Source organism: Citrus clementina, unplaced genomic scaffold (assembly GCF_000493195.1).
Source record: "Citrus clementina cultivar Clemenules unplaced genomic scaffold, Citrus_clementina_v1.0 scaffold_3, whole genome shotgun sequence".
NCBI lineage: Eukaryota > Viridiplantae > Streptophyta > Magnoliopsida > Sapindales > Rutaceae > Citrus > Citrus x clementina.
Window position 1 is genome coordinate 33,861,003 of NW_006262339.1, and position 62,600 is coordinate 33,923,602.

General features: G+C 33.5%; 3 protein-coding genes and 1 pseudogene across 5 annotated transcripts; 3 read left to right on the plus strand and 1 right to left on the minus strand.

Annotated features, from left to right (window-relative positions):
- Positions 1–17,458: 17,458 nt before the first annotated feature.
- LOC112099900 (LEAF RUST 10 DISEASE-RESISTANCE LOCUS RECEPTOR-LIKE PROTEIN KINASE-like 2.8) lies at positions 17,459–18,208 on the plus strand (the record flags this gene model as incomplete). The annotated part of the gene is made up of 1 exon (XM_024187425.1): positions 17,459–18,208. A coding segment is annotated over exon 1 (750 nt), but the record flags the coding sequence as incomplete, so codon positions are not given.
- A 1-nt stretch (position 18,209) lies between these two features.
- On the plus strand, positions 18,210–21,501 carry LOC18046120 (LEAF RUST 10 DISEASE-RESISTANCE LOCUS RECEPTOR-LIKE PROTEIN KINASE-like 2.5). Its single transcript, XM_024187426.1, has 3 exons — positions 18,210–18,230; positions 18,629–18,664; positions 20,372–21,501. Exons 2-3 carry the CDS (start codon positions 18,649–18,651, stop codon positions 21,499–21,501), a joined length of 1,146 nt encoding a protein of 381 aa, XP_024043194.1. The 5' UTR covers positions 18,210–18,230; positions 18,629–18,648.
- A 1,670-nt stretch (positions 21,502–23,171) lies between these two features.
- On the plus strand, positions 23,172–31,868 carry LOC18046121 (LEAF RUST 10 DISEASE-RESISTANCE LOCUS RECEPTOR-LIKE PROTEIN KINASE-like 1.2). Of its 3 annotated transcripts, none has more exons than XM_024187640.1 (4): positions 23,172–24,200; positions 30,286–30,321; positions 30,413–30,673; positions 30,759–31,868. In XM_024187640.1, exons 1-4 carry the CDS (start codon positions 23,381–23,383, stop codon positions 31,646–31,648), a joined length of 2,007 nt encoding a protein of 668 aa, XP_024043408.1. In that variant the 5' UTR covers positions 23,172–23,380; the 3' UTR covers positions 31,649–31,868. The 3 variants fall into 3 exon arrangements, with proteins under 3 accessions (XP_024043408.1, XP_024043409.1, XP_024043410.1); XM_024187641.1 differs by lacking the exon at positions 23,172–24,200 and adding an exon at positions 25,043–26,023; XM_024187642.1 differs by lacking the exon at positions 23,172–24,200 and adding an exon at positions 28,258–29,355.
- A 5,212-nt stretch (positions 31,869–37,080) lies between these two features.
- LOC18046122 lies at positions 37,081–44,157 on the minus strand (annotated as a pseudogene).
- Between the last annotated feature and the right edge of the window lie 18,443 nt (positions 44,158–62,600).

Consider the following 62,600-nt stretch of genomic DNA (forward strand, 5'->3'; position numbering starts at 1 on the left):
GATGTTGAGGGTGAGGGTGAGGGTGAGTGTGAGGGAGATAGTGAGATTGAAGGTGAGGGTGAGGGTAAAGGGGATGTAGCTCAGTTGCTGTACAAAAAGAGATCAATCTTCTTTGATTTAGAATATTGGGAACATTTGTTAGTTCGCCATCAACTAGATGTGATGCATATTGAGAAAAATGTATGCGAGAGCATCTATGACACATTACTCCATCAACCGGGGAAAACAAAAGATGGAATTAATGCTAGAAAAGATCTTACACATCCAAACCTTAGAGAAAAAATTAACAAAGCATTGATTGTATTAGCTCCTGATGAACAAAACAAAGTCCTGTCTCCTGCCCCGTACACTTTAAGTAAGAAGGAAAAAAAAATGTTCTGTGAAATCTTGCAAAGTGTTAAAGTTCCTGATGGCTATTGTTCTAATTTTAGAAATATTGTTTCAATGGATGATTGTCGTCTTCACGGGCTTAAGTCTCATGATTGTCATACCTTGATGCAACAACTACTACCATTAGCAATTCGAAATTGTTTACCTCAAAATGTCAGATCTGTCATAATCAGGTTGTGCCTTTTCTTTAATTCTTTGTGTTCTAAGGTAGTAGAGCCCAATTCTCTAGACCAATTGCAAAAAGAACTTACAATCACCTTATACAATTTAGAACAATTTTTCCTACCTGCCTTCTTCGATATAATGGTCCATTTAACAGTCCATCTAGTTGAAGAAGTTAGATTTTGTGGCCCGGTTTACCTTCAATAGATGTATCCATTTGAGAGAGAAATAAAACCTATAAAGGGCTATGTACGCAACCGATACCATCCTGAAGGTTGCATTGCAGAGTGCTATATTGCTGAGGAAGCACTTGAATTTTGTGCTGAATACCTTTCAAATTGTAATTCAATCGGACTACCTACTGGTTTCTAATTGATTTTACAGTCGAAAGGCCACTCGGAGGTGCAAATATTAAGGTGGTTGATGGCCCTACATTGGCGCAAGCGCACCAATGTGTTCTGGTGAACACCCCCGAGATTCAACCATACATAGAGTATGTGACTGAAAATTTGAACCTCTTTTTCATTAATTTTTTTCAATTTTAATAATTCTGTTGATATAATTTTAGGGAGCATTTGGCCTTATTGCAATCAACACACCTTCGTCAATTAAAAAAGCCTTTATGGTTGCCAACCGAGCACTCCCGTACGTTTGCTGATTGGCTGAAACAAAAGGTTAGATTAACTTCATTAGATCTAATAAAAGTATCCAAGTAAAAGCGCACAAACTTTTCTCTTTCAACTAATAATTGTGATTTTATTAATTGAACAATAGGTAACAACTGATAAAGCAAATAATGTAGTTGTTGACGAAAAAGTATGGTGGCTGGCAAACAAACCCCGCTCAAGCGTGATTACATATTAATGGTTTTAATTTTGCTACAAGAGATCGGGACAGCAACCGCATAACACAAAACAGTGGCGTTTATGTAGTTGCTAACACTTTACAGATTTCAAGTTCGAAAGACAAAAATCCTCATTTTGGGGATATGCCTTTTTATGGGGTTGTCAGTGAAATTTGGCAGCTTGATTATCTAGGGGTTAAGAACGTACTTTTCAAGTGCGATTGGGTAGATGATAGAGGGGTTAATGTTGATGAGTTAGGGTTCACTGTAGTCAATTTAGATCGAATAGGCTACAAATCTGACTGTTTCATTCTAGCTCATCATGCAAAGCAAGTGTTTTATGTGAAAGATCAGTTAGATAATAGTAAATCAATTGTTTGTTCAGTGAGCTCAAAATGTAATTATTCAAATGAGGACTTGTGTGATGGCATCGATGAGTATGCACCATTATCCAACAATTTTCCAGAATATAAGTTAGGTTTGGGTGATGAGGAGTTTGTGTCAGAGTAATTGTTGATGTTTTTCTTGTAAATATTGGTGCGGAAAATGAATAATCCAACTACTATGCCTTATTACCACTACTTCTCGTAAGTCACCAATAAATTTGTTTTTTATTATTTTATTATTATATTAGGATATTAGATTGGTATGTGGTGCACTCATCCACTTTGATATATTTACAGGTTTGTTGGAGACATGGCAGAAAAAAAGGAGCCAACATTTGATCCAGATCTAGAAGGCAGACCAAGACGAAACCTTACAAAGAAGAAAGACCTGCAGAGAGGAGCTAGTGACGACGCTGAGGTTATGTACAATTCCTACGGAGTTCCAGTTGGCAAAAAGAGAAATGATCTGAGGAACTACATTGGGGTGATTGTACGAGAAAGAGTTCCAATTATCTATGATGATTGGAGGAAAGTGCCATTAGACATCAAGGAGACGTTATGGACTCATTTTCAGAAAAAGTTTAAGTTGAGTCTTAAGGCGAAAACCCAAGTGTTGAAGTGGATGGGAATTGCATTAAGGGGCTTTAGATGTAAGTTGGCCAATGAATATATTCTGCCCAATGCAAACAACTTGAGTTCACTGAAAAAGCCTCCTCTTAAGTATGAAGGCATTAAAAAAGAGGACTGGAAGAGCTTTGTTGATAAGATTTTATCTGAAGCCTTTCAGGTATGTTTAAAATTATGTTAGTTAGATAATATTATTGAGTTCATGTAACCATTTTAATCAATATCCGCTTTGTGCAGGACAAAAGTAAGGCAGCAAAGGAAAAAAGAGCAAAGAATATGTACAATCATCACTTGGGCAGCACAGGATATGCTGGGTTGTTGCATAAAAGAGTAAGTATAATAACCACTCTATAAAAACTTATGACATTTTCAATACAAATAATAGGATGATTCATACCAGTTTTCAATTCAATTTTTGTTGAATTATTACAGCAGTTGGACCTCGGAGTTACTGAGCGCGAGATTGACCGCAGTGAAGCCTGGTTATTGGCTCATAGGAGAAAAAATGGAACTTATACACCTGAAGTGCAGCAAGTGGCTGAGAGAATTGTAAGTTTCCACCACCACTGTCATTATTTAAATTATTTATTTTTTTATTCTTAATTTTGATCAAATTATTTTTGTATTTATTTTGTAGAGTGAGCTAAGAAGTCAAGTTGAGCAGGGAACGTTCCAATCCCAAGGACCGAATGATATCCTAGGTGAAGCACTTCAAAAGAAGCCTAATGGAAGTCGGGTGCAAGGATTGGGTCAATTCATCACCCCATCCATGTATTTCAATGTCCCTGACCCCACGGAGTTGGCGCGAGAACGGAGAATGTATGAGGAGAGTTTTCAGTTTATGCAAGCTCAATTAGATCAAATGAATGCAAGGATCAACGCCTGCAACAACACTGAAGTTGGCAGTTCCAACTTTCCTAACTCCAAAGCTGGTTGCAGTGTTAAGATGGAGATAGATTGTCGATCACCAAGCAAAGTTACTCCATAGTCAGTGACTAACAACCCCAAAGCAACTCCAAAGTCAGTGACCAACAACCCCAAAGCAACTCCAAAGTCAGTGACCAACAGCCCCAAAGCTACCCCAAAATCAGTGACCAACAACAACCCCAAAGCTACCCCCAAGTCGGTGACCAAAGTTAGTCCAAAGTCAGTGACCAATGACCCCACTGTTTGTCCAAAACCTGACAAAAACATCAACACACCTCCCCTGCCATCCCCTGCACAGAATCCACCCCCAGTAGTTTGTGAAGCCACTTCAAAAATCACCCCAAGAAGATCTCCAAGATTAACTCCTTCAAAGAGAAAAGTGGATGGCCGAAGGTCTCCTACAAATGCCGTGGTATATCTATATGAACAGAAACGAACAACAAAGGAACCCGTTGTTGTAAAACCAGTGACAGCAAGGAAACTGGTTCTGAGAAAGAATACCCGTGGAGCTGTGAAAGCAAGAAAAGAGAACAAAAGTTCACAAATGAACATCTTTTCTTTGATGATTGAGAGCTCCCTGCCACGGACGATTATGATTGCCCATGATTTGAAGACTTTTGGTGTCTACTGGGAGAGCAGATTGGACGAGCAGATTTGCAATGAAGTCATTGAGTTTACAGAGCTCTCAAATTCTGTTTTGGAGATATGGATCAAGTAAGAAATAAAAAACTTGATTTATGTTTTTACTATGTTTTCTGATTTTGCAAACTGTCAATTATTTATTTCTTATATTCATGCCATGAAAGTTTCTTTTTTTAATAGACACTTGTATGAAGAGATGGATAATGGCAGTGGTGTTATTCCAATTCAATTTGGATGCATAGCTAAGTTACACCCAAGTCAAGCAAGCTACCCAAATAGGTGTTCCTATATTTCAGACCTTTTGGACAAGATTCAAATAGCCCAAATAATTGTCTTCCCATATAACCTAGGGTATAGTTTATTTATTTTTGTCTATTTTATTTTTTAACATAAATTATTTAAATTTATCTTGTAATCTGTTTTTTTTTTTACTTGTTTGTTTAGTGGCCACTGGGTGCTAGTAGCAATTGATATGGTGAGGCGAAAAATTTATTATCTTGATCCATTAGGTGATAATCCTGATGATGAGTTGAAGCAAATGGTGAATGAGTAAGTTTAATTAGTTTACTTAATTCTTTATTAATTTTTTATGTTGTAGATTAATTTGTTGCATCTGTTATTTATTATTTATAGTGGGATAACAATGCATCAAGTGAAGAGTAATAAAACGAAGGTTGTGCAGTGGGTCTCTGTGAAGGTATTAATGAAACAAAGTTATGATTTCCATTGTTACTTCATCAGTATATTTGAAACTAAGTTTTTTTTTTTTTTTTTAGTGTCTGAAACAAGCTGGAACCTTTGAATGTGGTTACTATGTGATGAAGTACATCCAGGATATTGTTTGCGATTTGTGCATTCTTGAAAACAATGTGAGTTTCTCCAGAACTTGTTTAATATTTGTTCGAAGAATGCATTGTGAAATGGATTTTCTTAAGTGAATTGTGAAGATGGTTAATGGGTGAACAGTTTGCTGCTTTATGCTTGAAACTAGCAATATAATCATATCTTGTGCTAGGGATTAGAAGAAGTGTTGTGTATGTTTAGGATAATCACATACACTTCATTTGCCATATTTATTATAGGTAAAAGCTATAACGCTATATACATTTTACTAAATGCATTCAACGTGTTTGGAAAAATTAATGCCAATTTTTACTGTGTTCTACTATGTATTTAAGGCACTTTAGTGAAACCAAAATGACTGGAGCTGTTGCATGTACAAATAGAATGCATATAAATCTCAGTGTTCAGTGTTAAAGTATTATTGAGCAATGATTGGACCTGCTGCATGTACAGATATAAAGCATATAAATCCCAGTGTTGAGTGTTAGAAGTAATATTGAGTAAAGCAAATAATATATTATAAATTATCAGCTTCTTAGACAACTTTGGTAACCGTTGTTTGCTATGGTAATACAATTTATTTGCATGTTCTTCAGTTTTGATGTTAATCCTGGCAAACTTAAAAATATATGTTGTTATTGTGTTGTTCTATTTTAGGACAGATTCTATAATATATGAATATATTTTGTTGCTTTATTTTTGAAGTTCAAGGGCTGTAATGAGTACACTATGGACGATCTTTCGCAACTTCGCGATCAGTGGGCGATGTATGTTGCAAAGTTACTTATAGCATACAATAATGAGGTAAATTATATTTTTGCTTGTAAATATCAAAGAATTGATTTTTGTAGCATAGTAGCTAATTGATTCTATATACTGCAATTATAGGTGGCAAAGGTGAAGGGAAAGGCAAAGATCAAAGAGTAGATGTACTGATTGTTTCCTGCAAACTGTCATTATGTGTTCATGTAAATATTTGACATGTTTTCAAACAATATTTTGGATATTTGTATTACTATTTTATTTGATACCTATTTAAATGTTGGTACGGATATTATATACTTATATTTAAGTATTCAAATTTGTACTTTAGTTTAATTTGAATAGATTTTCTTTGAATACCATTATTTGATTGGCAAAACTAAAAGAATAATGAAAATAATCGAGTAACAACAATAATTTCAGCACCATTTAATCGAAGCCATTAGCGCTAAAAAATGATTCAGCATCATAATATTAGTGATGCTATAGTATTACAAATTGCTGACACTAAAGTATTAGTATCCATTTATTCTATCATGTCATATCCCAGTGTAAAATAAACTATTGACATGTAATAATTGTTAGTAAATACTATTACTATAGTGTCATAATATTTTGTGATACTATTGTGAAAGTAACTTTTAACAAGTGATCATTATCAGTAATTACTAATACCATAGTGTCATAAATCTGGTAATACTATAGTAACAGTAATCACTAACACCAATTACAAGTGTCACTATTTTTCTGACTCCCAGATTACTGACACAATTAATAAGTGTCAGTAAAAGTAATTTCTGACACTATTCTAAAGTCAGTAAAGACTATTTTTCTAGTAGTGTCAAGACCCAAGTATATATGTAAATGTAATCAGTAAATGCAATAGATTCTAAGGACTAAGATTCAGTTTTATTCACAAAAATCAGTTCAATTTTCTCCGTATGTTCTTCTCATTTTCTCAGCTTCCAAACACAAACCCAGTCTTTAACTTCGTGTAACATTCAATAGTTATACATTTATAATTTCTAGCTATTAGGCATTTTGTTCATCTCTGATTTTCTTCGATATAATATTAATTTTTGCATTGTCCTCCCTTAATAAGATATCTAAATATCGTATTATGGATTAGATCGGGACTATATAACATTAGTAAAATATATTTTATCTAATTTGAACTTAGTAAATGTGCAAAAGGATAATATCATAATTTTATTCCAAAGACGATGCTTAATTTTATTCCGCAGATAATGGAGTTGGTTTGAAATTTTATAGCGAAAGAAAGAGTAAAAAAAAAAAAACGTAAAAGTTAAAAATACACATTGACAGTGAAGTGGGTAGCCTATCAATAAATTGTTGCACAACATTTTTATTTATTCATATTAAAAAAATAACGTGCAAAAAAAAATGTCTTGTATGTATTAAGAGAGCTTTTTAGTTTTATTTAAACGGATTAACACTCACACAACTAACAAAGGATAGGATAGTGTACATCATTTTTATTTAATTAAAGATAACACAAATGAGTAGCATTGCACTTATAAAATCCGCAGCCTTCTATGTTACCTACAAAGAGATATTAAACGACATTTTTAAGTGCCGCAACATCACTTTTTTTTCAAAGCATAAACTTTTAATCATAATGTTACGTCATTCATATTCATCCATTTAACCTATCCTGTTAGGATTTCTCCCATGTTAAAAAACTACAAGAAGATTGAGATTATTATTTACTATATCAACAAAATTAGCCACGACCCAGGACTAAATAAAAGCCTCAACCATAATTATAGGCAGTTTTGAACATTCGTTCTTACCTAAAAATTTCTTATGAAAATAATTAATTATTTCATAAATAATATATATTAATATAAGAAATAAACATCATACTCAACTTAACTTATATAACCAAAAATACCTGCTTTTCCTTGTGCGGTCTTCATAATCTTCCATACATAAAATAACTCTCTCTTTAGTGTAATAAAAAGTAATTAAATGGTTGAGTTCTTGCGAGATCTTGCTTCTAGTTTGATATGGTATTTATAGATAATCAAGTTGCCGATCGAGTGTTACCCTAACCATGATACTTGTGGCATTGCCACTTATCCATAGAACAAAGTTGTGAGTCACGCATTGCAAGCATGCATGTTGCATTGTGACTTGTGTTTGAATGGGCAAAAGCGTGTGGGTGACGCATCGCAAACATGCATATATATGTTTTAGCATTGTGATTGAATAATGGGGGTGAAGGTGCATATGAGAGACACCTACCAAGCATAAAAATAATAATAATAATAACAAACCACAACAACACCATACCTCTATCGGTCTATCCTCTCCTCCTTTTGTAAATTTTAGAGAAAAAAAAAAAGTTTTAGTGAAGTGAAGAAAAATGTAATACTAGAGATTCAAAAGATTGATTAGATACTGAAGAATCTCTTCGGTTTTTCTTCGGTTTCCCGCAGTTTCAATTAAATTATAAGAATCTCTACCTATTACTCTTTCTTTTTATAAATTAATTTCTTTTTAGTTAAATTATAATAATATTCAATTTTAGTAAAAAAATCTTAATTGATAAATTAATTATATGAAAATTAGTCTATTTTTTCCAGATATAATTTAAATTAGAGCAGAAAATAAACAAAGAAAGCCTTCATGATTTCCTCCAACGGCTAGTGTTCTTAATAGCAAGTGTTTGTCATTATAGTTTTTATATGCACACACAGACACTCATTTGTATTATCTAACATAATCAATGTAAACGACATCAGTTTTTTTTTTGACCGAAATAACAATTCTTATTCCTTTTTATGGATTTAAAACTCAAGTGTAGCGATCATATGAGGAATGTTGCACCTGTGTAGTTTCTATTTAGCTATGGGTCTCACTTCACAAGTCCGCTAATCATATTTAAACATATGCAGCATCACTCCATAAGGTGAGCGAAACCACTCACTCGATCAAAATTCGAAAACTCAAAAGTAACAAGATATATAGGAAAATGAGAATTACCCCATGTTATCTGTAGATCCTAAGCAAAACCTCTTTATGTTATTCCAAACCACTCTAGAGTTATAATGAGATTAACTTTATACATCATTTTACTATTCTACCCATAATCTTGATGTTAGCCAAAATTTTTAAATATTTTGAGAATATAAATCAAGTAAAATGATTTATATACCCTTAATTATCAAATTTATTTTAATAATAAATTCAAAACTTGGACAAAGATTTCAAGTAGAAAAAATGTCATAATTACCCATAATAGTTGTATAAAGTATCCATTTAAATTATAATAACATTTGGTCATATGTGACCATTGAAGCACTACATAAATTATAACACTACATAAAAGGGAGGCAAATATTGTATGGTCATATTTAAAATTGCAATAACATTTGGCCGTATGTATCCATTGCAATATATGCGTTTGAACATGACAAAAAGATGATAATGGCACCAAAAATATACCACGGTGGGTATATTTATGCATTCATTTTGTTTTATCTTTTGCCATAAAATCCAACAAACTCCATGTTATATAATAAGGTTTCCTCTTCTAAACACAAATACCATGAGCAAATGACTTAGTACCCTAGTAAATCAAAGCTAAGTTTTCTCCATATTTATTAAACTATTGTAATCATTAAGGATAAATATAAGTTTTTTGTTTGCTTTATACTCTCAAAGATATTTAAATTTTATGGCTAACATCAACACCAAGAATAAAATAGTGAAACGATATATAAAGTTAGTATTATTATAACTCTTAAGGGGTTTAAACCCATTTTCAAACATATGAGGGGCTTCAGTTAGTTTCTCTGAAAAACAAGGGCATAATCCTCAATTTTTCTGAGATAAATGTTGTGAAAAATCTTCCACTCAAATAAGAAAACTAGCACAATAGAACGGAAACTTAGGCAGCATTTGTTTTTTAACTCAATGACTTAAAGTGACTTAACTTAATTATTTAAGTTAATTAGAGGTGTTTGTTTTTATAACTTAATGAGACTTTTTAGATAATTTTGACTTAATAAAATAAGCTAATTTTTTTGACTTTTTACTTAATGGAGAAATAAGAATTAAGTCAATTACTTGCTAATCTCAAAAATATCTCTGCTTTATAATTTATTTTTCATATCTATCCCAAAACTCACCCATAGACATTTACCCCACATAAAAATTTCCCTATTTTTTCTTTCTTATATTATATACGATAAAATTTAAAATTTATGGTATTTTATATATTCACTTGAATATAGTTTTACTTATAAATGTTAAAATATTGTGGTATTTAATTTATTATTTATTTGACATTCAAATTTAATAAGGATAAAAATGTAAAAGTACATATTTTCAGCTTTTTAAGTTAAAAAAAACAAATAACTTAATACTTATTTTCTGACATTCAGACAAAAAAATAAACATATTATTCAGATTCAGACATTCAGATCTATTCAAAATTCAAATTAATTCAGGTCTATTCAGATTTCAGATAAAAAAACAAACGCCACCTTAGTTAGAGCATCCGCAACCTTGATAATAAAACTCAAATTTCATATAGCTAAAATGATTTTAAAAACAATAGAAAATAATGTTTTTCATATTTATGTATCCACATTGATTGACACTTTGCTATATTATCAATAAGATTTTTAACCTTTCTTTGGTGTAAATGCTCGTTTGGTCTCTATATTTTGATTTACGTGTCTATTTAGTCTCTATATTGTTTAATATGTTACACTCCTATTTTTGCTCTTATTTTCTTTTACAATAGTACCCTTGCAACAATATTCTTAAGGATATTAATGAAAAATGATAATTTATCAAACAAACTTTACAAATAGCATAAAAGTTTACACAAACTTTTATATTATTATTTCACTTTTAGGATTAATTTGGTACATTAATTTTTTTATGAAATAACTATTAGTAAGATTATTGGAAGGATATTAAATATTGCTTTAAGTTGGCTAATATTAAGTTATTTATAGATAATTATTAGTAAGTTGTTACACATATACAAAAAATATTAGTTCTTTCACACTGATGTTTATTAGTTAATTTTCTAATAAATTTTTTTATCGATAAATTAATTAATGTCAAGAATATTGTTGGAAGGGTATTATTGTGAAAATAAAAAAAATAGGGTAAGATGTAATATATTTAATTGCAGGAGTGTTTTGAGGTACTTTAAAAATTTAATGACTAATGGCCACTTAAATAAAAATATAAGGACTAAATGTACATTTATTATTTTTTTCAAATTTAATTATACTTCTTATCCTCTGTTTGGCATTAAGAAAATTTGCATGAGACCAACTCACGGAGGGTTTTAATTGAGTACGATGGATTAATGGTACCCTGCCACGTGATAGAATAGTGGCTACTGTATTTAGACGTGAATTATGGCTGCTACAGTTAGACTATTGGTGAATCACAGAGTAAATTTAATATTTATAAAATCAATGGGTCTCAGAGTAAGATTAGGGCTTACATGATCCTGATCTACGTACCGATGACTTCAGGCATCTAAAATATCTTCTACGCGAATGGACATGTCTGCTCCCTCATACAAACTTATCATCCATTTAAAATCATTCATCAAAGATGACTTGAATTTTACCTTCATCATCTTTGAACCATTCAAACCCAACTGATGATCACATTCAAAAACTAAATTACTAAAAACTTAAATGAATAACTAGTTAACGATTATGTAACTGTAATAATATTAGAGCCATGAATTTTTGGTACAGTACCAACTCATGAAGTGGCATAATAATTTTAGTTAGATGAAACAATCACATGATACACATGATTTATTTTTATTATTTTATATTTTTATTAATCAACCCATACTATAGGAAAAAGAGAGAGAGAGAGAGAGAAAGTATGGCAAAAATATAACCAAAATTGATTTTTAGTCCCAACCTTACATGATTCAAACTTAGAGAGTTTGTTGAAGAAAGCTGTTTGAAAACCATTCGGTCAAACTCGTGGGGATAATACAATACTAAGTATTCGTGGCTCTAGCATTACGCTTGTTTAAGTTGTTTAAGTGAGACTATTTGCCAAATGAAATCTTGATTCCTTAATGCTTAAGCAATCGAAAATGAAGAGAAACGGTGGAGAGATCATGGCTATCACTGTCAATATTGTCTTGACATAATTTTTGTATTGCATCTTCTATTTTTTTTCCTCAAAGATGTAAGCCACCCCTAGGCGCTGTACTTCATCAATCAAGCGTAACTTGTGAACTGGCTTGTCTGCACTATCCGTTATCATTCTCGTTACCTCTTCATTGAGTGCCTTGTATCAATTGTCTGAAGCACCAAACAAAAAAAAAAAATTCAAATTCATACAATATTTTTCAAGCTACATGCAACTTTTTTTTTCTTTCTAAGATAGGGCGTGGATAAAGTATAAATTAGCTTTTTTTAGTCCATATCTCTCCAAAGATTTTAACACGGATGGTCATGCAAAAAAGGCATTTTAAAACCACTCGGTTAAGCTCTTGAAGACAATACTATAGGACGTTATTTTTGGTATTTTAAGATTCTAGAATTTTATTATTTTGAACCTTTTATTTTAATTGAACTTTTTAAGATTTTAGTATTTTTGTTATTATTTTCGGTACTTTTTATTTTAAACTTTAAATTCAATTATTTAATAAAACTTTTTTTTTTATAATTCCCTCTGGAATTATCTATCAAAATTTCTCTTATAGAGTCGTTTAGATTAGGGCATCATCTAATCTTGCATTATGCATTACGCGTTATTAAAAATCTCATTGAGTCATTTGGATTAGATAAAATCTAATCATGCTCCGATTATAGTATAAGCTAATTGCATTAGTTTAGTCCATTTGGATTAGACAAAATCTAATCACGCTCCGATTAGAGTGTAAGCTAATCGCATTAATTTAGTCCAGTACTAGAATGATATCTAATTTTTTAATTCCTCTTCCGCTAGCGGTTCTGTGCCAATTGCACAGCTTTCTCGGCTACTCATATCTATCCCCCACCAAATAATCATTGTTTATTAAAAAAAAACCTAAAAATTGAAAACCCTAGCCGCTGCCACGCAACCACCGCGCCCACCTCTCCACCGGTTGTTTACCGTCGGCCAACACACCCACCAACCTCGTTAGCCACTGCCGACCAAGCTGCAATCATTGTCGTCCTCAACCGCAGTCTGTAATCGCCGCGAAAATCACCCAAAACTCGCGGCTGCACACACGCGCCACCACAGATCTTGTTGCCTCATCGTCGACACCACAACCAAAAGCATCCCTATCCTCTGCCGTCTAAAACCCAATCGCCCTTTGCCCCTGAACGTTGGCCATAAACCGCCATGAACAACCATCAACTGCCACCACTTCAATTCACTTTTCCAGTTAATCCGAGACGATTTGAGCCAAATCACCACCACCATTGCGTTCACCGATATCAAATCTTCCAGATCTACCTATCCTTGACCAATTTCCGACCACCGCTACTAGAAACCTAAACTTTTGCATAATTACCATTGCACCCGGTATTTTTATTCAATTTTCAGTATAGTCCCAATTCTTTTAAAACCACCCTCTCTTACCATGTTCACTCCAAATCACGGCCACACCCAATGATATCTAGTATTTTCTTACCCAACTCCGCTTCTGCTACGCCACTCTATCAATTGGTAGATATCGTTCTAGTACTAGACCAAGCCAATGCGATTAGCATATGCTCTAATCGAAATATAATTAGATTTCATTCTAATAATGTGCTACAAGAGAGATTTTGATAGATAATAGACGACGTTCTAATCCAAATGACTCTACAAGAATTATAAAAAAAGATTTTTATTGAATAATTAATTTGAAATTATGAAAAAAAATAACAAGACCTCTCCATTTATAATAGAGGAAACCCACTTCCCTAAGTTAACTTAAAAAGGAAAAATAAATCACAATCATAATGGAAATAAAAAACTAAATCACAGACCATAATAGATTCCAATTAAAAAGCTCTAAAATAATAAAATTCTAGAATTCTATAATACCTAAAATAACGTTCTACATCAGACAAGTTACATGCAACTTAACAATCGAATAATAGGATGTTTAGGTTCATTACCTTGAAACCAAAAGCACCTGTAAGGAAATGGTTTCGTCATAAACTAGGATGGAAATCTGTAGTATGACGAAAAGTTTCTTCAGATGATATCCATGTTTCAGGCAAACCTAAGAGAATTTTGGACATATTTATGGAATACAAGTTGAATTTCTACCACTGCTAACTTAACCCTATATTCTCTACTTAAGCGTCTATTATGTTTAAGCTTTTGGTTCTACTTAGAGTTAGGGTTCAACGTGTTCAAGAAAGTATTCGTAGAGTTTGCGTGCACAGGAGGAAGAAACATAGGAACTTCTCAAGCAGAGCTGTCTTGGTTTAGAAAGAAGATATCTTGATAAAGTTGACAAGCATATCTGCATATGTGTAGAAAAAATATATTTATCAGAAAAGAGGAGGCATAAAACCATTAATAATTTTTTGGCTTAGAAATAAAAATTTAATGAAGGTCGAACATCGTGAACAAAAATGGAATTAAAAAAAAATCATGATATTTTGAACCAATAGTCCATGATTTGATTTTTTTTTTTTCTTGTTATTCAACTCAATCCTCCAAGGAAGGAATAAAATCTGATCCGATTTTATTCAATTTAAAAATTACTAATATAAATCACAATAAAATAATACTTTAATAACGGCTCAAATCAAACAATTAATTTAAAATAGTAATATTCTAATAAAAACTCTTCTATATGATGGTTTTAAGCGTTTTATTCTACATAATAGATAGGGATGGCAAAAATCCCCACGGGGACGGGTACCCTCGGGGATTTTCCCCATTCGGGGAGGGTATGGGGATAATTTCATACCCAATTTCTTATTCGGGGAGGGGACGGGGAAATTTTTTTACCCAATTTCTTATTCGGGGAGGGGACGGGGATGAGGTGGAATCCCCATCCCCTACCCATTTCCCCATTTTAATTTTTTAAAATTACTAGTAAATAAATAATAAAATTTAAATTATAAAATTATAAATATTGGTAAAAATAAAAAATATTTATATTATTAAACTTTTAGGCCTAATTAACTAATTAAAGTTCTAAATTTTTATTTAGGACATTAAAAAGACCGAGTAGATTCTAATAGCCAAACATTTTTTTTTTAATTTTAATATTCTTTAAATATTTTAAACTTAAATCTATTTTTTATTTATATTTAGATGTTATAATTGCCCACAACGAATCACAATTTTAATATCTAATCTAATCTAATCTAATCTAATCTAATATTTACTTTTTATTTGCTCCGATTTAACTATTGTGTTGTAAAGGGAATAGTCCACATTTATAAAGTGCTCACGCCACCATTGAAAAAGTTAATTTTGAATCTAAATTCGATTTTATTTGTAACAATTTTGCATTAGACTATTAATTTGTTCATGATAGTTTGTAAAAGAAGTTTGTATCCCTTGCATGTTGCGTTACTTACTAATTTAATGTATGTGACTTTTGTAATAGATGTTAATGTAAGATATATTTCGAACTTTACTTTTATTTAAATTTTTTATTTTAATATGATTAACTCAAAATAAAAAAAAATGTATTAGTTATTCGGGGATCGGGGACCCTCGGGGATCCCCTGTTATTATTCGGGGAGGGGATGGGGATTCTCTCAAGTAATTCTGACGGGGACGGGGAGGGGACGGGGACATACGCAAAATATCGGGGATGGGTACGGGGAGATTGGTCCCCTCCCCTCCCCTCCCCATTGCCATCCCTAATAATAGATGATAAAGTGGCTAAGGTATAATTTCTATTATTCTACATTTATTTTTTTAATTATCTTTTATAATACGAATATTGGTAATTGATGTTTACTTTTTTTCTAGTGAGGTTATTTGAAACCACTAAATTGCTCCCTAAACAAATTTACTTAATAAACCCTTGATTAAAATTTAAAAATAAAAATTTTCTTTCTATACCCACATAATTTTACAATTTACCCTTGTATCTTTATAATATTATTTGAAAAGAAAAATGAAGAAAAAAGAAAAAAAATGAACATGATTCACAGAGAAGCTTGATTGTTGGAGTACAGTGAAATTTCTATTTAATGATGATCTATACTCTATATAGGAATACCTCTCATGTAATTATAGAAAATTTTTGTCCCAATTTAGACAAGTTATAAATAAGATTAAATTTCACATTTTAGTAAGTTATAAATTTTCTAAATCCCAATTAAATTTTAATTGCACTTCTTTTCCCCAGTTCTTCCCTGTAAATCGTTTGGCATTTGGCGAAGAGTACAAAATTTTTATGCAAATTTTCTTATTATATTTTAGGAAAAAAAAGGTGATGCGACATAATATAATAAGTGAGTAAATATAAAAATAGACAAAAAGAGTTAAAAAGGATGATGTACAGTGATAAAAAAATGATAAAGAGAATAAATGTATACAAAATTAGCGTATACATCTGATCGGAGGTATTGTCTTAGCAATTAAGTGCAAAAACCAGATGGATTAACGTTGTTTTTCGTAACATTTTATTTCATTTTATTTTATTTTAATATTAGTGCTCATGGTATAACGATTAATGATAGCATGTCCGTTACTATTACTAAAAGTATCTTTGCTTCGCATTACTATTATTTTAGTGCGGAGAGGAGAAAGGTGTTGATTTGTTTGATAAGCATGGAGTTAAAATAAAACCAACAAGGCAACAACTCACAAAAAAAAAAGAAAAAAGCATAAGTACCAAGAACAAACACAGCTATTATATTTTATGTGGAGAGGAACAAGATGTTGATTTGTTTGAGTGCTTTAAATGATTTAAAGGAAAATGAATAGCATGAATTTAGGGCAATTATTATAGGAATTTTTTTTCCCCAACCGTAATTGGGTAGTTTTTGATCGAAATTGTAAGTAGAAAGTTAAAGGACTAGCCTACATAGGACTTGTTTAAGATTGAGATTGGACTGTTGTAGTTTAAAAATTATAATATTAAATTGTTTGATAAACATTAGCTGCTGTAACTTAAAAGATAAATTGATTTAATTTTACACTTGTATGATGAAAACTCTATTATGTTTTTACTAATTTTATCAAAATTATTATTTAAAATTATGTTTACTAGATAATATTAACTTTTATTTTATAATTATAGTTTTTTTTCTACAACATTTGTAATTTAAAAATTACGGTACTTCAATCCCAAACATGACCATAATCACATCCTAGAGAGGTTGAATGAATTTTAATTTAGCTAAAATCATGAATACATGTTTGGATGACAAGTGTGTCACGTTTTTCTTTTTTAACATTTTTACGTTTTCACCACGTGGGACTAAATCATTGAAACCCAGATCTTAAATTACAAAGTGACGGGACAGTCATTCAAAATTGTTACATGCATGTATGACTAAATAATGTAATAAAATGAATAAATTAAAAGTTGCTCATACTGTATTGACAGAGAGAGAAAAGCCGGTGAAAAATTGCTTATACTCGCAAACCGAAACGCGGCGTTCAAAATAGGTTTGCTTGCTTTCTTTTAAAGAGTCTAAAGAGTGTGGTGCCTCTCAATTTAACTAAGACTTTCTAGAATCTGAGTATAGCGGCGCTTTTGACTCCACATTTATTTGTGAGTTCTGGTAGACCACTGTGCTGTCTTCCACTAACAGATTATCTCCTTCATCGTTGCATTCCTTTTTATCACGTGTGTACCCTACAAACCATTGAACTAACTAATTAACTTAAATTAATATATAACTTAACATTTCTCTCTCACTTCTCCCTCCATAGCCTTTGCACAAAAATGAGTAATCAACTGATCATCATCTTCTGCACCTTGATCACTGTTGTAAATGTCCCAGCAGCTTACGGCCGTCATGACGAGCAATACGCGGCATGCAGTCATCGCTATTCCTGTGGGTCAAGCCTACAGGACATAGGCTACCCTTTCTGGGGAAACAATAGGCCCCGGTATTGTGGCCGTGCTGAAGGATTCGAGCTCAAATGTCAAGGCAATCAATTCTCCATCATACAGCGCGGCCCCCAAAAATTCAGGGTTTTGAAAATCAATGCTTCCGAGAGAATAATGACGATTGCCCGGGGTGATCTTTGGGATACTCTTTGTCCTGGAATATTCAACGAAGCATCATTCAACAACTCTCCGTTTTACTACAGCCAAAACAGCGTCGGATTTGTCACTTTATTCTTTAATTGTGGTGATGAGATATTTCCTGAAAGAGCTCCGAATACTGTCAGCTGCAACGTAGGAGGCAGAAAAAGAGTTGTCTTTTACCCAAATATTACAAATATTGATGAGGCTTCGGGGGAGGTTCAGTTTCCTAATCTTTCAAAGACGTGTAATTCGAGTATCAAAGTTCCAGTTTTGTTGACTGCTGTTAATTATATAAAGGCTGGAGAATTGGGAAAAGCTCTGAAACAAGGGTTTGATGTAGGGTATCATTCGCATCCCTGCTCTGAATGCAAGTCTTCTGGAGGAATCTGCGGATCTAATCACTCGAATTCAGAGAAATTTGTATGCTTTTACCATGACGGACCCCAGGCAAACACCTGTTCTGGTGCGTATATGCTTGTCCTTTTCTTTTTGTTTCGTTTTTGGTAAGTAGAGGTTTACAATAGTTTGAAGTATATTTTGTTAATTTTGTTACATTTATTTCTTAACTATGAAATCTAATGAAAGAGAGTATATTTTAGTAACATATTTTCTTTCATTATAACATATATGTTAGTTTGGTGAAGTAATATAACCTCGTCCTTAATTTATCTAAATGCTTAAAAAATTTGTGTGATTTCACAACAAATTTTCAAAACTAAGTTCTCCCTTTTGAACCATCACCAGTACTCAATTTCAATCAATCGATTAACGTTAGATATGTTGTCTGAATTTTTACAATAATTCATACAGAAGTTTTATGATGATCTAACTTTTCAATAACCTTGAATGATTGTCTTACAGGCAAGGGTTTGAACTTGGGAATGAAGCTTGTTATAGGTAAGGTGACAGACCAATATGTTTTGCTTGCTCATTCTGGATAAATTTTTAATGTTTCGCAGCATCTCTTTTTCAAATTAATACTTGATAAATTAATAATCTCTATTATATAATAAATTTTCACAGTCCCAACTTGGCCAATGGACTAAATTAATAATTTCGATAAAATATAAAATAATTTTTTTAAAAATTTTATATAATTTTGTGGTCTGGTTCATATAATAAATTAATAATTTGTTAAAATTACAAATGTTGTTGACTATGATATTTGAATTAGATAAAATATGACTCTCTTGTTAGTTGTTTACATAAAATATGACTATATTTTTACTTGTTTTTGCTTAAGATTTAAATTTACTTGGATTTCATCTCTTATTTTTCAATATTATTAAAATACATTGAATGTCTAGTTATTAAATGTATGTTAATTGAATTGTAAATAACTCTGTAACTTAATAAATTATTAATTCATCGATTAAATAATAAATTATTAATTTGTCGGTTATTTAATATCTCTTTAATTGATAGATTTCATATGGTACAAACCCTAGTAGTTTATAGATGTTTTACTGTTGAATTTATGAATTTTATAAAAGTAATATTATTTTCCTTGAGAGTTGGATTATTGGCACCCTCTAATCTCCCATGAAACCCTTTTTTCAGTTATATTTATTTTATTACCAAAAATTTCCTTTTTTAATAAATCTTCTAATTTTTTATTGCTAAAACTCAAAGTAGTATTGTGTATTTTTTTTTCTCTTTTTCAATCTTATCGTCACCCGGCACACAAAAATAAAAAGTTTTCTAGGTGACAAATTTTTTAATGTTAATTATTGACTTAAATTACACATATTTTAAATTATAATTTGAAAGCAATCTTAAATATAAAAATAATAAATCAATAAGAAATTGAAAAAGGATTGTAGATTATTCTAAAATTATGTAATTTATTTTAGTTTGATAGGAAGTTTCAGGTAGAAAATCAAAAAATAAAAAATAAAAAAGGATTGATTATAAATGTAAGTGATTTGATAGGGAAAAAAAATCTGCATGTATTAATTCTTATTTGTCGAGAATAGAAATTTTATTTGAAGTGGGGTTTTGTAAGAATAATGAAGGTGCCAATAGCTTTCCTCTTTCTTTGAAAGGATATCAAAGTAATGTTATTAAAACAAAAGAGTTGTTTGAAAGTCTCAGTGTCTCAGGATACAATTATATTAAAATACCATGTGGGTTGTGGGTGGTCATGTAACACGTGATAGAATATCTTGGCTAGCTAGTACGTGTATCCCATGTTGGTTAAATATACATATAAAATTTGGCGTATATTATATTGCGAACCAATAATACCCTTTTCTTTACTTTACCCATCTTGTATACATTGCCCCAACAACTATTGCTTTCACTGCAGCACTCACTGAATTTTTTTTGAAGTTAAGACTTTGAATTTTGATATTAAGGGTTCACCCTATCACAGAAAATAATACGGTTGTGCATGAATGGACTTGGCAACCATAAATTGATTAAGAGATAATATGTGCCAAATTTAAATGATCAAATCGATACGTATTATCACAGACAATAATACGGTTGTGCATGTTGGAACCAAATTACGTTTCGTTTTAGCGCAGTTTTGGTTTACTATTCTATAATATTCTAAGCTGTAACATTGAATATGGCCTCATGAATTATTACTTATTTTTGCAGGTGTTGCTAGCGCAGGAATCGGCGTATTAACAGTTACCTGCATCATTATTCGCTGTTACGGATTTAACATCTCATCAATTATATCAAATTCGATTTTCAGGAAGCTATCAAAGGATGATCAAGATCTTGAATCCGTCATTAACAATTACGGACCTCTAGCTCCCAAAAGGTACAGCTTTTCTTATATCAAGAAAATGACGAACTCATTCAAACATAAATTAGGCCAAGGCGGCTACGGCAGTGTGTTCAAAGGGAAGTTACCGGATGGTCGTCTTGTGGCAGTGAAGCTGTTAAATACATCAAAAGAAAATGTACAAGAATTTGTTAACGAGGTTGCAAGCATTAGTAGAACATCGCATGTTAACGTTGTCACATTATTAGGGTTTTGTCTAGAGGGTAGCAAGAGAGCTCTTGTTTACGAGTACATGCCTAATGGATCACTCGAGAAATTCATACACAACGGAGATACTTCGAAAGCACACCAACACTTGGGATGGGAAAAATTCTACCACATTGCAATAGAAACGGCAAGAGGGCTAGAGTACTTGCATCGCGGATGCAACACCAGGATTTTGCATCTTGACATAAAACCTCATAACATTCTTCTCGACGAAGAATTTTGCCCGAAGATCTCCGATTTCGGACTTGCAAAGCTATGCCCTCCAAAGGAGAGTAATGTATCACTATTTGAAGCCAGGGGAACAATTGGCTACGTTGCTCCAGAAGTTCTTAGTAGAAGCTTTGGAGAAGTTTCACACAAGTCCGATGTGTATAGCTATGGAATGATGATATTGGAAATGGTTGGATGCAAAAATAACCCTGATGCTGGAGTGGATGAAACAAGCGACATATACTTTCCGCATTGGATATACAAACACGTTGAGCAGGGCAAGGTGTTTAAATTGCCTAGTGTTATGAGCAGCAACGAAAATGAAATTGAAATTGCCAAGAAGATGGTTATTGTGGGCTTATGGTGTATACAGACTCATCCATCGTATAGACCGGCTATGAATAAGGTTATAGACATGTTACAGGGAAGCATTGAAGCCTTGCAAATCCCACCAAAACCTTTCCTCTCTTCTCCTCCAAGATTATCTTCAATGGGTTCTTCCTTCACATCCATGTCTTAGTTAGTCGTTAAATTAAACTATATGCTAGATTTCTTTTTTGTGGTTCATGTATTATATTAGTTTGTAAAAATTATCTAATCATGTGTATATTTAATTACGAATAGTCAACAGAGGATATTTCATATATATGTTTCGTGTAATAAGGAGGCATATCGAAGAAATCATGTTTCTCGTTTAGATGTTCTCCATCCTGATAAATTTCACGAAAATAAGCCTCGTTGCTCTAGTTGCACTTCTAGAAAATAACATGATGGGCCTCTCCTAATATCAGGCCAAAGCCCATAGAAATCAAAGCACAGAGGCCCAACATTGTTCCATTTCACACTATAGCCTTGTCGATGAAGAAAAACAGTGTGCTGGATATATGAAGACAGATTGATTTCTGCATACATAGTACGCATTACAACGAAGGCTCTGTAACGTTTGGATTAAGGGCAAGATGATCCACGGTTAGATTGAGAGCATAGGTTACTTGGAGAGCACAAATTAAAGTACTTAATAAATTCCTATCGTAAAAAAATTCATTAAACAATGAACTTTTACTAACAAAAGCATGGTCTGTACACTTAAAAACTTTAACTCCACTATCACTTCAGAGAAAATTTTGTAACTATAAACTGTGAGGAAAGGAGTTCAAAAGGGTTTAAAAATCCTCTTACCCATCCGTAGATTATCTTTAATGACAAGCTATTAATTTAATTTAATAAATTCAAGTGGGATCTAAATATGAGGTTTTTATTTTTTTATTTTTTTTGGGGAAAAGATCCAAATATGAGGTTGAACTAGTTAAATTAAGGGATCTTTATTTCTTGACTTCTAAGTTAATTAGAAACTTGACTATCTTGTATTGTCTAAGTTTAGGAATGGTAAATGCCGGCCTATTTTTTGTTGGGCTTGGCATGGTCAGGCTTGGATCATTTCTTTTTTGTCCTTAGAGGTGGGCCAAAGAACCCGAATTTCTTGTATGTTTTTTAAAAAAATTATTATCTTTTACAAGCCCATTTTTTGTTGGGCTCGGCTTAGTCAGGCTTGGATCATTTTGTTTTTTGTCCTTAAAGCTGGGCCGAAAAACCCAAATTTCATATCTTGTATTTGTTTTAAGAAAAATTATTATCTTTGACAAATTTATAGTTTAAAAAATTATTTTTATTAGATTAGGTTTTAAAAGTTGGGTTTAAATAATTTAAAACTTTAAATATATGTTGTACATGGGTTAAATAAATGTTAAAAAGTGTGTTTTAGTTAAAATAAAATATTTTTTATTTTTTTAATTTATTTTTGGACCCAGCCTAAATGTAATTTTCTACCATCCTCAGAATATTAATTAACTCATATTTCTCTATATGCCACTCTCAATGTAGAATGTATGCTGAGAGACTTAGTCAAATTTTAGATATTAGCAAAATTAGAAGCTCTGTTCCTTACTTTTGTGAATTTATTTTTATAAATATACTTCCAAAACACTCATTTCATGACAATTGACAACCACTAGAGTTTATCGGCTCTGGGCCTCTGGCCTATTCCTTAATTAGTATTTGCTCCAAAGTCCAAATAAAGGATGAATCCACCAACCACGACAATCAATTGATTACATCATCACTTGCGTATTGAAAATGAATTGATGAATTGCGTATTCAAACAAGGCTTCACAGATCGAAAATACTAGGAAGCAAGCAAAGGATTTCAAGTCAACTCTTGTATTTGGGCAAATTCTCTCAGTTAATTACTTCAAACTGGACCTCGTTTACTTCCAATTTCCATACCTTAAGTCAACAACTGAAAAGAGTTAGTTTATTTTAGTGGTGGCACTATCCTTTAGCAGCTAATCTGTCTTTGAAAGTTTCCGCTGAATAATCTCGTGTTAATCAATTTGTGGATCATGAGTTCCTCTGTTTTCAGAATCTCTCTTTTCATCCTTATGTTCAGCCAGCTTCAATTCCCACTAGTTTTCTCGATATATGTTAATGTCTATGAGGAGGCATATTCCAAGTGTTCTGCTTCTTTCAGCTGCGGAAATTTCACCGATATTGGCTATCCTTTTTGGAGTAACGACCAGCCTGATTATTGTGGTCATCCAGGCTTCAAGCTTGATTGCCAGGGAGATACAGCCACCATTGATATCAATTCCCAGAAGTATGATATCGTCGAAATCTATCATGAATCTCAAATCCTGAAGATTGCAAAAGCAGATTTCATGTCGAACATTTGTCTTATAAACTTTATCAACAGTACTTTGGATTTCAATCTCTTCGAGTACACATTCAGCGACCAAAACGCCAGCTTGCTTTATTACTGTGATCATTTGACTGAACATCATCAGCCACGGATACAGAAGTTTACTTGTCCGATAAATAACAGGTCCATTGATTGTTACTTCAGTGCACCGGCAATTTCAAGTTATGATGAATTGTCAAGCAGATGCAAGATCAGTCTCTTGATTCCAGTGCTGGCACTTGCTGTTGAAGGATTTACAATTCATTCATGGAGTATTGATCAAGTTATAAAAGGGGGCTTCGAGGTTAAGTGGATTATAGACCACGGGCCATGCAATGATTGCCTTATTTCAGGAGGGAAATGTGGATATAACGGGACTACTAATGATTTTACTTGCTTTTGCCCGTATCGACCTTCGCCAAGGACATGCTTCAGGACGCAGCCACCAGCAAACAGTGCCGCCGCTAATCCTAGTACAGCTCCAGGTATGCATACATGATACTTATTTATTTATTGATTTATTTTTAACCCATACAAAGGGATATATATATATATATATATACTATTTTTACTTTTTCTAGTTTTTAAGTAGCTACCGAGCTAGTTATGAGAGATAAGATTGATGAGATGGACCAGCATCCTTAGCTCCAATATTGTAAGAAATAATTAATAATTAAGACATCTTTTAAAAAAAATTATATACACTATAATCAGAATCCAATAAAATTAAAGCGTATAATCAATCTAGTTTATCAAATTAAGTATCCTACAACTAAAGTCTAGTATAATAATAAACTGCCACAATAATCCTTTACCTTAGAGTTAAGAGGAGGCACTATAGACTAATAAAACAGTTATTGATAATTAAAAATTAGGACTAGATATATGAGAATTAAAATCCTCTGCATACTAATCTATACTCTTTTTAATAAGTTTGTGCTATGCTGCTATTTATATGTTTTAAGGGACATTCCTTTCGGGTACATCAGTCTTCTGCCAAAGCCCATTCGTTTAGGTGACATGGAAAAGCAATAGAATATGAGGAGTTAAAATATTCTTCCAATTGCTTTTTGATTCAACTAAAGAATTAAAAGCTTCGATCGATTCTGCAATTTCCATGTAGCTGCAAATGGGTCCAAGCTTGTTTAAAGGGGACCGGTTAGGCCAACTTTTGTTAAAAAAATTTAGCCCGATTGGCAATCCAAGATCCAACCCATAGATTTTTTATTTTACCGGCAAACCGTCTCTAAAAGTCAGAGTCAACGGCCATTGGATTTCAGTCTGGCTCTCTCGTGGAAAATTCTAATGGGGTTCTTCGCCTTTAATTAATTTCTTTGTCATAGGAACTAGCTAGTCTATAAGTTATTAAATTTTCTACAAATTGCTTTTGCGACTGCTTTTCAAATTATGAATAAATTGATTTCTTCATTGAAATGTTGCACTAGGCAATTACCTCTTCATACAAGCAAACAAAACCCATACAATCTTACCAAGTCTTTGTTTCTTTCAAAGAGATTATAGCTGTACATAATCATGAGTCATCTCTTCCCTCCGCCAATTCTCATCTCCATCCTCACCTTCATGATCTGCATCTTGATTGCCGTTCCTGCATCTCAAGGCGATAGTGATAGTGACGAACAGTTCATGTCATGCAACAGCTCTCACTCGTGTGGGGACTTGCAGGATATCGGGTATCCATTCTGGGGAAGCAACATTAGGCCTCAGTATTGTGGTCGCCAAGGTTTCGAGCTCGAATGTCATGATAATGACTATGCTAGCATACGAATCGGACATCAAAGTTTTCGAGTTTTAGAGATTAACAATACACATCCAATCATGAGAATTGTTATAGCTGATTATGTGGGTAGAGATTGTCTTGAATCAATTCGGAAATCCAGTATCAGCGACCCTCTATTTAATTACACTGAGAAGGTTCGAAACCTCAGTTTATTCTATGATTGCTCTGGTGATTTCTCCTCACAGCCGGACAAAAATAAGTATAGTTGTACCTCAGAAGCTAGAGTAGCTATAAGAAGCTTTTACACGGTCGACAACTATGATGACCCGCGGCTTCACAATCTTAGCAACTCATGTTCCAGTGTTATCAAAGTCCCCATACAACTGACACGTCCCAATATTCTTTATCTTACGGAAGGTAAATTGATCGAGGCTCTGAATCAAGGGTTCGAAGTGAGATATGATGCGGAAGATAAGCTCTGTTCGACATGTACTTCTCATCATCCTCGAGGGATATGCGGATCTAATCAGTCTTCACATGAATTTTCGTGCCTTTATCCTCCTCGTCATGGTATGCGTCTACGCCCTTCATTTTCACACAGTTTATAAAAAATTAGGTTTAAAAATGATACCAAACAACTTTCTACTGGATATTAAACTGTGTTTAAGTTTAAATTTCACAATCTTAGACTATCTAATTTAAGTGGAAACGGTGTTAAAAAAAAAAAATTAAGTGGAAACGAAGAAGGGTTATTCAGTAATTTGCTCGATTCTAAATTTTAAGAAACTTTTAGAATATATCAAAAATACATATATATAGAAACGGTTATATTTTCTCTTTAATTTAACAGCGTTCCTATTGGTCGAATTATACAACAGTTTCTTGTTCATTGTAATTACTTTTCTGGGTCTTTGTTTATTTATTAAATGAGAAAAAGTCACATCTAATGACTGGTCAATGGTCACGATCATCGCAATGTATGTAGTTGAGTAGGCTTTAATTTAATTGGCTGTCTGCCTGTCTGGTGCGATTTAGTTTATTTCCACGTCAACGTCTTTGAACATGTCAACCGTCTAGTTTGCCTTCGCCGGTAGGCCCCTCCTCCTCCATAGCCAATGTGATTTTTGTTTGGTGTCCAATTAAATTCTGTCAACATTTAGATATTTTGCTCTACAGTTTAGAAAAACCTGCTCTTATTTTGTGTGTATATTTCCAAATTCAAGTTTTCCAAAACGGGGTTTTAGAGAAAGGGATGAAAAATCTTCTACAGCTGTTTAGTTTGACCACAATTTGGGCTCGATATTGATCAGTCTATGCTGATTATTCAACCTCAGCTCAAATTGAAATTCTTCCTATATTTTGCGGTAATGGTTAATGGTTATGATTCTTTTTTGGATTTTTTCCTCTATTCGTTTCGAGTACGTACTAAATTTGTGATTGTTTAGGGTTGAGTCTAGAATTTGGAAACATAAAATTTAAGAGATTGGCCTATTAGGTGAAGAGTTTTGTTATTTTTATAAATCAATTACTCTTTTCTTTATTAGCCTATAGAGAGCGTGACTTATGTCAAGATTTAATTAGACAGTTGTAGGCTCTATTACAGAATTCCTCAATAGAAACTTGACACCTTTGCAATCGTGCACTTAATCATCATTGTTAATTTACAAAATATGATTTAATAATTTTCTCTTACGAGGAAAAAAAGAAACACTATAAGTCTCAGTCCTTTTTAATATCATTTATTGTAAATTAAACATAAAATTGTCTAAGTATCTAACCCGAAACATACGTAATAACAGAAATGATCATGAAGACATACCTTAATCTTAGATCTTTGAGATCTGGGCAACAACATTAAACCTAAACGGAGAGGTATGTTACAGATTCTGTAACATACATCCCCCACTCCATGCACTCCACGTGTCCCTGCATGTGGAAACAAAGCAAGCAAATGGCACCCTTGGGGAGCTGGCTAACCTGGTCTGTAAGGTACACAATCTGTACCGTAGCCAGCCCCTGAACCTATAAATCATTTTCATCCTCCTTCTAAGAGTCAAGCCAACCTCAACAGTTACTCTCTTTTTGTCCACACGTTTTCGTTCAGCCAACCAAAACTCAACAAGTCGGGCAGTGAATCAGAATCATTAATATTTTGGCAGCAAAAATGCCCCACCCGCCTACTCACAGCAACAGGACTTCAATCGTTATCCTCATCATTTCATTTATTGTCCTTAGCTCCATGTAGGATTAGATGACGCATCTCTAAAGAATAGCTCATATAACCTTGTTTGCTTCTGGTAGTGGAAATTAGAGATGGCAAAACCCCGGGCCGGGTTCGGGTATTGCCATGACCGGATCTTGCCCGGATGCAACCGGTCCGGGTCTGAGTCCGGGCCGGATTTTAATCTGGGTATCCGAATTTTATATTTTTTAATATTTTATGTGTATATATTTTTTATTTTTTAGTAATTTTATAAGTTTTAAATTTATTTCAATAAAATTTGACATGAAAATATAAATTTTAAGTGTTTAAAACTTTATATATGTATAATAAATAAGTCAAATAAATATAAAATATTTAAAATAATATATATTTTATAATTTTTTTAATAAAATTCAGGTTCCGAGTTTATTAAGTGATGCCCAAGATCGACCCAACTTCATACAATACCCGGCCCGCAATACTTGGGTACGGTCCGGGTCCGGACCGGGCGGATATTTTTACCACCTCTAGTGGAAATGGGATGCTAAGAGTTTGAATCTCTCTTAAAAAAACATTTAAAGAGTTAAAAAAAAAAAAAAAAACTAGGACTAGGAGATTTCTCTTGGATAGAATTTTCTAACATCCATATGAATTTTTAAAATATTTAATGAACTATTGAAACAGCTTAATAGCCCACAAGCTGATCTCGCCCATAAGCTGACATCTTTGCTTTCTTTTGGATCTTTGTTTCCCACTTGGTCTCTTTTCCACTTTCAAGCTCACATCACACAATTGAATTGACAATAAAATATACAAGCTAAACAACTAACAAACTCAAAAGCCTCCGCTGCCAACCACTACCAACTACATTAGAATTTTCTTCCATTATGCTTCTCTCCATTTGCTTACGCTTCTTCTCTTCTTCCCTTCATTTTCCAAATCCGTATGGATCTCCAAAACATCTTCACATTCAAAACAACTCTTCTTCGATGTATCATCATCATCATCACTTTTGCCAGCCACACCCTTTCTCTTGACTCCAAATTCGAGGCTTGTGCCCCAAGAACATGCGGCAACGACCTCATAATAAGCTACCCTTTTTGGATTTCTGAAGAACAAGAACCCTTCTGTGGCTATCCAAACTTTGGGATCACCTGTAATGACAAAAACCCTGTACTTACCATTTCTCATTATGATTACATCATTAAAGATATCTTCTATCCCAACACTTCACTTCTTGTGGCCAATTCTTTGGTCTATGAAGAATCATGTCAAACTCCTCTTCAGAATCTTACTCTTGACCGAACTCCTTTCAATTTTAGTAGTAAAACAGATCTTTTTATCTGGTACAACTGCACTGAGAATCCTCCTCAGTACGGTACGTATCCTATAAATTGTTATAGTAATGCTACACTCCATTCTTTTGCCGGTTTTCACAAGGATGTGTTGGTGGATGCAAACTATTCATTCGAGTCGTGCCAGTCTTTTGCGTACGCACCTGTGCATCTAGATAATGGTGTTGATTTGGCTAGTTTGGGGTCAATGAATTACACTGAAATTTTAAAGATGGGGTTCCTCTTGAATTGGACTGCACATAGTTGCAGCAATTGTGAGGCAAGTGGTGGACGCTGTGGATTCAGTAATAATGAATTTGTTTGCTTTTGCGAAGATAGACCTCATCTCAAAACATGTGATGATGGTAACTCTTCAGTGCATTTGCCTTTTTTTTTGGCCTTTTGCTAGATCTTGTTTCTTCATTTTTATTTGCTTTACTATGGTTATCAATATTATGGCACAATTCCAGTTCTATTTTTGCTATTTTGTATCATATTGTTATATGTTACTATGATTCTAAAATGCTTTGCATTTGAAATGTGGATAGCTTTGAAAATCTCATTCATTCAGTGAAGTTCGACTTCTATGATTGGAAATTTAGAAAGAACTAAAGGTTTCAGGCTTGGAAGAAGAAATTCTTTGGCCCCCTCAAGTTTCTTGGCCAAACCAGAATAGGATTTTCTGTTTCTCGTCTCATTTTCTAGTTTAGAACTAAAAACTTTCTATGACTTTTGAGCATTAAACCACTTGGGAAAGGGGTATTACTTATGATTCCTAGCTATTAATCATATTGTTCATCAATGATGGTGCAAGAAAATTTGTTCATAGGCTCATATTTAAGCTTTCCTTTTCTTCCATTGCTCATGAATGCTCTTACTCTGTTTCCTCTGTTCTAAATTACATTTGACCTTTTGCTTTAAATTTTGTACATAATCAAAGAAAGCTGGAAGTTTATTCTGTCAGTCTATGAATCTGTCATCGGGAAACTGATATTTGGACCATCTCATCTTCTATCTTGATGTTATTGATAATTTTATATTACTTAATATAAGTTGATCATAGATTAGATTACAGAATTCTAATGCAGCTTCTAGTAGATATCAGTTCACCAACGCCTGTCATAGTGTCTGAATTTTGTGTAATTCCAACTCAATTGGAATTCAAGTTTTGAGTTGATTTGAATATTAATTTCTGCATTGACGTAAATGCAATTTCTGAAGAGGTTATTTTACAATTATAATTTTTTTAATAATAATTTGTGCCTTTGTATTGTTCTAAATCTTCACTGACACAGGTAATGGTGCAAACTTGAAACTGAAGGTTGCTATAGGTAATACACTATACGAGTCCTCCATTTGTTTCAGTAACATATACAAACACATGCATCAAGAATTGATAATTGGTCTCACTACTGTAAACAGGAGTTGGTGCAGCTTTCGGGGGTATGGGCATTATGGCTGCTATTTTCTTGATTTATCTACGTCGTAAGAAGAACAAACATTCTGCTTCAACTCTGTTATTTCGCAACACATCGTCTGAACCCTCATCAAAAGTGGATCTTGAGAAGGGAGGTAACTATCATGGAGTTCAAGTCTTCAGCTATGGTGAACTCGAAGAGGCCACCAATTATTTTGATTCTGCCAGAGAACTTGGTGATGGAGGCTTTGGCACTGTATATTATGGTAAGTGTCAAGACCCTATGTTCCCAACTTTCATTAATTATTTCAATGAACAAGTTAAAGGGAAACTCCCATTTTAATTAATCAGGTGAACTCCAAGATGGGCGAGCTGTTGCAGTCAAGCGTTTATATGAAAACAATTACAAAAGAGTTGAACAATTCATGAATGAAGTTGATATACTAGCTCGCTTGCGCCACAAAAATCTTGTCTCTCTTTACGGATGTACTTCCCGTCACAGTCGTGAACTCTTGCTTGTGTATGAATTCATCTCCAATGGCACAGTTGCTGATCATTTACACGGGGAACGTGCCAAGCCTGGTGCCCTACCTTGGCCTACACGTTTGAAGATCGCCATTGAGACAGCAAGCGCATTGACATATCTTCATGCTTCTGATATCATCCACCGTGATGTGAAGACCAACAACATTCTTCTTGACAACAACTTCTGTGTTAAAGTTGCAGATTTTGGACTTTCCCGTCTCTTTCCAAATCATGTCACCCATGTTTCGACTGCTCCACAGGGGACTCCGGGATACGTTGATCCCGAATACCACCAATGCTATCAGCTTACTGACAAGAGTGATGTGTTTAGCTTCGGAGTTGTTTTGATTGAGTTAATATCATCAATGCCAGCAGTTGATATTACTAGACACCGACATGAGATTAATTTGTCAAATCTGGCAATCAACAAGATCCAAAACAAAGCATTGCACGAGCTCGTGGATCAAACTCTTGGATATGAATCAGACAACAAGGTAAGGAGGACGATAAATGCAGTGGCAGAGTTGGCATTCCAGTGTCTGCAAAGTGAGAAGGATTTGAGGCCTTATATGGTGGACGTCTTGGACGCTCTAAGGGATATAGAGAGTGATGGGTACGATGACAAGAAGACACATGAGGAGATGATGACACAATCCCCCGATTCTGTCACTCTCTCTTGGACCAGCACGAAGACGACACCAACTTCCAGTAGTTAAGTTTTCTGTTTCTCATTTCACCAAATTTTCGAGTACAAAAGGAAGAGAAAGCAAAGGATTGGGTGACTTCATTTTCTTCTTCCCTCTGCCATTAGCTATGATCTTTAATGGGATTAATGTACATAAGTAAGAGTTCGCTTTTAATGCTTATACAATTATACTGAGGTCATCATTTAAGCACAATGCCTTCCTATTGTTTATTGGCGTTTCCTTTGATTTTTTCCTTCTGTTTTAGGGTGTATTTAGAGCAGCTGCGCTATGAGTAGTAGTCTGATTTTTTTTTCCCCCTAACTTTACATAAGAAATTGTTTTAGATAATTTATTATAGAATAATAAGGGATATCATTTCATTAGATTATAGCATATGGTGTTTAAAAATACTCAACATGGTCATTAGTCTCAGCAAGCATTGCCCAAGTAAGACCATTTTTTTTTCTTAGAACTGTACATGTGTTCTTTATCTATTGGGTCTAACTAAAATCATATCCAAAAAATATCAATTAGATCATTTTTAAGACTTGATGGCACTCCTTTGCCTTTGTCTTTCCTTCCAGACACTGAGTCACTGACTTGAGAAATTTAAATAAACAATATTGTTTCTAATTTCTCCATGAAGTCATCATAATTCCTGATAATTAGTAGTATGATTACATAATCCTACATTGTCATTAATGCTTGCAAATCTGGGGAGAAAGATAATTGTGGCTAACTATAATTTCGTTTCCGCTTTTTATCTTCAAAAGATTTTATCATTTTAACCATGGATAATTTTTAAAAACCTCCCCTGAGATTTGAGGCTGTTGTAAGTAGATGGCGAAAATCATTTTATTTGTAAAAGAGCCCCTACCGTCAGTTAAAATTTTCATTGACTAACTGTTGATTTTGAAAAGACAATATTACCCCTAATCCTCACTTTCTGCTTTTCTCTTCAAATTATTTATTACACTTACTTTCCCAGAATCAGAAAAGCTATAGTTTTTAAGTTGGCGTCTTGCATGAAGTCCCCGTACAGTAACAAGTTTGTTAGTTTAAATACATTGCTAATCTCACCGTCTTAATGTCTCGTTACTCATACACAAAGTAGGAAGCATATATACTTACATAGTCCTAACCTAAATATTAAGGGACATTGTAAATCGTTTCAAGGCTTCGTTTACATCAATATTCACAAAAATCTTCCAACTCTTGCCCAAAACTACCCCACCAATATTACCACCACAACAAGCACCAGCTACTGATCAGCAAAACCTAGATTGGGCAATGATAATGATAGGCTTTTGCTTACCATCGGCCATTGAAATCGCTCTTCAATCTTTGCAGGTTCAATCCCAGCTGCCTCTCATGTTCCATTTCCATTCTCTTGCCGTCATATTTTCCTTCACTTTCCTTTTCCTCGGCAAACTCATGCGTACAAGATTTCCTATAGCAGCCTAGCAGAAAAATTTATCAAAAAATTTGAGCTTGAAACAGTAGCAAATCAACCCAAATACTTCGTTGTCCGGAAAAGCCAAATCCATGTCTTTAACAAAAGCTCATTATCGTCCTCCTCTTCTTCATTTTTTTTCTTTTTTGCTTCACGATTTCTACCAAAAAATTAGGGATTTAGAATAACAGTAAGGGATACGTGTTACCTTTATAAACGATTCCCTTCTTTTTCTGATTTTTACTTCATAATTTCTTTATTTTAATAAATATTAAACTCTAAACCGTTAAATTCATTTAAATTGAATCCAACGGTTAGATCTAAATGACAAGTCATCCTAGGCGACAAAATTGTAAAGTATTTGGTAATATTTTGAAATGTCAATAATGCCCCCACCTACCCAAACGGTAGGTAAACGGAGCAAAAATGTAAGAGATTTTTTACAAATAAAATAATTTTCGCCATCTACGTGCAACAGCCTCAAACCTCAGGGGAGATTTTTAAAAACTACCCTTTTAACCATCGCTAATATCTCAAAATTCTTTTTCTATTTTTTCCGCAATAAACTTGTTACTATATACTGGGCTCAGTTTGGGCTCTAAAATCGCTTTAAAATCGTCTTAGTCCAATAAGTACTTGAATTGGACTGTTAGCATCCTTTTGATTTTCTTTTGAAACCCCTTTTCTTGTTAAAATATGATTTCATTCCCATAAGCCAGAATTTCCCTTTCTAGTTTTTCAATTTCTTTCCAATTCAGAAAAGAAAAATATTTCAGTTTCTTCCATTCAACTCCAACTACATTTTTTCTTTAAAAAAAAATTGAATGATGAAATCACATATATTTAACTCCAAAAAAAATCATACATATATACGTATTAAGTAGAATTAAAAGTCCTATAAAAAAAAGTAAAATTAAAAGTGAACTCAAATAGCTATGATATAATTTTTTTAAATAAAAGCTTGATCAATGAAAAAAAAAAGATTTTAAAGTACAAAATGTTTGTGAGGTCACAAAAAAATAGAAAAGACTTTGGAGTTGTTGTGCAGGTGTAAATAATTAAAGAGAGAAATATAGGGGTTAAGTATATTTATTTTGTCCTTTAATGTAATTATAATAGGAAAGTAATATTATAAGAATTATTAAGGGTTGCCAATAGTTCAACTCTAACTAATTTTACGGTAATATGTGCTTTTCACTCTTCTATTTAGAAGGTATGATGGGTCCCAAGGTGGTGATCAACAAAATTTTTATTTTAATTTTAACCTTTGTCGAAGAAGTAGTTAAAGTTATATTTAAATTAATTTAAATCATTATTTTGTCTTTTAAAAGTTAGAGGATGGGCAAAGCCCTAATTTATTTTTTTTTTACTTTTATCTTTCCCAAATTTAAACCTGGTGGTCAGTTAAATAAAACTATTTGAAAACCACTCGATCACAACTTTGGAACAATTTTAATCATTATTTACTACTATTGAGCCTCCAGTTTGTGTATAGACATCCACATGCTTGACTTATAAAAATAAAGAAGCGTTTCTTGTTATAAACCACCCTAGAGGTTTATTCATTTTTTGATGTAAGATTTAGTATTTTGAAATACGTATTAGATAATCATGATAAGGCACCTTTAAAGTTTTCTTCAATCACTAGCTTGTAAACTAAAGCTTATTGCGGCAGGAGTTGCTCAAGATTTGGTTACCACAAAGTTACTTAAAGATGACACTTAAAAGTTAAAACTGGCTTATAATGAGTCGTCTGAATGTGTCATCTTTGTAGCGGTCATCTATAGTGGTCAACAAAAGATGACCCTATTTTAAATGTCATCTATTGTAATAAATTTTTGAATGACATATATTAGTAACGCCTATCACGTAATGTTTGGGCCTCATATTTTATTATTAAAAAAAAGAAAAAAAATCATAATGTGGAAATTAATTACAACCTAATTAATTTTGATTTCAATTGCACCATAAATTATTTTCACCTTTTAATTTTAAATTGAATAACAATAATGACAGAAGCTCGGTAATATCCACCAAACTCAAATCACACAGAGTTTACATAACAATTATGGAATATAAAGAATACTAGAATATCTCAAGTTAAAAAAAAAATTATAAAACCTTTTACAAGTGAAGAAAGTAACTCAAGTAAACATACCTCTACAATATATCCATCTCCAAATCTAAATACAACAAAATCAGGGAAAAAGAAATCGAAGCGTTTTTACTTAACAAGGGGAAAAAAACAATTGTAGGAAAGACAAAGGAAATGAACATATATATAGTACACAAAAGAAAAACATATTATAGCTTGGATATATATGAGGAAAAAAAGGGGGTACTGATGAGAACAACTATTCTTATCCGAATAAATGGCCAAATAAATATGCACTTTAAAAGCCGTAAATAATCCAAAAAACTGGTTCTTCGAAGTTAGAAGCAAATGAAACAACAATAATCTTGCAGTTACATACTTGTTTAAAGGTTTCCCCAAAAAAAATAAATAAAAGAAAAAACTTTTTATACTTAGCTTACCTCATTTTTTTTTTTAATGGTTTGGGCACAAATTCGAACAGAAAGCTTATCTTCAAAGTGGTTGTGTGGTTAGATTTACCCTTATTTTCAAAAATTATTATGAACCAAAGCCATTGTTGAGTGGTGGCGAATAAAAAAAAAAAGAGATGAAAATATGGTTTGATTTGTTATTGAGAACAAATACATGATAAATTTGTAGAGTAAAATAAGTTGATCCGTGGTGTCAAGAGAAATAAAAAAGACATTCTTGAAAAAGGAAGATAAAAGGGAGAAATTGTTGACATTTTTGACGCTGCGCTAGGAGGGCCTGATCTCAAAATGGGCTCGCTCTTATTTTGCAAAATATGACTTTATTTATATTACCGTGATTTGATATTTTTTATGTTTTATTTTTTTAATTTTTTTCAATATCTTCCTTATTTGGAATCTTTAATCCCTGATCCGCTTTGATGATAGATTTTATATTAATGTTAAATAGAGGGAGCAATAGACAATCACTATAATAATAGAGATATGATTATAGGATACGTAATGATCTAATCTCTTCGAGTGTGTGGAGTAAGGACTAGACCATTATACAGTTCAACTAAGGTTGGATTTTGTTCTTTAAGGAGAACTAGTTATTGGGTTCTGAGGACAATAACTTAATGCTATTGAAGAATACTAATTAACGCTTGCAAATCTAGGGAGAAAGATAATTGTGGGAAACTACAATTTTGTTTCCCTGTTTTATCTTCAAAAGATTTTAACCATCAGTAACATCTTAGAAATTCTTTCTATGGTGAAAAGATTTTAACCATTGATAATATCTGAAAAATAGCTCAGTTTGGCTCTAAAGTGTTGGTCAATTCGTCTTAACCCGACAAGTATTTTCATAGGAAAGTGCTTTGTACTCTTTCTCACGACCAAAATCCTTTTTATCAAAGATTGTTTATAACGAAACTTAAACATAAATCATAAAGAAAACTGATATTGAGAAGGGTACCACTTCAGCCCTCGCACTGACGGCATGTTATTTGGTTCACAATGGGACAAATTTTTTTATTTTAATCAATTTTTTTTTATTTCCATCACACCTGCCATCTCAATGGACGGACAATGTGCCCAGTCCGCACAAGTTCTTCTCTAAATCATATATGGTAACTAATGGGACACGCGGTACACTTTCCTAACTTCCAGTCAATACCAAATATTTTTGCAACTACGACTTAATCAGACAGTGCAAAGTATTCGTACAATAGTATCTCCTCAAGTTCACGCAATCAACCATTGATTTCTCAGAAAATTTCATATGAAATTGATTTCCAACCTAAAAACCGACTGCTGCGTTCTGGGCGTTTGATTGCCAAAGTCACGTCAACGGAGATGGTGAACAGAGCAGCTTTCAAAATGGCGAACAGAGCAGCTTTCAAAATGGCACTTGATTCGCATGAAAAATCAGAATATGTTGAAATGACATAATTTGATGATTATGTCACGAAGTTGAAATGGTGGAAGAAGATGTTATTGGTGCTCGTGGAGGAGAATCGACGAAAGGCGTTGGTGGGATTTGCAAGGCTTCGTTGCTTTCTTGCAACATTTCTATCACTCTGTTCATGGGCGGCCTATTCGATGGACGAGTCTGGATACACCACAAACCAACAATAATCATCTTCTTGACAATTTCACTTTCCTCACCGGTCACAACACCAGGCAATTTAAATTCTCTGCCCTGCTCGACATGCTTGTAAATCCAATGGGGAAAGTATATCTCGCTAGAATGATCAATGCCAGAATCACGGTAATTTTTGCATCCAACCAATTCCATAATCATCATTCCGTAGCTATACACATCGGACTTGTGTGAAACTTCTCCAAAGTTTCTATTGAAAACTTCTGGAGCAATGTAGCCGATTGTCCCTCTAGCCTCTAACATCGACACGATGCTCTCTTTCTTAAGGTAAAGTTTTGCCAGACCAAAATCGGAGATCTTAGGAACAAAATCTTCATCAAGGAGAATGTTTTGAGGTTTTATGTCGAAATGCAAAATCCTTGTGCTGCACCCCCGATGCAAGTATTCAAGCCCTTTGGCTATGCCTACAACGATTTCATACATTTTGTCCCATCCCAAGTGCTGACCACTAGGCTTCGAAGTATTCCCATTGTACACAAATTTTTCTAGGGATCCATTAGGCATGAACTCATATATAAGGGCTCTCTTGCTGCCCTCCAAACAAAAACCCAGTAATGTGACAACATTAACGTGGGATGTTCTACTGATGCTTGCAACCTCATTAATAAATTCTTGTCCATTCCCTTTGGATGTATTGAGGAGCTTTACTGCTACAAGACGACCGTCAGATAACTTCCCTTTGTACACACGGCCATAGCCTCCTTGACCGAGCTCGTCTTTGAAGGAGTTAGTCATTTTCTTAACATTTGGAAAGCTGTACCTTTCGGGAGCAAGAGATACATAATTTCTAATGAAAGCCTCAAGGTCTTGATCACTCTTTGTTGCCTTTCTACAACAGACGGTCCATAAAATTGATGGGTTGTTTTTCTTTCTGAATATACAAATAATTGCACAGGTGATTATTATTCCCATCATTCCGGCACCTAAAGCTGTCGAAACAAATAAGTAAGCAAGTATTGATTAGATGCTGACTACAGTTGTTTCTCTACGCTCGTCATTATCTATGTAGCTAAAATAATTTTATGATGCTTTCTTTTCTAATAAATAATTTCAATCAATTGGTTAACAAACTCTAATGAATGGTCAATCAAGATCAATCCTAAGACCGATTTGAAAATAGTAAGATTGATTAAAGATTAAAGAAAGACACCAGTTATTTCTTGTAGTTCAGCAAGGTTAGCTTGCTTCGGCACTACGAAATAGCCACAGCAAGCTTTATTGACGACACGGGATTATAAGATAAACCCAGCTTGTATCAGAGAACGATTCTGTCTTACTTGACTCTTCCTAATTCTGATTCAATAACAAAATATCTTGCCATATTACTCTGGTCATCAACTTTATACCCTGCTTCAGTATCTGTTTGCTGTTACAACCGGCTTTAACTAACTCTGCAAGTGGGTCCAGCAGTTGCCAACTAAGCAATTGACACGTCAACTGTTTCTTCTAAACATGCATTTGGATCCACAGTTTCTTTTAGTAATTTGATTCATTTTTGTTTTGTTATTTCATATCAAGAATTATATATATGTATATAAAGATTTTTAGACTCGACGTAATATCGTTCAAAAGAGTATGGCTCGAAATCTTTTTTAAGTAATATTATGCTCTCTATGTGGTTAGGATAGAATATCCCATTAAACTATATGTTTCTTTTACTGCTAGGCCACAGGAAAAAAAAAAGTGCCCTCTCCCAGTGACAGTTGATGGAAATGATGTTATTCATTGTGTCAACAAGAAATGCAAATGAAAAAAGAAACAAAAGAATGGATCAGTTATATTACCTACGTCAAACCTCGATGTCCAGCTACCATTGTCTGAAAGAGTAATAAATCAAGGGAATAAAGAGTCAGAAAGAACAGATACCTGCATATTGCAATAATATGGTTGTGCATACTTCATGTGCTGACTCTAATTCGAAGTCAAACAATCCAGAAATTTAGATTCGCTAGAACTAGCTCAAAATTCAGACACTTGTACATGCTAAATTAGCGTCAGTTATACGTATATTTCAGGACTCTTTTAGATTTCTTTATAATTTAATTTAGAAATTCAACAGACAAGAAAAAGTATCATATAATTCCACTAAGGATAAATTTCGGATTATCCCTTGTAAATTGATTATGTTTAAATCAATTCTTTACTTTCGAAAAATTATAATTTACTCACATTTTTTGTTTAAAAGAAGAAGAAAAAAATAGAAGTGGGTTGATGAACTTTTTTTTTCTTTTTAGTTCTTACAAAAATAAAGAATAAATTAAGGTTTTCAAAGATAAAAGAGTGATTTAAAGATAGTAAATTCACAAGAAAATGTTGAAAATAGAAATTCAGAATTTAGTAAATTATGCAGTAACCTTTCTTCGTTTCAACTTAAGTAATTAACTAGTCTAATATTGTGGAAGTTTAGGAGTGTCTAAACATGGTTTACCATTAAGTGAAACTTGTTTAGAATCATTTTAAAAACTTAATTTGTAGGTAATGGCTATGGTAGAGTTGCTCCATCATGGAGCATTGATGATGTTTGTCAAATTATAGCAGTAAGTACAAATTTAATATTTATCTCTATAATCATACAGTTATCATCAGTTCTCCACCATAGAAAAGTTCAATATAATTAGACCCAAATTTGTAGGGTAGGAAAATGATATTCCTCATATTGGGACTCGAAACCTTTGCCACCACAATAGAGAGGCCTTATTACTATTTCCCCGGAATGGATACCGGATTTCCCATAAGTTCCCACACGAGTGGGGCTGTTGCACGACATGTACAGGTCGTCTACATCGCCATCGCCTTGAGATGCAGTAGCGGCAATCAAGAAGCAGATCATGAAGGTAAGAATGGGGTTGAGAATTGGTGGAGGGAAGAGAGATGCCTCGTGATTTTGTACAACTAGTCTCTTCGTCTTGTCGAGGTGAACGAAGACTTGGTAAGATTATATGGGTTTAATTTGCTTAATTTCAAATTTGAAATGAAATTGTGAGAGCGATCTGTGGAAATTTCATTATGTAAACACAGAAAATAGGTGCTCAGACAAACAAATTAATCAAAGGTGAACCCCTTTAGAATTTTCCACGAGAGAGACGGAAAAGCGATGGGAGTTGACTCTTGACTTTTTCGAGTGTTGCATCCAAAATCACTAAAATGAGCGTATGGCTTGGTGCAAATCGGGTGAGGTTAGTTAAAAACAGATGGCTCCTAAGTTGCATTTCTACGGTCCCTTTTAACAAGTTTTGGTCCAATTTGTAGCTACATGGAAGTTTCTTAATCGATCAAAGCAATTCAAGACTTATTTGCCATTGTGTATGATTGTTGTCATTTAAAAGTTACAGCATGTTTATAAATATTTATTATTGTAGTTTCGAAGTTAAGAGCTAATTTGGTAATGTTGGAATTTTTAAAATAATTATCATTAATCGTGTTGTAAAAATAATTAGTTCTCAAGAGAATTAGTTAAATATTGTGGTAAAATTTATTTTTAAAAGTGCTATGAGTTTTAAAAATAATTGTATGTGCTTAGTAATCTAACTGTTAAACTATTGTAAGAATACAAATAACTAAAATAGATATAATATTGAATAAAATTTATTTATACATTTATAAAATTGTATGCATAGATTTTTTTTATTGTGTATATATAATAAATAATAAAATAAATATTTTTGGATGATTAATTTTTTTTATCTTGTTATCTCAACATAATTTACAATAAAATAATCTATTTATATTTAATGATTTTATTTCCTAATTGGAGAGTAATAATTCGAGGCAATAAGAGTCAGAAAAGATATTCGCATATTGCAAAAACATGGTTGTGCATACTTGTGCCAACTCTAATTCAAAATCAAATAAACAATCTAGAAATTTAAATTAGCTAGAATTAGCTCAAAATTCAGACACCTGTGCTTGCTAAATTAGTGTCAATTGTACCTATGCTGCGTGCCGGTTTTGGATTTCTTTATAATTTAATCTAAAAAAATAAAAATTCAAAAGATAAGAAGGAGTGTTATAATTCCTCTAGTACGGAAAATGTTAGAAATAAAAATTTGGAATCCAATAAACTGTGCAATAGCCCTTCTTCATTTCAACGTAAGTTAGTCTAATATTGTCAAAGTTTAGGAACGTCTAGACACAGTTTCTAAGTGAAAGTTTTTTGGGATCACTTTTAAAACTAATTTTTAATATGTAAACAGCGTGGACCGGCAAAGCCGCATGAACTGGCAAACAAACCGAGCCTAAGTTTTGACGATTAAAAGATTTGTAACGATAATACGGAAAATGAAGGGCGTAGACGCATACCATGACGAGGAGGATAAAGGCACGAAAATTCATCTGAAGACTGATTAGATCCGCATATCCCTCGAGGATGATGAGAAGTACATGTCGAACAGAGCTTATCTTCCGCATCATATCTCACTTCGAACCCTTGATTCAGAGCCTCGATCAATTTACCTTCCTCAAGATAACCAATATTGGGACGTGTCAGTTGTATGGGGACTTTGATAACACTGGAACATGAGTTGCTAAGATTGTGAAGCCGCGAGTCTTTATAGTTGTCGATCGTGTAAAAGCTTCTTATAACCACTCCACCTTCTGAGGTACAATTATAATTATTTTTGCCCAGCTGTGAGGAGGAATCACCGGAGCAATCATAGAATAAACTGAGGTTTCGAACCTTCTCAGTGTAATTAAATAGAGGGTCGCTGATACTGGATTTCCGAATTGATTCAAGACAATCTCTACCTAAATAATCAGCTATAACAATTCTCATGATTGGATGTGTATTGTTAATCTCTAAAACTCGAAAACTTTGATGTCCGATTCGTATGGTAGCATACTCATCATCATAACATTGGAGCTCGAAACCTTGGCGACCACAATACTGAGGCCTAATATTGCTTCCCCAGAATGGATAACCGATATCCTGCAAGTCCCCACACGAGTGAGAGCTGTTGCATGACATGAACTGTTCGTCACTATCACTATCGCCTTGAGATGCAGGAACGGCAATCAAGATGCAGATCATGAAGGTGAGGATGGAGATGAGAATTGGCGGAGGGAAGAGATGACTCATGATTATGTGCAACTATAATCTCTTTGGAAGAAACAAAGACTTGGTAAGATTATATGGGTTTGTTTGCTTGTATGAAGAGGTAATTGCCTAGTGCAACATTTCAATTTTTTTATAATTTGAAAAGCAGTTGCGAAAGCAATTTGTAGAAAATTTTATAACGTATAAACTAGCTAGGTCCCATGACAAATAAATTAATTAAAGGTGAAGAACCCCATTTGAATTTTCCACGAGAGAGCCAGACTGAAATCCAATGGCCGTTGACTCTGACTTTTAGAGAGGGTTTGCCAGTAAACTCGTAAATATATGGGTTGGATCTGGGATTGCAAATCGGGCTAAATTTATTTAACAAAAGTTGGCCTAACCGATCCCCCTTTCAACAAGCTTTGGACCCATTTGCAGCTACATGGAAATTGCAGAATCGATTGAAGCTTTTAATTCTTTTGTTGAACCAAAAAGCAATTTCCTTTCAAAAAAAAAAAAAAAAAAAGCGATTGGAAGAATAATAAACTCCTCATATTCTATTGCTTTTCCATGTCACCTAAACAAATGGGCTTTGGCTGAAGACTGATGTGCATGAAAGTAATGTCCCCTAAACCATATAAGTAGCGGCATAGCACAAGCTTATTAAAAATTCAGAGTATAGATTAGTATGTAGAGGATTTTCATTCTCATATATCTAGTCCTAATTTTTTATTATCAGTGTCCTTTATCAGTCTATAGTGCCTCCTCTTAACTCTAAGGTGAAGGATTATTGTGAGAGTTTATTATTATGTTAGACTTCAATTGTAGTATACTTTGATATATTGGGTTGATTTATAAACTTCAATTTTACTGGATTCTGATTATGTTGTGTATAATATTTTTTCAAAAAGAAATCTTAATTATTAATTATTTCTCACAATATTGGGGCTAAGAATGCTGGTTCATCTCATCAATCTTATCTCTCATAACTAGCTCGGTAGCTACTTAAAAACTGGAAAAACTAAAAATAGTATATATATCCCTTTGTATCGGTTAAAAATAAATCAATAAATAAAGAACCATCATGTGTGCATACCTGGAACTGTACTAGGGTTAGCGGCGACACTGTTTGCTGGTGGCTGCGTCCTGGAGCATGTCCTTGGCTAAGGTTGATACGGGCAAAAGCAAGTAAAATCATTAATAGTCCTGTTATATCCACATTTCCCGCTTGAAATAAGGCAATCATTGCATGGCCCTTGGTCTATAATCCACTTAACCTCGAAGCCCTCTTTTATAACTTGATCAAAGTTCCATAAATAAATTGTAAATCTTTCAACAGCAAATGCCAGCACTGGAATCAAGAGACTGATCTTGCATCTGCTTGAAAATTCGTCATTACTTGAAATTGCCGGCGCAGTGAAGTAACAATTACTGGACCAGTTATTTATCGGACAAGTAAACTCCTGTAACCGTGGCTGATGATCTTCAGTCAGATGATCATAGTTGTAAAGCAAGCTGGCGTTTTGGTCGCTGAATGTGTACTCGAAGAGATTGAACTCCAAAATACTGTTGATAAAGCTTACAGGACAAATGTTCAACATGAAATCTGCTTTTGCAATCTTCAGGATTTGAGTGTCATGATAGATTTCGATGATATCATACTTCTGGGAATTGATATCAATGGTGGCTCTTTCTCCCTGGCAATCAAGCTTGATGCCTGGATGACCACAATAATCAGGCTGGTCGTTTCTCCAAAAAGGATAGCCAATACCGGTGAAATTTCCGCAGCTGAAAGAAGCAGAACAGTTGGAATATGCCTCCTCATAGACATTAACATATCCACAAATTGATTAACACGAGATATATAATTCAGCGGAAACTTTCAAAGACAGATTAGCTGTTAAAGGATAGTGCCACCATTAATTTACTAAAATAAACCAACTCCTTTCAGTTGTTGACTTAAGGTATGGAAATTGGAAGTAAACGAGGTCCAGTTTGAAGTAATTAACTGAGAGAATTTGCCCAAATACAAGGGTTGACTTGAAATCCTTTGCTAGCTTCCTAGTATTTGGATATGTGAAGTCTTGTTTGAATGGCTGATATACTCTGACAATTCATCAATTTATTTTTAGTACGCAATTGATGATGAAATCAATTGATTGTGGTGGTTTTGAAGTGATAGATTCATTCTTTATTTGGACTTCGGAGTAAATATTAATTAAGGAATAGGCCAGAGGCACAGAACCCACAAACTCTATCATCTGTCACTGAATAAGTGTTTTGAAAGTATATTTATCAAAACAGATTCACACAAAAAAAAAAAAAAAACAGAGCGTCTAATTTTACTAATAACTAAAATTTGAGAAGAGCCGGATAACATTGGACATTGGTTAATTAACTCCAATTTCCCTAGGTGCCACTTCCAATGTAGAATATATTCTGAGGATTGAAAAAAAATGATAATAAAAAATATTCTGCAGATGTTAGAAAATTTACTCAGGCTAGGTTCAAAAGTAAATAAAAAAACATAAAAATAAAAAAAAATATATTTTTCAAATAAAATACACTTTTTAACGTTTATTTAACGCAGCCATAACATACAAAACCCAGTTTTTAAAGCCTAATCTAATAAAAATAATTTTTTAAACTATAAATTTGCGAAACATAATAAAATTATTTTAAAAAAACTAAACAGAAAAATTTATGTTTTTTGGCCCAACATTTAAAAAAAAAAAAAGGAAACAAACAAAAGAGCCAAGCCGGACCAAGATGAGCCCAACAAAAAAAGTCCAACATTTGCCATCCCTTCCTTTAAACAATAAAACATGGTCAACTTTCTCATTAGCTTGGAAGTCAAGAAATAAAGATCCCCTAATTTAACTTGTTCAACCTCATATTTAGATTTTTTTTTTGGTAAAAAAAATTATATTTAAATCCCACTTGAATTTATTAAATTAAATTAATAGCTGGTGATTAAAGATATTCTACGGGTGAGTAAGGGGATTTTTAAACCCTTTTGAACTCTTTTCCTCAGAGTCTATAGTTACAAATCCTTCTCTGAAGTGATAGTGGAGTTAAAATTTTAAGTGTAGAGAATATGCCTTTTCTTTGAAAGTTCATTGTTTTATCATTTATGAAATTCTTTACAAAGTATGAATTTATTAAGGATTTTAATTTGTGCTCTCCAAGTAATCTATCCTCTCAATCTAACCATGGATCATCTTGCCCTTAATCCAAACGTCACAGAGCCTTCATTGTAATGCGTACTATGTATGCAGAAATCAATTTGTCTTTTTATATTCAGCTGACTGTTTTTCTTCATCAACAAGGCATGATTAACTTGTCTTGAACGTTGCTTCCATTAGGGTGAAATTGAACAAGGTTGGGCCTCTGTGCTTTGATTTCCATAGTGGGGTTAGACCTGATATTAGCAGCAGCCCATCATTTTATTTTCCAGAAGTGCAGCTACAACTAACAGGTTAATTTTCGTAAATTTTATCAGAATGGAGAACGTCTAAATAGCCCTGCTATGAGTTTGTGTGACAACTTCATAAGGATCTCAGTTTCGGTGTATCTCTGCGATATTTCATCTTTTAAGATCATTGAACTTGCCTTGACTCGCTTGTACGTCCTTTTTTACACTTGCCATTGCCAACATGGAGTTTTTAGTTGTTTATTGTCATAAAGAATTCCTAGAGTTTATAAGCCTAAATCAAACCTAGAGATTGCCATTCATTAGAGAAATTTGGTGAAAGTAGTTTTCAAGGTTTGTTAGAGGTATTAAAGTAATGGTTTAATTTGTAATCATATTAATTTTATCATTGCACGTGTTCGTGCATGCACACATACACACACAAAAAAAGATTTCCATGCAAACATGTTTAGATTTTCATGCATAGATTTTCAGACTTGGAGCTTTCTCACAGCAGCAAAATTACATATATTTAACTGCTTTTCTCTCTTGATTTCTTTTTGTCCCTTGTTTTGGCCCTTAATCTGGTTTTACTATTAATTCTATTATTTATTATCTTTGCTTAGTCTTAATTTTCTAGTTTTACCATTCATTGTCTACAATTTACAGAGTTCAAGTTGGTATACAATCACCAAAAGGGATCACAACTATCGGGGGATATTGCAAAGATTTTAGTGACTTCCTAAATTTAAATAATTTTAGGTTTATTATTGTTTTGATGACTTATTTGACGTGTATTGTTCTTTTCATGTACTGTTGTTTGGCACTCATTTTAAGCTTACTATTGTTTATTAAAATTTAACTCATTTTAGACTTATTATAGTTTTGATATACTCATTTTTTGCATATTGTTATTTTAATTCTTTTTTAATTGTCAAAATTTAGAAACATTTAAAATTTACAAGATTATACTCTACTCCACCCACATTTGAGATGACTCATCATTTTATAGAGATTATAAGTAGATTGACTCATGATTTTATAGAGAGTATTGCAAAGGAAAATCATAAAATAGGTGGGACAGATCTTGGATGCAAATTAGGCAAAAATTTTTAACGAAAGATTTGCTGTAAAATATTTAGACTTAAACCCAAAATCTTTTAAATCTATTCAAACACATGCTTGAGGGAGAAATAAAATTATGTACCTTGATTAGCAATAATTGATCATTGCCGCTCAGCTTCCTTTTCAGCCTTGTCATTTAGTTCAAATCTACAAGTTGCTGCATTGATCCAGTTTTAAAGTTGCATACACAAAAACCCAGCGAAGCAAAAATGAGAAAACGTTCTCTACACTCTTGGCTAAAGAACAGTAAATTTTAATGGGTCGGAGTTATTTAAATAGTATAGTTGATTGTAAGAATCTCTCATATGTTAATATAAAAATGTTCATTTTATTATAAGTTAAAATAACACAATTAAATGTTATATTTGTCCATAATATATTTCTATATCTATAGGACATAACAAAATTAGACTTATTAACGTAATATTTGATTACTTAGTAAATGGGTCTATCAAAATTGTTACTTAATATTTGACATCACTGCTAGAAAAATGAGCTACCATGACAGAGAATATCTATCATCCGACCCTACTTATGACAGAATTTCCATCTGTCATTGTAGCCCATGTCATAAATCTACGACAACATTTATTTATCACATGTTCCTGTGACAGTGTATATCTATCACGCATATGTCACGAACCAAGACAACATTTATTTATCACATGTTCCTGTGACAGTGTATATCTATCACGCATATGTCACGAACCAAGCGACGTCGTTTTGCTAGACTTTTGAGAATTAATTGGAAATTTTAGCAGGTAATTTAAATTATATTGAATTTAGTGGGCTTTTTCAAAATCTTTCATATATTAATGATTCACATTCTCTGTCATGAGATTTAAGGTTTAAAAAAATAAAATTATTATTTTTAATTTTGAAATTATAATAATACTAATTAATACTATTTAAATTATACAATTTTGAAATAGAAATAACAAAAGCCACATTTTAAAATTTGAATGAACTGAAATAAAAATTATATTCAAATTCATAAAAACTATCAAATACCAAATATCACCATATACTAAAAATTTCAATTACTTGAAACTTCCAACAAATAGTATCATCAAAATACATGGTGAATCAAATCCGTAACAATAGCTCATAAATTCTCTACAATATTCAATCACTACCCCATCATTAGAAAAACAATTAATCCGTAAAAAGAACACTGATAGTAAATTCCCAAGAGCCACCAACATCACCTGAAACACAGATTGCATTTAGATGAGTGCTAGAAGAATATATATTAGCGTATTGGCCACTTACAATTAACTCAATTCATGGTAAAGTATTTTTCCAAGATTACAAATTTATTAATGCACAACATCTAACATCATAAAACCTCTGTTACATAATTAAATAAAATCCATCAAAATTCTATCCTCTTCTCTTGATTCCCCTATTCTCCTAAAGTTTCACCATCCTTTTCTTTATTTCTACTCTCTTTTTTTTTAATCTTCTCTTTATTCTTCTTCCAATGTACTTGTTCAAATTTGTTTATCAATCTAAGTTCTAAAACACATATATTACACTGAGACTCCAAGCAACGCAAATCCATTTAACTTGTTCATTAGGGCAAGACAATCTTGGCTAAGAAACAGCATGTGGAAGTATTTCAAAATGACTAGAGAAAGACTTGCTCTAAAACTATGAAAATTAGCATATAAAAAGAAATAGAAAGACACTAAATAAATAAACCACCAAAGATTTCATCACATAAAGCAAGGGCAAATTATATGAGATTTCATCACATGAAGCAAGGGCAAAATTATTATCACATCCCACTTCACACAACTCATTACATACCTTACCTCAAGGCATTACCTCAAGAACAAATACTCTGAAAAATCACGGATATCATTTGGCCTGGAATGATCAGCAGAAAACAAAAAACGTTAACAAAGTGCTGCAGCAACGATATAAGAACAATTTCAAACTTAGATAGAATCTCACTTGGGGAGTCCAATATTCTCATCAAACCTTCGACTTTTATAAAATTTCACCAGATGGAGCAAACCAACTCAATCAATTTCCTGTACAATAGTGCATATATATCATATATCAATATTGAGAATTGGTAAGTGCAACATGGTCCACAAACCAAAACATTTCCAACTAATAAAGCACAATATGTGGCAAATCAAATAAAAAAAATATCTTCCAAAAAGTTCAACATGTCACTTAAGAGAAAAATTATAGGATTCATATCAGTGCATCCATAAACGGCCTAGTTTCTCTATCAACAAGTTAGTCATAAGCACAAGTCAAAATAAATCATTTAACTGAAATGCTAGAAGGCCAAGCAAATAAGCACAATCACCACCACACAAAGCATTTGCATTTCCAAAAATGTAGTTCACAAAGATTTTACTAAGGATATCTTTCTAATAGAAAGCCACAAGCACCAATCAATTGTAATGGGTTTGAGAACTACCAAAGTAGTTTTCACAATTGAAGAATAGTCTCTCACAAAAATTCACTTTATGCAAATACCTCTGGTGAATAGATTTTGCATACATTTTGGTAACATACAATATTGGACCTACCATGTGCTCAATATATTTAATAAATAAAGGTGAGAATAATAACAATACCTTAGATGTTGTATTAGCTAAGGCAAACGTTGCTTCAATCCTAACTCTCCAAAAGGCCAAGAAACAACAGAAAAATTCCTTAATTGTATTTCATTAAAAGTAAGTCAAATCAAAACCACATATACCTCTAAATTTGATTAACTTGTCACTAAGGAAATTATTCAGTGTGCCAACAACATTGAAAGAAAGACGGGGCAGAGCGTCTAGACTGCTGTAATTGCTCGTGCCTGAGCAACAACATCTCCATTCTTCTCTAACTGATTTATCTGATAAATCAAAACAATCATGTGAGATTGTTATCCAATTAATTAAGTAAACAATGTTAAAAGTTTGTATCGTCACCATCTACTCAATAAAGAACAATAAAGAAGTAAAAACAGAGAAGCCATCACTCCACACTCAAAAAATTTCTCTCACTTTCTCGCCAGCCAAACACTCCTTTTCCTCTTTCAAAACCTCGTCTTACCACTTAAAACTCACTAAATTTCAGCTCAAATTCTGCCAAAAGTTTACCCTAAGTCGAAGACGTAGCAACTAACTCGTTGTCTTTCTCACGTCGCCAACTCCTCGTAGTACAATCTTCTCCGATCCGACTCCACGTAAATAGCACGCTGCCACTCGCGTGTCACGGAATCGTTCCACGAAAGCCATAAAGCGGAGTCATTGGCACATCAGTCCACGAACTCGAAGTCAGTCCCTTAAGGCCATGGAGCGGCTTTATTTTTTTCTTTTTTTGGCATAATTTTAGGGATTTTGAGAAATTTATGGCGATTGTTGTCTCTTAAAAAAAAGAACTAATCACTTACCTCTCGCGAAAGAAGTTAGTAACATTGGCTCAAAATTGAAGAAGATCGGTTGTTCAAGCGATAAAATTTACTTAAAGAAAATAAACAAAGGGAAATGGGAATCGCCAGCAAGCTGTGGAGTGAGGATGAAGATGATGACAAAGACGAACAACAGTAATTTGTTGTCGGCAAGTGTGATGGTGTATTTTTGTGTGATTCGGTTTGGATGTAGAAATTAGGGTTTTCTATGTGAAGTTCAAAGGAATGTCCAACACTTAGAATTTTTTTTAAAGGCTTCAAGACACGGTGTCGTTCAATGCCCAAATTGGCCAATCTTAAACTCACCGTTTCATTACTATATTAATATGCTATCATGTGTTGGTCTAAATTGCAGTCTAAGGAAATTGCCCAATCGATCAAAGTGAATTAATTAGTTGAATAGGAGAGCAATTGGACGAATAGTAAAGGTCCCTGTGAATTGACAACAATAACAGCGACATCATATGGTTTTAGAATCTATTACGTACTCAAAATGAAGAAAGAATAAAATCCAAAAAGGAATCATAATCATTAAAACCGAAAATATCAAAAACTTCCTTTTAAGCTAGGGTGAATATTCTGCATAGAGAGATAAATATTGAGATCTAATTGTATTATAACTATACACAGCTATAGTTGAATTAGGATCCAGTGCTTATATTTTGCAAAGCAAAGAATCAATGATCGATTTATTTTGTGTTTTTAATTTTTTATTTTTCATACCTAACAACCATTAATTCAGTTCTCAATAAAAATTCAGTTTAGTTCTGAATCTTTATCTGCTGTACTTAGAAGAGTTTGATCCATTTTTCATAAAACCCAATTTTGGGAAACATGAATTTGGAAATATGAATAATATGAGCAAGTTTTTTTTAAAGTACAGAGCAAAATATCTTAATGTTGATAGAATTTAATTGAACAGGAAGAAAAATCACATTGACTATGGAATGGCCAGCGAAAGGCAAATACGAAGGTGCTTCTCGCTTTGAACTGGACTGTTGGCATGTTCAAACATGTTGAGGTGGAAATAACTCAACTAGACATCAAATTAAGTTAAATTCTAGTCAACTACATACATTACGATGATCATGACCAATCATTGGATGAAAAAAATGACCAACAAAAGTAATTACTGATAAAAAGGAAACAAAGTTATGAAAAGTAGGATTCTCAAGAGAATTTACAAAAGCTTTAGCCAAGCCAATGTTTTGTATGTGGTACAGATAAATAGATCTCTTTGGGTAGAGCTTTTGCAGGCTCACTCTGTTGTTGATTGCCCGTGGCTTCTTATGGGAGATTACAATGCAACTTTGGGTGTTCATGAGCAGCAAGGTGGCAGAATACCACGTTGTATTTCTTGTGCTGATTTCCATAATTTTTGGGATTGTTGTTATCTTATGCAAGTCCCTCTATTCTCTTTTATACATGAGGTCTCAGGTCATTAACTTGATCGAGCTGGTTATAATGAGTCATGGTCTTCTCATTGAAATATTTCTTTTTGCCTTGTCATGCTAAGAACTATCTTCAATCACTCTACTAATCGTTTTTGGTTCCACCTCTAAGTTTCGAGGGTCTAGACATTGTCATTTCCTAAATTTGTGGTTAAAGCATTCTGATTTCTATTATAAATTTTGTGGGTGAAACAGGGCCACAACTAAAATGAAATTAGAAGAAAATAAAGAACAAGCACAAAGAGGACACTAGAAAATTACGTGGTTCGACTTTTAGCCTAAGTCTACAGGCGAAGACAGAAGAAAAATATTTTACTAGTGAAATGAGAGTTACAAGTATTGCAATATTTTAGCTCACTACACAGAACCCCAATACACATAATCTCTCAAATTACTAGAACAAGAGCTTATAACTATGACACTCTTAATCACTTAATTTTTCTATAAAGAAGAGAAAAGGAAGTAAGAAAATGGGATGATATAAATGAGGGAGGAACCCCTCTTATTTATAGCCAAAATTGGCTACTGTTCATGCAATATTTTATTATTATTATTTTCTTCATGGCATTGCCTTTGATTTTTCTTCATTCTTCTTCCTTCTTTCTCGTCAAAGCCGTCTGCCTCCATTTTTCTTCAAACTTTGTCGCACTTTCTCCATTGTTTCTTGATTCAAATAATGCAGCAACAGCTGCATTCTTCTTCATAATGGCGGGCACCGCCTTCTAGAAAGGTGGTACTTGTCGATCATTTTTCACATTCTCCCACTTGGAGATTTGATTGATGATCAATCAATCTCCACACCATCCTTTCTGCTTCGCCACTATCATGTTGCTTACATTTCTACAAGGCCACAAAAATGATCTACTCCATTCAAATATGTCAACATTTATTGGATTGGTCAAAACATCTGCTAATTTTTCCTTGGTATGGATTTTCTGCAAATCCACATTTATGCTTTCCACTACTTTATGAACGAAGTGATATTGAACTCCTATATACTATATCCTAGAATGAAAGGCTGGATTCCTTGCAATATGCAAGACACTCTGACTGTCACAAAACATGAGTATTTTATCTTGTTTGTGTCTGGGCTCCTCCAATAACCTTTCCATCCAAATAGTTTCCTTGTAAGCATGTGTAGTTGTCATATATTCTGCTTCTATTATAGATAGGGCCACAATGGTTTGCAGTTTATAGCTCATCATGCAAGTATAAACACATAGCCAGTGGTGGATTTCCTTTTATCAAGGTCTCCTACAAAATTTGAATCCATATAGCCCCTGACAGTAAATTCTGATCCTTCATAACATAATGCAACATCTGAGGTTCCTTTGATATATCTCAGAATCCTCTTCATAATTTTCCAATGTTCTCCACCAGGATTTGCCATGTATCGACTGATTGCTCTCACTGCTTGTGCAATGTCCGGTATAATACATATCATAGCAAATATTAAACTTCCTACTGGTGGTGCATATGGTACTCGAGACATCTCTTTCCTCTCTACTTCATTGCTAGGACACATACTTGAGGATAAATTGAAATTAACATGAAGTGGGCTAGAAATTAGCTTACAATATTGCATATTGAAGTGCTGCAAGATTTTCTTCAAGTAATTCTTCTGAGAAATTCAAATTTTCTAGTTTTTTTTGTCTCGGTGAATTTGCATCCCTAAAATCCTGTTTACTGGTTCCAAGCCCTTCATTTCAAAATTCCTACCCAATTGTACCTTTAATTCTTGGATTCGATCTTTTTTGGAGCCTACTACCAATATGTTATCCATATACAACAGTAAAATAATGAAATCATTATCCTTAAATCTCTTGTAATATGCACAATAGTCTAAAATAAGTCTGTTATATCCAAGGCTCATGATGAAGGAATCAAATCTCTTATACCAACACATCGGCGCTTATTTGAGACTGTATAAAGATTTGTTCAACCTGCAAATCAAGTTCTCTTTGCATGTTTCAACAAAACCTTCTAGTTGGAGCATATAAATCTCTTCTTCAAGTTCTCCATGAAGAAATGTAGTTTTCACATCTAACTGCTCTACTTGTAGGTCGTATGTATCACACATCGCCGAGACTATTCTGACTATTGTGAGTCAAACCACCGAAGTGTTACTAATGACTTTTCTTCCACATGGTAGTGATACAAGTTCCTATGTTTTATTTTTATGTAAAGCTTCAATTTCTTCTTGTATTGCTCTCATCCACAAAACAACTTCTGGATTGTTTAAATGTTCATGGAAAGTTAATAACTCTTTATCCTCTATTAGAAAACAATATGCAACATTGATCTCTGTAACATATTCTGAGTGCCATGCTGGCTGTTGTCTTTCACGAGTTGACCGACGAACTTCTAGAGCTTCAAACTCAACTAGTTCTTCCTGCATTGCTCTCATCCACAAAGCAACTTCTGGATTGTTTAAATCTTTATGGAAAGTTAATAGCTCTCCATAATTTGTTAGAAAACAATATGCAACATTGATCTCTGTAACATATTCCAAGTGCCATGTTGGTCGTTGTCTCTCACGAGTTGACTGACGAACTTCTAGAGTCTCAAACTCGACTAGCCTCGTGCTCTGATGATGCTTCAGAAAAATTTGAATCTTCTTTTCCCTGATTACTTTTCACATATACCAGTACAATCTCTGACTTTTCTGTTATAGTGCTATCATCCTCATCTCTCTTTTGAAGTTGATCTTCTACAATGATAACATCTCTGCTGATGAAAATCTTGTGGGCAGTAGGGTCCCACAGACAATACCCCTTTACTCCATCAGCATACCCTAAGAAGATACACCACTTGGATTTTGGATCCAATTATGTTCTTTCTTGGGCATTGTAAATCACGTACACAGAACATTCAAATACATGTAGGTGAGAGTAATCAGTTGGTTTTCCAGTCCACATCTCCATCGATATTTTCAACTCAATTGTTGTTGATGGCGACTGATTTACAACATAAAAGACAATTTTGTTTATTTCTGCCTAGAATGAGTTAGATAGACCACCAGTTCTCAACATAGCTCTTATTCTTTTTATAAGAGTTCTGTTCATCTGTTCTGCCACTCTATTTTATAGGGGAGTGTATGCCACTGTGATTACCTCTGAATATATTCTTGCTTACAGTATACAAGAAACTCGTCGTCTGTATACTCTCCACCATTATCGGTCCTCAAGCACTTTATCCTTTTCCCGAATTCAAGTTCAACCCGTGCTTTGAATTCTTTAAACATTGGAAATACATATGACTTTTTCTTGATTGAATACACCCAGCATTTATTGGAATAATTATCAATGAAAGTCACCGTGTACTTTACTCCTCTCATAAATATGTCTGGTGATTCCTAAGCATCAGTATGAACAAAGTGTAGAGTGCATTTACTTTTAGCAATAGATCTGCTGAACTTCAATCTATGTTGCATACTTGTAACACAATGTTCGCAAAATAGTAAATTCACTGATTAGAGCCCTGGAAGTAATTTTTGCTCAGAGAGAATCTCCAAACCTTGTTCTGACATGTGGCCGAATTTGAGATGCCACATCATTGCCGACTCTTCTCCACTTGACACGACACACGCATTAGCTTCCTATAGTGTGTCTCCTTTAAGTATGAATAGATTAGCACCGATCTTTTATGCTTTCATCAGTACAAGTGCGCCTTTGACTATCTTCATAATCTCATTTTCAACATGGGTTTTGCACTCAAGATTATCTATTTATCCTAAGGATAATATATTTTTTTTCAGACCGTTGACATGTCGTACCTCCTCAATTATGCGAACTATACCGTCAAATATTTTTTTTTTGGCAGTACTTATATCAGCGATCTCCAAGGCATGATCATTACATATGTATACAGATCCTCTTGAGATAGGTTTATATGTGTGGAACCATTCTCTTCGAGAGGTCATGTGCCAGGTAGCTCATGAGTTTATAAGCCAGACGTCAGATAGCCATTTTATGCCTTCTGAAATAGTTGTCGCCTCGTTGTAGAGAATTTCGCCATCATCCGAGGTACTTGCTGCAAACTCCTGAACATTTGATGACTCAGGATCTTTACTTTTTTTGCTCTTCTCGTTGTTCCAACACTCTTTCTTGCCACAGTTGAAGCATTTGACATTCTTCTTACTTTTTTATTTTGATCTGCATTAGTTGTGACTCCCACTGGGGTCACGTTCCATTGATCCCCCTCTCATCATCGATAATGCTTCTGCTTGCTACGAACTTTCTTGTCTGTCTTCTTTGTTCTTTCAACTGCTCTCCTCATTCAATATGGAAGCTATAACATCATCGAAAATTAGACTTTTTGCTGGGTTGTTGTTCATCAGATTGATGATGAGTTGATCATACGAATCTGGTAGACTTTAAAGTAGAAGCTTTGCATGTTCATTTTCCTCTATATTATGACCCAATGTTGTGAGTTGTGAAAATAGAGTTTTCAAGGTGTTGATATGGTTAGTTATCGATGTTGATTTCGCTATTCGAAAAGTATAGAGTCTCATTTTTAAGAAGATTTTTTTTTGTGCAGTGACTTGGTCTCATATAATTTTGTGAGAGTATCTCATATTTCCTTTACTATTTTTTTCTCTGCCATACTAAATAACACCTCATCCACAAGTGCCAAGTGTAGATCAGCAATAATATTGCCATTCATCTCATTCCACTTGTCATCATCAATTATCTCCGTGTGTCTTTCTTTAATTGCTGCCAAGTAACTATTCTTCCTCAAAATAACTTTCATCTTCATTTTCTACAACGAGAAATTATTCTAGTTGAACTTCTCAATTTTGTATTTTGCCACTATCACTTTTCACCACGAACTAACTTTGCTAGGATTGGCTCCAACTGTTTCACGTGAACAGTAACTGTATATATAAATAGTGCCGTATACATAAATAGTACTGTATACATGAACAATACCCTTGACTCTAAAAAATGTAATCAGTAGCTTTGATACCACTATTATAAATTTTATGGATGAAACAGGGTCATAACTAAAATGAAATTGAAAAAAAATAAAGAACAAACACACAAAGGACATCAGAAAATTACATGGTTAAGCTTTTAGCCTATGTCCACGGGCGAAGATCAAAAATATTTTACTAGTGAAATGAGGATTACAAGTATTGCAATATTTTGGCTCACTACCCAAAACCTCAATACACCTAATCTCTCAAATTACTAAAGAAAGAGCTTATAGTTATGAACCTCTCAATCACTTAATTTTTCTGTAAAGAAGAGAAAAGGAAGAGAAGAAAATGGAATGATAAAAATGAAGGAGGACCGTTATTATTTATAGCCAAAATTGGCTATTGTTCATGCAATATTCTATTATTATTTTCTTCATAGCACTGCCTTTGATTTTTCTTCATTCTTCTTCCTTATTTCTTGTCAAAGTCGTCTACCTCTATTTTTCTTCAAACTTTGTTGCACATTCTCTATTTTTTCTTGATTTAAAGAATGTAGCAACGGCCGCATTCTTCTTCAATAATGGCAAGCACCGCCTTCTAGAAAAGTGATGTCTTGCTTGTCAATTTTTACAAATTCAGGTTTATGATATCTTTTAAGCTTAAACTTCTAAAAAGTATCTTCGTTCTTGGAGAAAAGCTACATTTGGTAACATTTATGAGAAGGTCGAAACTGCTGGAAGTTAGCTCTATGATATTCAGGGTTTGATTGTTGCGGATGATAACAATGACGATGTTAAATAAGCAGAGATCAAGGCAAGAAAAGAGTCATTGACTCCATTGATTTGGATTTTCTTTTATAAAGACAAAGCTACATTTAAACTTAAATAGCTTAAAAGGGGTGATAGAAGTTCTCGGTCTTTTCATATCTTTGCTAAATAAAAAAGAGCCCGCACAAGAATTTATTTGCTGAGGATTTGGGGATTCTTACACAGACATCAAGGAAGTTATCGTTGACCATATAATTGATTTCTATGAGTCTTTACATAGTTCGAATTCTGAAAGCCGTGACATGTCAGTTTGTCCACTAAATCTGCTTCCAATTGATGATATTGTTCAAATTCGTAGTATTCTTATAGTATCAGTTTGTTCTTATGTGATGCCTTTTATTGTTCGGAGTCGACAGATCATCTATTTCCTGGTTGTAGCTTTGCTAATCGAATTTGGCAATGGCTAGATGCGCAATCTCGTACTCATCTTAACTTGACTTCTTTGGCAATATTGTGGGAAGACATAATTGCTAAATCTTTGTGTCCACAATTAAAAAATTAGTGGTTGATTGCATGCTTTCATCCTTTTTATTTTGGTTGATTGCATGCTTTCATCCTTTTTATTCTATTTGTAAAACACGAATCAAACATCGGTTTGACCATTTTCAGCCTCCAATTCAGAATGTTCAAACCGATTGTGTTTCTCGTCTTTTACATATTGCGAAGTTTTGTACAGGCTATATTGCTTCAAGTACGGATAGGCGATCCTAGATACTTTAAGGATCCTTCTCAGGCACCCAAATGTCAATTTACTCTCTGAATTGTCCTCTCATTGGCCGGGTTAGAGTGCATACAGATGGCCTTTCTAATGGTAATCCAGTGGCTGCTGCTTGTGGCGGCATTTTTAGGGATCATTTGCACAATTATTTGGATAATTTTAGTTATTTTCTTGGTCATCACACTGCATTATTGGCTATCATTCTCGCCATTGAGACGGCCTATAATAGCGGTTGGCTACAACTTCAGTTAAAAAGTAATTATATGCTTGTTGTTCAATTCATTAGCAATATTGATTTTTCTTCTCCTTGGATGCTTCGCAACCGATGACTGAATTGTAAGTCCTATTTTTTTGTATGTCTTTGATGTTGCGGAAGCACAAGTTGAGCAATTACCAATATTACGGTGACTACAGCTTCTGGAGAAATTTAAATGTGGTATAAACAAATGCAAAGAAAAAGACAATAATTGTACGTGGTTCGGCCTAAAGCCTACATCCACGGGTAAAGACTGGAAGATAATTTTACTAATAAATGAGAATTTACAAAAGTGAGAAAAACTCTCAAAATCCACAACCCCAATACACCCAATTGTATCATCACTAGAACACTCAAGTGGAAGCTCTCTCAAAACTCTCTAATTGCTTAACTTCCAATTGCTCTCAATTGGGATGGGATGCTAACAATTGCAAAATGCTTATCTATTTATAGGGAGCATTGCTCACCTACCACACTGTTTCAATTTGGCTTCAATTTGCCAAATTGGAAAACTTGGCAATCGGTGCCAACTTTCCCATTGAATTGTAGTCAAAGTTAGTCGTCTCTTCAACAATTGCATGCTAGTTGTCTTATGCAATTACTTAACAATTGCATGCTTAAAGCTTGATTTTTCAACAATTCTCCATCTCGGCGAAAATTTATTAAATTTGAGTCGACTATTAGCAAACCATCCTCCAGTCTTTACCTTCTTCAACTGCTTTCAAACTTGATCGACGTCACTACCTTGGTCAACATATCTGCGGAATTCTCTGCAGCCTTGATTTTCTAAAGAAAAATCTTTCCCTCATCAATAATTTCTCGTACAAAGTGAAATCATAGATCGATATACTTTGTACGTGCATGATAAACTTAGTTTTTTGTTAAGTGAATAACATTTTGACTGTCACAATACACATCAATGTGCTCATTTACCAATCTCAAGTTTTCAAGTAAGTCTTGTAATCAAATAGCCTCTTTAACAGCCTCTGTAATTGTCATGTACTCTGCTTTTGTGGTTAACAATGCAACTGTAGACTATAGTATAGATTTCCAACTGATTGGCCCTCTAGCAAAAGTAAATACATATCTGGTGGTTGACCATCGTTTGTCCAAATCACCAGTATAATCAGAATCGACCTACCCGATCACAACTTGACCAAGTCTATTATTTTGCTTAAACAATAAACAAACATCTACGGTCTTCTAAATGTATCATATAATCTATTTCATAGCTTGCTAATATCCTTAACTAGGATTATGCATATACCTGCTCACTATACCAACTGCATGTGAAATGTCAGGCCTGGTACACATAATTGCACACATTAACCTGCCCACTGCATTTGAATACGGAACTTATAACATGTATTCTCGTTCCGCATATATTAAAGGAGATAATTGTGTAGAAAGCTTGAAATGAAAAGCCAATGGAGTACTCACAGGTTTTGTCTGCTCAGTCATACCAAACTATTGTAGTACCTTCTTCAAATATTGCTTCTGAGATAAATTGACTTTGCCATGAGCTCTATCTCTACATATCTCCATGCCAAGAATCTTTTTTGCCCCAAATCTTTCATTTCAAATTCTTGATTGAGTTGAGTCGTTAACTTTTCAATCTCATCTTTGCTCTTAGATGCTATTAGCATATCATCAACATATAAGAGTAAATATATAAAAGATCCCTCTTGTAGTATGTGAAAATGCACACAATGATTAAATTTATTTCTTGTGTACCTCTGCCCTTTCTTAAACTGATCAAATTGTTTATACCACTATGTCGAAGATTGTTTCAATCCATAAAGTGACTTTGTTAATTTGCAAACCCAATTTTCTTTTCCAGTAACTTTAAATCCATTTGGCTGAGCCATGTAGATTTCCTCTTCCAAATCACCACGTAAAAATGTAGTTTTTACATCAACCTGAATACTTCAAGATCAAGTCGCGCAATCATGGCTATAAATTTTTAATAGATGAGTGTTTCACAATTGGAGAAAATACTTCATTGTTTTCTATTCCTTCTTTTTTAGCATAATCATTTGCTACCAATCTAACATTGTATCGAATTTCATTTTTGCAAGGAAATTCTTCCTTTTTTGCATATGCCTATTTACACTCAATTATTTTTTTTCTCTTTGGGCAATGTAACTCCCACGTTCCATTTTTATGAAGAGGCTATATTTCTTTATTCATTGCTAGCTTCTACTATACACTTTAAGGGCTACTTATTGCTTCTCTGTAAAGGTTAGAATCTCTTCTTCATCTTCAGTCCATGGAGAATCACTATATGTCTCCTCAACAACGGCTAGATTATTTTAATCTTTTCAAACTCTACCTACTGTAAAGTGCTATTGGTTTTGTCATCCTCTTAAGTATCTTTTTGTTTCAACATGGCTGATTCATCAAAAGTCACATCTCTACTGAAAATAATCTTCTCTATAATAGGACCCTAGAGACAATATCATTTTACTCCTTTACATGATAATAGGCAATGGAACCAAAAACATGTAAAGAATTATAATTAGTAGCAGGTTTACCCGTCCACTTCTCTATGATTGTTTTGCCCTCAATTGTAGCTGATGGCAAACGATTGATCATATGGCACGCATATACAACTGCCTCAACCCAAAACTCTTTGCCCCATCCAGCATTAGGCAACATACATTGAACTTTGCCCTCAATTGTAGCTGATGGAAAACGATTGATCATATGGCACGCATATACAACTACCTCAGCCCAAAACTCTTTGCCCCATCTAGCATTAGGCAACATACATTGAACTTTCTCCAGAATAGTTTGATTCATGCGTTTTGCCACTCTATTCTGCTGTTGTGTATGTCGAATAGTGAAGTGTCGCACAATGCCCTCATCTCGACATGTTTGATGAAATTGATCATTCTTGTACTCACCGCCATTGTTTGAGCGAAGTCTTTTAACCTTTCGATCAGTCCGAGTCTCGACCATTTTCTTCCATTTCAGAAATATGCTAAAAATTTTATTTTTGTTCTTCATCAAATACACCCATACTTTTCTTGAATAATCATCAACAAAAGTAACAAAATGGTGTATACCTCCCAAAGAAGTTGTTTTGGTAGGTCCTCACATATTACTGTAAGCATAGTCCGGAATTCCTTTTGTATTGTGAATTGATGAACCAAACTTTACCCTTTTCTGCTTGCCCAGAACACAATGTTCATAAAATTTCAATTTGCAAGAATTTACACCCTTCAGTAAGCCTTGTTTCACTAAAGTTTGCAATGCTTTTTCACCAGCATGTCCTAAAGGCATATGTCACAACTTGGTTGCTTCTAAATCTGCATCTTTTCCAAAGACTGTTGATGTTGATCCAATAACTGTACTCCCTTGGAAATAATACAAGTTATTTCTTCTTATGCCTTTCATTACTGTCAGTGTGCTAGCTACTACCTTCAACAATTCATCTCTCAGAGTGATTGTGAACCCTTTAGATTCTAGAACTCTTAATAAGATGAGATTTTTCTCAAACTTGGTACATAACGAACATCTGTAAGACTTGGATTAAGCTGTCATGATTCTTTAATTGGATTGAACCTATTCTCATGGTTTTACAAAGCATTGTCATTGCCAATAAAAATAACTCCACCGTCCAACTCCTTGAAACTAGAAAACCAGCCCTTGTTAGGATACATATAATAGGTACAACCCGAATCCAAAATCTACTCATCTGAATGATATGTCAATGTCATTCCAACCAGACTAAAGTCTAACTCTTCACCATGTTTTGTTACATGTGTCTTATCTTCATCTTCAAATTTCTCATCCAAATTTAGCAAATATACTAATATCTTGTTAAATGAGTTCACATGATTATTCATTGATATACTAGGTTCATATGTGAATCGATAAAGTTTTTTTCTTCATATAAAATCTATTTTCAAGGCTTTTTTCTTGTACTTTTCTTCCGGCGCCTCTTATAATGTTTTTGCTAATGTCCCCCTCATGACAGAGTACATTTGATCTTTAGCCAGCCATAAGTGAATAGTACCACATGCCTGTCTATTAATCTTTATCCACTCTTTGTCATCCATATTATCAGGTTTTTCTTCAAGATCAACATCCAACTCTTGCTGACATAAGACATCTAACACCTCACATTGCCACATACAAAAATTATTGG

Bases quoted from the DNA above. Each gene is read 5' to 3' on its own strand.
- LOC18046121 (XM_024187640.1), top strand. From the start codon at position 23,381: ATGAGTTCCTCTGTTTTCAGAATCTCTCTTTTCATCCTTATGTTCAGC. The intron at 30,322-30,412 runs GTAATACACTAT...TACTGTAAACAG, and splicing joins GAAACTGAAGGTTGCTATAG to GAGTTGGTGCAGCTTTCGGG. The intron at 30,674-30,758 runs GTAAGTGTCAAG...TTAATTAATCAG, and splicing joins CTTTGGCACTGTATATTATG to GTGAACTCCAAGATGGGCGA.